Source organism: Pediculus humanus, genomic scaffold, assembly GCF_000006295.1.
Source record: "Pediculus humanus corporis 1103172108318 genomic scaffold, whole genome shotgun sequence".
Lineage (NCBI taxonomy): Eukaryota > Metazoa > Arthropoda > Insecta > Psocodea > Pediculidae > Pediculus > Pediculus humanus.
The window spans coordinates 162,301-234,389 of record NW_002987887.1 but is presented as its reverse complement, the minus strand read 5'-3'; the positions used below and the strand labels follow the sequence as shown (position 1 = coordinate 234,389).

General features: G+C 29.3%; 15 protein-coding genes across 15 annotated transcripts in view; 5 read left to right on the top strand and 10 right to left on the bottom strand.

The window, feature by feature from the left end:
• Phum_PHUM601630 (2-oxoglutarate dehydrogenase, putative) overlaps positions 1-3,048 on the top strand; it is a gene marked incomplete at both ends in the record, with an annotated part of 12,402 nt that extends 9,354 nt beyond the window's left edge. The window contains 7 exons of the mRNA XM_002432766.1: positions 56-211; positions 303-481; positions 571-693; positions 782-929; positions 1,038-1,201; positions 1,291-1,445; positions 2,949-3,048. Coding sequence (XP_002432811.1) covers positions 56-211; positions 303-481; positions 571-693; positions 782-929; positions 1,038-1,201; positions 1,291-1,445; positions 2,949-3,048 — 1,025 coding nt within the window. The remainder of the gene's footprint in view (positions 1-55; positions 212-302; positions 482-570; positions 694-781; positions 930-1,037; positions 1,202-1,290; positions 1,446-2,948) is intronic.
• A 2,785-nt stretch (positions 3,049-5,833) lies between these two features.
• On the bottom strand, positions 5,834-7,754 carry Phum_PHUM601620 (1-acyl-sn-glycerol-3-phosphate acyltransferase delta, putative; the record flags this gene model as incomplete). The annotated part of the gene is made up of 7 exons (XM_002432765.1): positions 5,834-5,934; positions 6,071-6,290; positions 6,388-6,532; positions 6,607-6,771; positions 6,857-7,044; positions 7,154-7,326; positions 7,574-7,754. 7 exons carry the CDS (start codon positions 7,752-7,754, stop codon positions 5,834-5,836), a joined length of 1,173 nt encoding a protein of 390 aa, XP_002432810.1.
• An 8,964-nt stretch (positions 7,755-16,718) lies between these two features.
• On the top strand, positions 16,719-19,415 carry Phum_PHUM601610 (sialin, putative; the record flags this gene model as incomplete). The annotated part of the gene is made up of 9 exons (XM_002432764.1): positions 16,719-16,946; positions 17,599-17,835; positions 17,929-18,103; positions 18,171-18,298; positions 18,367-18,490; positions 18,579-18,712; positions 18,794-18,936; positions 19,015-19,135; positions 19,221-19,415. The coding sequence occupies 9 exons, from the start codon at positions 16,719-16,721 to the stop codon at positions 19,413-19,415; spliced, it is 1,485 nt and encodes a 494-aa protein (XP_002432809.1).
• An 894-nt stretch (positions 19,416-20,309) lies between these two features.
• Phum_PHUM601600 (dual specificity protein phosphatase, putative) lies at positions 20,310-21,021 on the bottom strand (the record flags this gene model as incomplete). The annotated part of the gene is made up of 2 exons (XM_002432763.1): positions 20,310-20,642; positions 20,728-21,021. The coding sequence occupies 2 exons, from the start codon at positions 21,019-21,021 to the stop codon at positions 20,310-20,312; spliced, it is 627 nt and encodes a 208-aa protein (XP_002432808.1).
• A 632-nt stretch (positions 21,022-21,653) lies between these two features.
• On the bottom strand, positions 21,654-22,676 carry Phum_PHUM601590 (uncharacterized protein; the record flags this gene model as incomplete). Its single annotated transcript, XM_002432762.1, has 2 exons — positions 21,654-21,669; positions 22,522-22,676. The coding sequence occupies 2 exons, from the start codon at positions 22,674-22,676 to the stop codon at positions 21,654-21,656; spliced, it is 171 nt and encodes a 56-aa protein (XP_002432807.1).
• Positions 22,677-27,328: 4,652 nt separating this feature from the next.
• Positions 27,329-29,352, bottom strand: Phum_PHUM601580 (uncharacterized protein; the record flags this gene model as incomplete). Its single annotated transcript, XM_002432761.1, has 2 exons — positions 27,329-29,020; positions 29,347-29,352. The coding sequence occupies 2 exons, from the start codon at positions 29,350-29,352 to the stop codon at positions 27,329-27,331; spliced, it is 1,698 nt and encodes a 565-aa protein (XP_002432806.1).
• A 128-nt stretch (positions 29,353-29,480) lies between these two features.
• Positions 29,481-31,817, bottom strand: Phum_PHUM601570 (golgi-associated PDZ and coiled-coil motif-containing protein, putative; the record flags this gene model as incomplete). The annotated part of the gene is made up of 6 exons (XM_002432760.1): positions 29,481-29,598; positions 29,733-29,989; positions 30,065-30,144; positions 30,874-31,263; positions 31,361-31,547; positions 31,800-31,817. 6 exons carry the CDS (start codon positions 31,815-31,817, stop codon positions 29,481-29,483), a joined length of 1,050 nt encoding a protein of 349 aa, XP_002432805.1.
• Positions 31,818-32,273: 456 nt separating this feature from the next.
• On the top strand, positions 32,274-35,193 carry Phum_PHUM601560 (uncharacterized protein; the record flags this gene model as incomplete). Its single annotated transcript, XM_002432759.1, has 8 exons — positions 32,274-32,327; positions 33,478-33,666; positions 33,742-33,879; positions 33,968-34,186; positions 34,305-34,464; positions 34,551-34,758; positions 34,866-35,062; positions 35,165-35,193. 8 exons carry the CDS (start codon positions 32,274-32,276, stop codon positions 35,191-35,193), a joined length of 1,194 nt encoding a protein of 397 aa, XP_002432804.1.
• A 122-nt stretch (positions 35,194-35,315) lies between these two features.
• Phum_PHUM601550 (pist/gopc/cal/fig, putative) lies at positions 35,316-37,027 on the bottom strand (the record flags this gene model as incomplete). Its single annotated transcript, XM_002432758.1, has 3 exons — positions 35,316-35,399; positions 36,364-36,491; positions 36,940-37,027. The coding sequence occupies 3 exons, from the start codon at positions 37,025-37,027 to the stop codon at positions 35,316-35,318; spliced, it is 300 nt and encodes a 99-aa protein (XP_002432803.1).
• Positions 37,028-38,229: 1,202 nt separating this feature from the next.
• On the bottom strand, positions 38,230-42,924 carry Phum_PHUM601540 (protein transport protein Sec24A, putative; the record flags this gene model as incomplete). Its single annotated transcript, XM_002432757.1, has 14 exons — positions 38,230-38,433; positions 38,531-38,728; positions 38,807-38,944; positions 39,024-39,199; positions 39,272-39,382; positions 39,471-39,646; positions 39,725-39,878; positions 39,966-40,191; positions 40,291-40,448; positions 40,526-40,757; positions 40,852-41,038; positions 41,127-41,279; positions 41,418-41,533; positions 41,635-42,924. The coding sequence occupies 14 exons, from the start codon at positions 42,922-42,924 to the stop codon at positions 38,230-38,232; spliced, it is 3,519 nt and encodes a 1,172-aa protein (XP_002432802.1).
• Positions 42,925-45,694: 2,770 nt separating this feature from the next.
• Positions 45,695-46,891, bottom strand: Phum_PHUM601530 (GTPase_rho, putative; the record flags this gene model as incomplete). The annotated part of the gene is made up of 4 exons (XM_002432756.1): positions 45,695-45,978; positions 46,065-46,272; positions 46,375-46,433; positions 46,693-46,891. 4 exons carry the CDS (start codon positions 46,889-46,891, stop codon positions 45,695-45,697), a joined length of 750 nt encoding a protein of 249 aa, XP_002432801.1.
• A 330-nt stretch (positions 46,892-47,221) lies between these two features.
• Positions 47,222-48,276, top strand: Phum_PHUM601520 (uncharacterized protein; the record flags this gene model as incomplete). The annotated part of the gene is made up of 4 exons (XM_002432755.1): positions 47,222-47,275; positions 47,368-47,695; positions 47,787-47,950; positions 48,049-48,276. The coding sequence occupies 4 exons, from the start codon at positions 47,222-47,224 to the stop codon at positions 48,274-48,276; spliced, it is 774 nt and encodes a 257-aa protein (XP_002432800.1).
• Positions 48,277-48,930: 654 nt separating this feature from the next.
• Positions 48,931-50,279, top strand: Phum_PHUM601510 (deoxyribose-phosphate aldolase, putative; the record flags this gene model as incomplete). Its single annotated transcript, XM_002432754.1, has 6 exons — positions 48,931-48,958; positions 49,032-49,196; positions 49,279-49,464; positions 49,534-49,697; positions 49,771-49,983; positions 50,073-50,279. 6 exons carry the CDS (start codon positions 48,931-48,933, stop codon positions 50,277-50,279), a joined length of 963 nt encoding a protein of 320 aa, XP_002432799.1.
• Positions 50,280-51,274: 995 nt separating this feature from the next.
• On the bottom strand, positions 51,275-52,825 carry Phum_PHUM601500 (membrane-associated RING finger protein, putative; the record flags this gene model as incomplete). Its single annotated transcript, XM_002432753.1, has 4 exons — positions 51,275-51,638; positions 51,785-52,050; positions 52,132-52,315; positions 52,647-52,825. The coding sequence occupies 4 exons, from the start codon at positions 52,823-52,825 to the stop codon at positions 51,275-51,277; spliced, it is 993 nt and encodes a 330-aa protein (XP_002432798.1).
• A 3,724-nt stretch (positions 52,826-56,549) lies between these two features.
• Positions 56,550-59,834, bottom strand: Phum_PHUM601490 (protein FAM13A1, putative; the record flags this gene model as incomplete). The annotated part of the gene is made up of 7 exons (XM_002432752.1): positions 56,550-56,781; positions 56,877-57,148; positions 57,233-57,448; positions 57,526-57,758; positions 57,846-57,985; positions 58,081-58,259; positions 58,659-59,834. The coding sequence occupies 7 exons, from the start codon at positions 59,832-59,834 to the stop codon at positions 56,550-56,552; spliced, it is 2,448 nt and encodes an 815-aa protein (XP_002432797.1).
• Positions 59,835-72,089: the final 12,255 nt, after the last annotated feature.

The following is a 72,089-nucleotide window of genomic DNA, read 5'->3' as shown; positions in this document are numbered from 1 at the left end:
TCAATGAGAATAAAATGGGCGAAACCTGCTTCAAACCTGTTTTTTCTTTTTCCAGGACAAGATGTCGAAAGAGGAACTTTCTCTCACAGGCATCACGTTTTACATCATCAACTCGTGGATAAAGCTACGTACAGGCCTTTGTGTAATTTATATCCCGATCAGGCTCCCTACACCGTTTGTAATTCAAGCTTATCTGAATTTGCTGTTTTGGGTGAGTACGGGTCGGACTTCATCATCATCATCATCATGTCGGACGACATCTTGGAAAAGTATCTCATTTTTCTTTTCTTTTTTTACCGAAGGTTTCGAACTCGGTTACTCTATGACTAATCCAAATGCTCTCGTCTGCTGGGAAGCACAATTCGGTGATTTCAACAACACGGCTCAATGCATAATCGATCAGTTTATTTCTTCGGGTCAAGCGAAATGGGTACGACAATCGGGATTGGTCATGCTGTTGCCACACGGATTGGAAGGAATGGTACGCGGGTGAATTTTTACTTATCATTATTATGTTTAAATTTGATAATTATTATTATTATTATTCATTCATTCATTCATTCGATGAAGGGACCGGAACATTCGAGCGCACGATTGGAAAGATTTTTGCAAATGAGTTCGGACGATCCGGATTATTTCCCACCGGAAAGCGACGAATTTGCCATCAGACAATTGCACGACATCAATTGGATCGTGAGTGATACAACGGAAAACAAATTTTTTTCTCGTAAAATAAATAACAGCAAATTTTTTTTTTTAAAGCAAAAAACGTAACTTACAGGTAGCAAATTGCACGACGCCGGCCAATTACTTTCACATACTACGAAGACAAATCGCATTACCATTTAGAAAACCTCTTATTCTCATGACGCCAAAATCTCTTTTGAGGCACCCCGAAGCCAAAAGTCCATTTTCGGACATGATGGAAGGTGAGGTCACGACGGTGATGATGATGATGATGGACGTCGTCACGCAAAGTCCCTCCCGCCCTTCTCTCAGACTCGAAGCAATTTCATTTTTTTTGTATTTATTTTAAGGTACCGAATTCAAGAGAATGATACCGGAAGATGGGCCCGCGTCGGAAAATCCCGGAGCCGTGAAAAAATTAATTTTCTGCTCCGGAAAAGTTTACTACGATTTGATAAAGCAAAGACGGGAAAAGAAATTGGAAAGCGACATCGCCATAACCAGATTAGAACAGGTGAGAAAAGGAAAAAAAAATTTTCCTTTTCTTGTTCTTCTTCTTAATCATTATTATTATTATTATTAAATTGTCGATCTGTCTTGCAGTTGTCACCTTTCCCGTTCGATTTGGTCAAACAAGAATGTTCGAAATATTCCAACGCGAACCTTGTTTGGACTCAGGAGGAACATAAAAATCACGGTCCTTGGTTTTACATTCAACCTCGCATACAAACGGCCATTAACGGATCGAGACCACTCGGGTAAGTTAAACATACGTTATTTCGTTTCCGTTAAAAAATTAATTTTTTTGTGTTTTTTTAATGTATTAACGAATTAAAAGTTATTATTATTATTGTTTCGTCATCAACGACGGTGACGTAATGATGACGTTGGCTGATAGTAGTAGTAGTAGTGGTAGTAGTAATGATTGAAAACAAGGGACGAGGTTGTTGTTGGGGAGTATGAGGAAGAGTTGAGGGTGGTGGGGGGTTTCTTTCTTTCTTCTCTCTCTGTCTCTTTCTCGGAAAAATAAGGGAAATTAGAGGTGATCCTTTTCCGAAAAAAAGAAAACCTTTTTTTTTTTTTTTGGTTGATGTTTGACTCGCTGTTGTTTATTTTCATGATGTTGTCACACACACAGTGAGGAAGGATCGACAAAATCGAATCGTGGGGGTGGTGGTGGTGGCGGTGGTCTTTTGAGTCGGTTTTTTGCTTCATCAAAGACACCCGAAAAACCGAAAGAGAAAAAAACGGAGCCTGAATCTTCTTCTCAAAGGACGATTAGGTATGGATTATGATAGTAGTAGTCGTGTGTAGTCGTCGTCGTGTAATAGTCGTCGTCGTCGTCGTCGTTGTCATTATTATTATTATTACTATTCAGGCTTCATAACGTTTTTCTATTTTTTTTGTAAAAGGGAAAAAAAAGGGGTTCACCTCTAATACCTTTGGAATTTTTTTCATTATTAAAATCATAGTTTGCTTGTGTTTGTGCTTGTACTTGTCTTAATTTTTTCTGTTTGTTTTTGTTTGTACGCGTTTAACGTTTTGCATTTGAATGCTGTTTCATATAACTCTCTCTCCCACTCTTTCTCTCTCCCCCTCACACACACACACACTCTCTCACTCCCTCTCCCTCTCACACACACACACACACACACTCTCACTCCCTCTCTCACACACACACACACACTCTCTCTCACTCCCTCACACACACACACACACACACTCTCTCTCACTCCCTCACACACACACACACACACACACTCTCTGTCTCTCCCTCACACACACACACACACTCTCTGTCTCTCCCTCTCACACACACACACTCTCTCTCTCTGTCTCTCCCTCACACACACACACAAACACTCTCTCTCTCACTCCCCCTCACACACACACACACACTCTCTCTCCCCCTCACACTACCCACACTCTCTCACTCCCTCCCTCTCACACACACACTCTCTCTCTCTCTCCCTCCCTCTCACACACACACACACACACTCTCTCTCTCTCACTCCCCCTCAGACACACACACACACTCTCACTCCCTCCCTCTCACACACACACTCTCTCTCCCTCTCCCTCACACACACACGCGCGCGCGCGCACACACTCTCTCTCCCTCTCCCTTACACACACACACACGCGCGCGCGCGCACACACTCTCTCTCCCTCTAAGGGGTAGATATTCGGGCAGCATTTTCAAACGCGTCGGTAATCTTTGATAGTTTTTCTCACTTGATTAAATTTTTTTTTGATTTCAGTTACTCTGGAAGACCGTCGGCGGCTTCTCCAGCGACCGGATCCAAACCTCAACATTTAAAAGAATTGGCAGCTTTCTTGGAAGATTCCATTTCCGTTTAAAAGTGCTTGTAGATGATGGAGGAGGAGAAACGGAAGAGGAGGAGGAGGAGGAACGGAAGAAGAGGAGGAGGAGGAGCTACAGCAGCAGTTGGAGCAGAAGCAGAAGCAATCAAACCGACAAAACCAGTATATATTATTACATATAATTATTTATATTATTAATTAGTACGTAAGATGAAAAAGAAAAATTTATTGCACAGAAATTCAAATTTCAAAAAAAACAAACAAAACATTTTTTGTTGAATGTAGTATTCCAGTACGAATTTTGCACTTTGTCTGTCATTTTATTATTATTATTTGTTTGTTTGTTTGTTTTCATCATTTTTTTTTTTTTTTTGATTTCGAAATCCCGTACGATGATGATGCGTATTTATATTAACAGACAACAGTATTTATAGCATCACGTCTTACGTCGATTTACAACAATCATCATTATCATTATCATTATTATTATTATTTATACGCGTGTTATCGACTCGTCATATCATCATCATCATCTTCATCATCGTTGTTAGTTAATTAATGTTTTATTATTATTATCGTCGTCGTCGCGAGAAAGAATTGAAACTAAAAAAGAGGAGGCGACGGCGACGATGATGAAGATGATGATGATGATGATGATAATGATAATATTAGTAGAATATATATATATATATATTGTTTTCTTATTTAATTTAAATTCAGTATTTATTTTATTTACAATAAAAAAAAAAAAAAAAAAGCCGTTTACACACCAAAATAATTGTAAATTTTTTATCAAAACGTTTTATGATGTGTAAATAAATAAAAAATAATTGGGAAGATGTGGAAGCGGGGGGGGAAAGAGCGTTTGTGAAAATTAGACGGCATAGAATAAATAAACACACACACAGAGTTTAAAATTTAACGTTTTTTTTTTTTTTTTTTTTGTTATTTGTTTGTAATTTGATTTTCCGTATGTAAAATTCTCACTGTGCACTTAAATATTGTGAAAAGATGCAAAAATAAAAAAAACCGTTGATTTAAAATGATTATTATTTATTTATTAATTAATTAATCCTTTCCATTAATCCTTAGATAAATAAATTAGATAAATCCATAGATAAATCCATAGATAAATCCTTAGATAAATAAATTAGATAAATCTATAGATAAATCCTTAGATAAATAAAATTATGATAGTTTAAGGGAGATAGGGGGGAGGGGAAAAATTAAAACGTGAAAATTAGTTAGAGTGACGTCACGTATATTGAATAAAATGAAGAAAAAGTGAAAATTTTATAAAATAAACAAAAAATCAAAACAAAAACAAAAAAATGTAAACAAAAACAAAAAAATGTAAACAAAAACAAAAAAAATGTAAACAAAAACAATAACAAAAAATTTTTCGATTGAAAAAAAAATTTTGAAAAATGAAAATTTTTTTGAAAAACGAAAAAATGTAAACAAAAACAAAAAAATGTAAACAAAAACAAAAACAAAAACAAAAAATGTAAACAAAAACAAAAACAAAAATTTTTTCGCGGGAAAAAAAAAAAAATTTATTATTTTAATATATTTAGTATATTTAATATATCTCTCTCTCTCTTTTTTTCTCTCTCTCCTCTCTCTTTCTCTCTCTCTCTCACGTTTTAATATATATAAATATATATATATATTATATATATTTATATTATATAAATATATATTATAATATAAGGAGGTTTTACGGTACGGATAAATAAATAGGCGTAAAAATAGTATTTATATATATATATATATATTATATATTATATAATATCAATCAGTCGATACAATAATAATAATAATAATAATACATTTTTACAAAAAAAAAAAAAAAAATAGTTTACATTTAAAAAATATCAAAATATACAATAAAAATATCAATTAATATTATTAACAATAAATTGCTTGTTTTTTTTCCATATATTATATTATTTTTCTTTTTACACATATATAAATATTTATTTTACACAATCTAAATATATATATATTTATTTATTTATTTATTAAAAAATAATAATAATAGCTCTTTTCTTTTATTTATCTTTAAAAATATAACGTGCGAAAAACAAAAAAAAAAAAAAATTCCGCCGGAGAATAACGATAATAATAATAATATAAATCAATTTTTCTTTTATTTATTATTATTATTATCGTTATTAACAATTTAACGGCGCGTTAATAATAATTCGTTTTTTTCCTTCATATTATTATTACTATTATTATTATTATTATTAATACAAAAATACATGTTTTTCATATAAATACATTTTAAAATTATTATTTTTTTTTCAAAATGGATGGCAAGATTTTTTTTTATTTATTTATTTAAAAGTCTTTTTAAAATTTTTTATTATTTAAAAATAAAAAATAAATAACCTTTGACCTTTCATTTACGATAGAAAAAAATAAAATGATAAAAAAAAACTATATTTCTACTCATTCTACAATTCGGATTTGACAACCGTTTTAAACCGTCGCGTTTTGCTTCTCCCTCCCCCCTTCCCGCCCACAAAACGCGTTAAACGGAGAAAAAAAATTTGTCTTGTATGTTAAATAATAATAATAGTAATAATAATAATAATAATAATAATTTGGCACTGAATTTATTAATTTGGCTCATTGGTGTGCAAAATGTTTCGACGTTGATAAAAAGGGAAAAATTTTAAAGCGATAAAAAAAAAGTTTTCCTGACTTTGGCACGCGGGATCGACAACAATAAGTATTATTATTATTATTATTGTTGTTGTTGTTTTTCTTCGACGCTTTTCACTCGAGAAGAAGGAAAATCTTCAAATCATTCTTAACCTTTCGTTTTTCCACTTCCGTTTCCTTTGTTCACGCCGTACGTCGAACCTTGACTTATTTTCGTTTCTCCCAGAATTTTGTCGAAAAAAACGAGAACTGAAAAAAATGAAAAAAAAAATTGTAAATTAATAATAATAATAATAATAATAATAACGATGGTTTCCCTCTTCCCTCCCCTCCCTTCCCCTCCTCCCCCAATTCGTGAGACTCTCCTCCGGAAGTGAAAACTTACAAGATGCTAATATGGCGCAGGCTGTGCAAAAATACACGAGGCTTCCGGATATGAGAAGTTTTATCAACAAGTATCCCAATGGTACCAATATGGCGATACACCAAAATGCAAAATTGATGGCTGGAAATATTCTACGAGGAAGGTAAAAACCCTGACATTCTTCAATGTTTGATAATTCGAACCAACTTCCGGTGCTCAGGTAACTGTGAAAAGCTTCGTCCTGACGACAATCGAAATAATTATTATTGATAAAAGGAAAAACTTTTTCCTTTTCCTCACTCTTCCTCCCCCCTCCCTTAAAAGGTTTTTTTTTTTACCTTTTTCTTGTAGAGATTGTGCAACCATGTAATTTGTTCTTCCTCCGTTTCGGGTACTTCAGACATTGGAATCCTTTCGGCGTAAAGTCCTGTCGTTAATGGTTTCCTTAGTAAAAGATTTCTCAGCGAAGGTTCTACATCGCTCCTGGAAAATTCAATAGTTTTCCTCATTTTATTGTTTTTCAATTTCATTGTAAAAATAAGAGGAGGAATACTCACGGTTTCACTCCGATGTGTATGTTGTATATGGCTGGAATACTTTTTCTTATGTGAGGTAATGACATTGTGAAACCTTTCGTTCTCGGCGTCAAATGATGTCGGAGCTCGGGAAGACCATTTTTTTTGGCAAATTCTTTACTCGCTTCGTGTTTTTCTTTCGTGAACCTTTTAGAAAAACCCCCCCCCCAAACCAAAAAATTTTCAAACATAATTCAACAAAATGAACAAGGATTTGTCACGTGACATTTACCTAGTTCCTTCGGCCGTTAACAAAAGCCAAAAAACATCCTCGTACGTCATGAGTTCTTTGAGCGCACTTCCGAAAACGCTTTTATCTTTGTCCCAAACCCTTTCCAAAAATATACTTCCTCCAACTTTCCATGCAAAACCGAGTGTCGGAATATATTGAATTGATTTTTTCGCAAACGTTTTGCAATTCTAAAAAGAAAAAAAAAAAAAAAACGGTAAAATTAACGCGCGACGTTTATCCCTCATCCTCGTCGTTCCCCCTACCCCCTAGCGGAAAAATTTGGAAACAAAAACTCACTCCAAGCATGCGACAATTTTCGCACAAAACCCAACCGATCGACCAGTCAATTTCGTACGTGTGATTCATTATCAAAAGTACATTTTCTTTTCCAAAATATTTATCGTAATCTGATTTTTTCACGTGAACCATAACTTTTATTCCCGCCCAGTATTGAAGTAGAAAAACAATTTCTGTAACCAATAAAAAAAATATTCCTCATTTATATTCAATTCGTACCAATAATAATAATAATAATAATAATAATAATAATGACAATGTTTTTTTTTTAATGACCTTCAACCAAAAACTCTTTCAACGACATTGAAAAATGGCGTGTAAAAATTCTTTAAGAAATAATTTTCAAAGACTAATAATAAACATATATATATATATATATATATATATATATATTTACAAATAATTTTATTTTTTACTCACGTGAAAATAACGAATAATTTAAATAGTAATTGATTTTTCTGAACAAACGTTTGTCGAAACGATTTATTGTAACGTATAGGAAAAATTGTACGATGTTAATCAATATTCCAGAAGTTAAAAAAACAATTCCAAATGCGAGGTAAACGATTTTTGTCCAGTGAAAAACGTCTTTCAAATCCATAATTGATAATAATGAAACTGAAAACAAAAACATACGCGTTAAATGAAACTCGGGGGGGAGGGGGGAGGGGACAAAAAATCTCAGGTATTTAGGATAGCCCTATGGGTAGCCCAATGGGTATGTGCATGCCATGTTGAAAACTTGTAATGTCATTGTAATAAAGTTTATACATTCACTATTACACTACCTAAATAAATAAAATATATATATTATTTGCACTTTTTTTTTTTTTTTTTTTGCTAATACACGCGATAAGTTTTGCGAATTTTGAGCAAAAAAAAAAAAAAATTATTGCAATTTCTATTATGTAACTTTTGATTTTTTTGATTGAACGGTAATTATGGAGAATGCAAAAACAGGTTTCTTGTACGATCTGGAATTCTACGTCGACAACTTTTTTTTTTTTTTTTTAGTTCAACATTCATAAATGAAAGTTACTTGTTTATATTAAAATAAATAATAATAATAATAATAATGATGAAAATTAATTATCAAGTTTTTAATTTAATTGACAAAAATTTTCTAATATTTCATTATTAACAATTATTTAACACTTTTTTCTTTATTTCCTACTACTACTCCTCCTCCTCCTCCTACTACTACTACTACTACTACCAATAATAATGATAATAAGGACTGGAGGGGGGATAAATAAAGATGTAAAATTTTATTCGTTTTGATTTGACCTCAATATCTTTACTAATGCAACATTTTTTAAAAAATTTAATTCGTTTAAAAATTAATTGTTATAATACAATATCGATTAAATTACTTAACATGGTGCTTAAAGTCAGTCACATTTCTCACCGATTTTAAAAAAATTTGTCGTTAATAATTTTTATGAGATTTTAATCAGGTCATAAATTTTTTTTTTTTATCATTATGGCTATGAGATAAAATACTCCTTGTTACCTAATGAACAAGAGATAAATTTGTGACCACTTAAGTAGTATTACAAGACGTAAAAAAATTATCAATATTTACTTATGACTTAGCTTCTTCTTTCCCCCTCTCCTTCCTTCCCCCTCAGAACAAAGTTTACGAAAAGAAATGTTTCGAATAAAAAAAAACTTAAAATTAAATATGTCTGTCATATCGAAATCATTATTCGAAACAACAATCGATAATTATAAAACAATTGAAAAATTTGTAACAATCGTTGATTTCGAATGATTCATAACATCATACAAAAAATTATGATTCTTATTGTCACAAAAACTTATTCGAAATGTAACATCATGTTTCCCTTGTTAAAATTATAAATAATTAATAAAACAAAAACAAATTATTTGTTCTGTATTCGATAAATTTAAATCTTTCAAATAAGTAAAAGAAAAAGTTTTACCAGAAACACAAAATTACATAAAAATGATTTGTATTATTATTTAACGAAAAAAACTTTTGCAATCACCGTTTTTATCTTTTTCTGTTAAAAATTTATTCCAACACTGAATCAAATTTTATTTTACCCTATATTTTTCTCTTTGATTTAGATATCATTATTATTATTATTGTTGTTGTTGTGTTTGAAGGTAAACAACTTTTTAAATATTAAAGTATTAATAAGAAAATAAAAAATGAATAGAAAATGATCACCGATTATAAAAATATTACAAATTTTTTTTTTTTTTCTATTCCAGTGATTTGCACAATAGAAAAATATATATTAACCTTAAAATAATAATAATGATAATAAAATTAATCACATTTTTCAATTAAAAAACTGTAGTTTGATTTTATTAAATTTTCACACCGTTAAAAAAAAAAATTTAATTCTGTAACCTTTTCTTTAACTTATCAACATGACAAAGATAAACATAATCATATTTATTGATAAGTTAAATTAAATAAACCAAAAGGAATTCGATCCTAGAAAATTTAAATTTTTGATAACGTTTTGGAATTTTTTTTTTTATAATTGATAAAATGAATATTAATAATATTTACCTCTTTGTAAATGTCATTAAATAATACCTCGTGTAACAAAATAAAAATAAGTAAAAGATGAAAATAAAAATAAAAAAAAAATTTGTTATTTGTTAACTAATAATAATATTCTATTACATTATGACGAGAGTTCAATGAAATTCACATTTCACCATCGTTGTATGTAATTAATTTCGTAAAAGGGAAAAATATTAAAAACCGTTAACTAAGAACAGAATAAGTTAAATTCAAATCATTTTGTTATAAAATTAAACACGAGAAGGATTATAAAAAGATAAACGATGTTTAAATAAAGATTATACGTCAACCGTCATTTTACAATTTAAAAAAAAAAAAAAAAATTTATTTAATTCGATAGCAGAAGACGGGGAGGACAACTTCCTTTGAATTTATCATTTTACGGTACTAAGTTCACACATCAAACGACTCAATCGTCTTGTTGCTCATTAATCAAAATTTGAATTTATCCAATATTATTCTTATTGAGTAACGGAACGTAACGTAAAAAAAACCGTTTTTTTTTTTTTTATCGAAATTATCTTAATTAAACGCGTGTAAGTTTAATTATTTACCTATTTTAATACAATCTATAGTTTTATATCGATTTTTATTAATATTTTCAACAGAAAAAGGATTAAAATAACACAACACAAAATATGTATTTACTTTTGCTATATATGTACATCCAAATAAAAAATTTTTTTGTTTTTTAAATTTTACTTTGTTAAACTAAACGATTACTTATACAACTGATACGATTTGTAAAGAACAAGGAAACTTGTTAAAAATTAATTTATGAAATTTTTTATAATGAGGAAAAAAACCAAAAAAAAAAAAAAATCATGACAAGGATTGATTGTTCATTGTATATAACAACGTCACCATAAAGTTTAATACTACCATCAACAATAACAAAAAATTAATAAAATTTAAATATCATGAAATAAAACCAAAAAGTGTTTAATAAATTTTTATTCATGTCATGTTTATTGTTTGTAGGGTAACAAACGTTCTCCTTTTCATATACATTTAGAAAGTTGGGAACAAACTAACAACAAAGTGCCAACCAACGACTACCATATTCCCCTCCACTCTTAGAAATAAATAAAAAAAAAAAGAAACAAGGATTAAAGTGATTTCAACCTGAACAGTACAGCAATTCGTGCCTGACAATTATGAAATTTAAATTTTTCTCTCTTTGATCAGATAATGTAAAAACATTGAACAACGTTGTTGTTGTTGTTGTTGTTGTTGTTGTTGTTGTCGTTTGTAATCATTAAAATTTAATTTTTTATTTATTAAATATTCGTCGTTAAAGTAAGTCGAAACTTTATTTAAATTGTTGTTGTTGTTGTTGTTGTAGTGATTTTTAAATCGAAAGTGTTTGTTTGTTTGTTTGTTTGTTTGTTATAATCGCGACATAATAATGTACGTTAAGGAATAATTCTTCGAATAAAATAATTTTTTTTTATTTATCAAAAGGAAAAAAATTTAAAAGGTGAGTAAGTTAATTTTTTTTTTTTTTTTTTTTGGTTGTTGTTGTTGTTTAGAATTTAATTTTGTAATAATTTTTTTTTTGTCGAATTTGTTAATAATCAATTGCAAAACAAAATTTTTTTTTTTTAAATAACTTTTCCTTTCTATTATAAAAAAAAAAATATTCGTAGTAACAACAACGAACGTCCTTGTTGGCGTTTGAATTGTTGTTTCAATAAAAAAAATCAAATCATCCACTTTATGATAATGGTCACCATCAAACAAGTGTGTGCGTGTGTGCGTGTGCGTGTGCGTGTGTACGTGCGTGTGCGTAAACGCAAAACGAATTTAATTATCATTTTTTTTTTTTTTTAAATAAAATAAATGCCGTTTTGAAAACATCGTTTATGTTATTCGTCTTAACAGAATTTTTCAAACGATATCATCCATTTTTAAATCGTTTTAATTTATTTACAACCCCCTCCCTCCCTCCCTCCCCCCACGTAATAATAATAATAATAATAATAATAATAATAATAATAATAATAATAATAATAATAATAATAATGAATAATAAATAATAATAATCGATGATTGAATTTTTGAAATTTTTATACGCAATCGGATAAATAATACAAATTCGATTATTATTTTTATTATTATTATTATTAATATTACATTTAATAAAATAAAAGATCTCGTTTGTTGTTTGTTGTTTGTTGTTAAACGACCATAATTTCCATAACCTACCTTTAAATAATTTTTTTTTTATTAAATTTTATTTATTTATTAAAAAACAGGTTTTTTTTTTTACTTTTTACGTATTTAAAAAACTTTGCGTGTTGTGTACCTTAAAAACTTGTTTTTTTCTCTCTCTCTCTCTTTTTAAAAAATAAATAAAATTTAAATGTTTGAATCACGCGAAAATGAAAGAGAGAGAGATTTTTAATAATAATAATAATAATAATTTTCTTCTTTTCTTTTTAGACTTTTTTATTATAAAAAAAAGGGAAAAATTTCAAAAGGCAAAATGACAAGTAGTAAATATGAATTACCGCAAGTTACGCACGATAATAAGAAAAATGTTGGAAGTGAAGAAACCGATCAAAAGGGAAAAATCAGGTATTTAATATTAATAATAATAATAATAATAATAATAATAATAATAATAATGATAATGATAATGATAATAATAACGGTAGTAATTATTTTTTGCAAACGGGAGCGAAAATTGAGAAAATTTTATATATATGGTAAAATTCGTGAGTAATTAAGACGTGAAGTTTTTTTTTTTTTGCTTATTGAGTAATAATAATAATAATAATAATGATTTAATTGCGGTGAAATTTAATTACTAGAATTATTATTATTATTATTATTATTATTATTTTTTGAATTTAAGGTGCAAACGTGTTTTTATATGCACCAAAAAAAAAAAAAAAATGCCAAAGTTTTGATATTGAAACGAACCGGAAAGGTTTGGTGTCATTAAGTGAAATATTCAAAAATTATTTTATTATTATTATTATTATTATTAATTAATTAATTAATTAATTAAAAAGCGAAGGAAAACCACCGTAATTTTTTTTTTTCGATTACGTAAAACAAAATAAATTTATTTATTTATTACCTGTAAAAAAAAAAAACTATCACGAATTCGTTTTTATTAATTATTAATTCAATACTTCATGACGTATTCATTTACATAATTTATTAACCGATGATAATGATGATGATGATGATAATAACGCGGCGTAAATTGTTTAAAAAATTTTCTATTCTTTTTTTTTCTATTTACCTCGTAAGGGAGAAGGAAAAGAAAAATGTTATAAATTGAAATTATTTTAATTATTAAATTATTATTATTCGTTTTGAGAGAGAAATAGAGAGAGAGAGAGAGTGTGTGTGTGTGTGAGAGAGAGAGAGTGAGATGAAAAGAGAGAGAGAAAGAGAGAGAGAGAGAGAGAGATGTGGATAGTATTAGAAAAACATGAAAATTTTACCGTTTGAATGTTAAACCCTAACGTTTTTTATTATTATTATTATTTATTCCGTGAAAACAATGAATAGAAATAATAATAATAATAATAATAATAATAGTGATAATAACGAAATAATGATAATGATAGCAATGATAATAATGATAATAATAATAATAATTCCCATCGAATAAGATGGCCTCAGTGAGACTTAAAAGAATTGTTGTGACGTCATAAGTCATAACAATGCGAAAACTATTCAGGCAAACAACATCACTGATATTCCCTAGGGATGGGCGGGTAGAAACCTGGAATGAATGTTAAAAAAGCTCCTCCGACATAAACACATTAAGACGAACTGTCTCGATTACGAGCGATAATGATAATAATAATAATAATAATAATAATAATAATATATAAAACGAAAGAATTCGTTTACGTTTACGTTATAATTATTGAAAGTTTTTTTTTTTTTTTTAATTTTTTTTTGCTCTCGTTCAGTGCATAAAATTTCTCTCGATTCTTTCTATCGATTAATCGATTAATCGATTACTAAATCCATTTATTTAAAAAGTCGAAATTTACATTTAAAAAAAAGAAAAAGTATTTAAGGAAAAAAAGAAAGTATAAAACCACGATGATCAGACCTTAAAATAATAATAATAATAATAATTTTTTACTTCCTGTGGGTGAAAATAACTATTATTATTATTATTATTTAAAAGGTCGCGTACATCTTTTTATAAAGTTTTAAAGGATATAATAGTAAGTGTTAATGACACGAATAAAAAAAAAATATTATTATTCGAGGGTCGAATTCGTACGAAATTATACTAAAAACAAAATTTTTTTTTTTCTTCTTCGCATTATGTGTGATCCGCATTATTATCATTATTATCTCCATCATCATCATCATCATCATCATCATTATTATTATTATTTTCAATACTTTCGATTGCCCTTTACATTTTCAAAGTGAAAATAAACGGCCTTGTTATAATAATAATAATAATAATAATAATAATAATAATAATAATAATAATAATAATAATAATAATAATAATAATAATAATAATAATAATAATAATAATAAAATTTTAAAGGGTCTTAACGTGGTTTCATTGTTTTTGACTATTAAGAGATTTTATACATAAGCTCAGTTAAGTATCTAATTAAATTAAGACTTTAATTAAACACAATGGAATTATAATGAATCCGTTGTTTGCGTACGATTACGCGCGTTTTCACGGTCGCGATTCGCGAATTTAAAATTTTTAACGGAAGTTCTCGAACGCCTCGTTCGCGGTTTCAGCCGTTAATTTTTTTCGCGTTTAAAACTTTCGGTTATGTCAAATTTCCATATAAATTGCGATAATGATGATAATAAGGGGGAAAATAACATTTAAATGAGATTCTTATGTACATAAACGTGTAATTTTCCACGAGTAGATTATCAACATCCGGGAAGTTGGTAGTAGTCGTGGCAATAGAAATTAAATATTCACCTGTTGGCGTATAGAAAACAAGGATAGGTAATCGTTTACTTAATAAATACGATTTAAATAAATTTTGTCAAATCAAAGGACGAAAAAATTATCATTGATAATGATAAAATTTGTTCATTGTAAAAAACATGCACGCGATCGCGCCCGCGTAATTTCAATCACGTGACAAACACGACGACAAAAATGTTTCGTGTCGTGTGATGACGTCATTTAAAAAATTTTTTCACTGGAAAAATAATTTTAGGTTTCCATTTTAAAACGAAATCTTTTTGGTGGAAATAATTGTAGGGTACCTCACGAAAACCCTTCGGAACAATTTGGGGAGTGGATGGGGAGGTTGGGGGTGGGAACGCGGCGTTAATAATAAATAAGAAAAAATTTTCACGTCGTTTTATCATTTGACGATAAGGTATAATTAACAAACGTTTTAAATTATTTCCGAAACAAAACAAGAAGGTCAACAATCAACATTTTATCACTTAAATTATAGAAAACGACGACAAACAAAAAATGCGTTTCGGACTGTACAAACAAACAAACAAACAAACGAAAATTATCGACGGAAAATTTATTTTGTTAAAATTTTACCTACCCACACTACACGGACGTTGATTAGTAACGAAATTTGTTTATCATTGATAAGGTACTCGATATCAAGGTCAATAATTCAAGGCGTGGTACTTAATTTTTACAAAAAAATTTCCTCCCCCTCCCATCCCCTCCCCTCCCCACCTCATTCGTTCGACAAACGACGACAAAATCCCAACAAACAAAAAATGTATATTACCCTCTACCAATCATATTTAATTGGATAATTTCCTTATTATTATTATTATTAACGGGTGTTAATACCGGTTTTATTATGTGGTAGTATTTAATTATCGAGTACCTTACGGTACCTGAGATTTATTCCCATAGAACGAACAACGCCTAATAATTAAAATCACGTTTTCGGGGCTTTCATTTACCGCCATTTTTTTTTCCCTCGGCAACTTTATTTAAAAATGTTTGTGATGATAATGATGGTAATAATGATGATGATCGTCAATTAAAATCCTTCGTCGTTATCACTCATAGTGTTATCAGTTATCACGCGAGGTTTTTAATAAGGTACGAAAAGCTATAATTAAACATTCTCAATTCGGCGTTTAAACCTTCATAAGAATTTTTCACTCATTAATAAAAACCGCGTTAGGTCGAATTATTGCCAAAGTTTTACGTGTTGTCGTTTTTTTTTCGTGTCAGAAGAATCAAACAAAGACCTTGGAAAATTTTCTATGGCAAAAATAAAAATAAAAAATTTTTTTTCGCGAGAATTAAATTTCAATTCGTATCACAAATCGTTTTATTCCCACCCTTCCCCCTTCCCTCTCTCCTAATAATCGTAATTAATTTAAATTTTAAAATGTCGCTCTAAAAAAAACCTTGAAATCAGGTTCAAACCTTGAACTTAAAATTTTCACATAACTATAACTTAATAATAATAGTAACAATAAATTATTAGAAAAATTTTCCCGCGAGTTTGAGACTCCCCCTTCTCTCCCTCCTACCCCGATAATTTATTATTATTATCATCATCATTATTATTAAACTTTAGGGCGAATTCAAAAGTGGCATTAGATTCTTTACGCGGGAGGAATAAGGAATCTAGCGCCACGTCCGAAAATGAAAATTCTAATTTTTCTTATCTATTTACCTTTCGGCGTCCGTCACGAGGTTATACCGCACGTAAAACGCACGTGACGCACGTGTTGGGTTCCTCATTTTAATTATAATGACGTAGACAACGATGACGTAAACTTTCGTCAGTCCGAAATTATTTAAACGCCTTTTTCGCGAAGAAAGAAGGTACCCTTCCCCTTCGTACCTAAAAAATCGTAAAGGCCTTGCCTTTTAAACGTGAATAAATCGAACCGCTATTATTATTATTATTATGATTATTATTATTATTATTATATCAGTAATAAACAAAATAAAAAATGCGAAGGCCGTTTTTTATTAAACAACAAAACTATATAGAAAAAATTTTATAATTTTTTTGATTGATTAAATTCAATATGGCGATTCGGAATATGAAATTCGTTACCTTTGATTGTTTCAGCGAGTCGTCTGATGACGGTTTGGGACCTCAATGGAAAATATGGAGGAGAAGAAGGTACGTCGTAGCATATCTGGCACTTTTGGGTTTCATGAACGTTTATTCCCTGAGGGTAAATCTTAGCATAGCCATTGTTGCCATGACGAATAACTATAACGTTACGTTGGAAAATGGAACCGTCGTGGAGGTAAGGAAAACATTTTGTTAATCGTTTGTCGACAACAAATAATTAATTATCCCGAATTCAAGGTAAAAAAACAACGTTTTATCATCATCATCATCATCATTATCATCATTATTTTTTTCCTATCGTACAAACGCATTCATCATAATCATGATCTCGTACAACCTACAACTCGTTATCGTCACCTGATTGAAATTTAATGATAAGAAAATAAAAATTTTAATATTTGCTAACAAATACCCGCCCCCTCCCCCGCCCCCGTCCCCCGCTTTTGCCCCGAACACACAATTATTATTATATTAATAGACGTGTCATTAACGAATTCATTTTTTCAATTTGTCGACAACAAACATGCAACGTTCAAATAAAATAAAATCAAATCAAAATTTTATTTGTTCGTTGATTAAATTTTTTATTTAATAAACAAATTGACGTGTCATAAACTCACGAGTGTTTAATTACTCTATGACGTAATTACCACCACGACGACGAAGACGACGACGTTGTAAAATTTTAACTGTCAAAGACGTTACGGATTACGGAAAAAATGATAGATGGATTGATGAATGTTTCCCAAAGAGTCGTGTCACCAGATAACAATAAAAAATTATTATTGCTAAATGTAAATTATTATTATTATTATTATTATTTTCAGATGGAAAAAGATTTCGATTGGGATACGAAACAAATCGGATTAGCATTGAGTGCATTTTTTTACGGTTATATATTAACACAAGTTCCCGGAGGATGGCTCGCGGCAAAAGTCGGAGGTGCTAAATTATTCGTTTCCGGTATAGCAGCAACAGCGTTGCTCACTGTCGTCACACCGCCATTGACAAAAATTAATTTTTACGTTTTATTGGCAATAAGAATAATCGAAGGTTTTTTCGAGGTTTGTTTATTAATATCCGGGTTTTATAACCGTCGCGGACGTTGTAATCTGTCGCCAAATTGTAAAAAAAAAAAAAAAAATGAACGTTTTCAGGGCGTCACGTTTCCCTGCATCCACGCCGTTTGGTCAAAATGGGCACCGCCTTTGGAAAGAAGTAAATTGGCAACGATTGCATTTTCCGGAAGTTTCATCGGTACCGTCATATCAATGCCTTTATCCGGTTTGATTGCCAACGTTTGGGGATGGGAAGCCATTTTTTACATATTCGGTGAGTTGTGCGTTTATTCACGAAAAAAAATTTGAACACGATTTTATCGAATTCCCCCTAACGACAGGTGCTGTCGGACTCGCCTGGTGTGCACTTTGGTTGGCATTCGTGAAAGAAGCCCCTCGATACGATCCTTACATAACGAAAGAAGAATTAAATTATATCGAAAGCAGCATCGGTTCATCACCGGATGCGGTAAATATTAAAATATTATCAATCGGTTCGATTTGAATGACGTAACATCCGCCATTTTGTTTTTACAGAGAGTCAAACATCCCTGGGGACAAATATTAAAATCCCCACCGGTTTGGGCTATTGTAACGGCTCATTTTAGCGAAAATTGGGGATTTTATACACTGTTGACACAACTTCCGTCTTTCATGAATGGTAAATATTTACCCGCGCACGGAACCGGAACCGGAAATACGTCAAAACCGGAAATACTTTTTTGAAAAAAAATTTTTTTTTTTTCTAGATACCTTAAATTATAAAGTTGAAAAAGCTGGATTTATGTCAGCCGTACCTTATTTAGTTATGGCGACAGTTTTACAATTTTCCGGTCACATTGCTGATTATTTAAGATCCCGTAAAATTTTATCAACGACAAACGTAAGTTTTGTTTGTTTTGTACACTTCCGGCGACGGGATTTTCTTTTAAAAATTTTCTTTTTCTTTCTTCCTCTTTTTAAGGTACGAAAATTATTTAATTGCACAGCATTTTTATCACAAACTGTTTTTATGATTTTGGCTGCATCCCTTACGACTCCAGCAGGTATAATTGCTTGTTTAAGCGTTGCTGTCGGTTTGGGAGGTTTTGCCTGGTGCGGTTTCGGGTAAGTTGAAACACAAAAAAAAAAAATTCTGTTGGATTTTCCACGCGAAACTACAGAAAGACTCCATTGATGTTTCAGAGTGAATCATTTGGACATAGCACCGCAGCATGCTGGAGTCCTCATGGGTTTTTCAAATACTTTTGGAACATTGCCTGGAATGTTATCACCGATAATAACCGGATACATCGTTCACGATAAAGTGAGTTCGTTATAGAAATTTGATTCGTCTCGTGATTTTCCGATTCGCCTGGAAAAAAAATTTTTTTTTTTTTCTCGTTTTCCAGAGTGCGGCAAACTGGAAAAAAGTTTTTTACATAACGAGCGGCGTTTATTTAGTCGGAGCTCTTGCATATGGAATATTTGCATCTGGAGAAAAACAACCTTGGGCAGAACCTAAAGAAAATGGTGTTGATGATGAGAAAACCAAAGATGAAGGATTAGATAACAGAGCATTACAATTAGACAAATCTGGAAATTAGAATCTCTTCATCCCCCTTCTCCTCTTTCTCTCTTACTCCCCCATTTTCTAATACCAAAACCTCCCCTAAATTGAAACGACGCATATCAACAACACATTCCGATAAAACCTAAAAGGAAGTGGGGAGGGGAGGGAAGTAAGAGAGGGGAGGGTAGAAGGAGGTAAAAGGAAAACTCTAGTTGAAATTTTACTTACATTTCCGGTAATTCGAATTTTAAATTGGTTGTCAAGCTGCTGGCAGCTTAATATATACACACAAACGAAACAAACAAACAAATAAAATTTAATATTATTTTTTCACTTCCATTATTTTTATAATAATAATAATAATAATAATAATAATGATAATAATTTAAACGTTTGTTTCTCTGTTTGTTTGTTTGTTTGTTTTTATTAATAATTTTTTTCCTTTCATAAAAATTTTATTAGTAATTTATTTTTAAAAAAAAAATGCCGAAAATTTTTGGGTCACGTTATAAATAAAATAAAATATGTGACGTCACATTTCTATCTTTTAAACAAACAAACAAACAAACAACAATTTCGACATTATCATCATCATATCGAAAGAGAAATTTTTTACGTACGCACGTAAATACGTCAACGCATGCGTACAACTAAAAAATTATTAGGAATATTTCTTTTAATAAAAAAAAAATTAATAAATTTATTATTATTATTATTATTATTATTATTTAATTAAAAAATAAATAATGGAATCAATTATTATTATTATTTTTGATTTATCGATGACGATTCGTGACTAGATATATAAAATATGGACCGAATTAAACAATTCTCATCGATTCATCGATCGATTTGCTTTCGATTTCCCTTGCACTATCGATATATACATTCGATATATCGATTATCGATTTGTTTTGTTTGTTTCGCTTTACTGCCGTTGCATAATAGTTTTCCTATCGTTTCCCCTCAAACCGTAATACCTTTTATAATCTTCTTCGTACAAATGCGGTACGGGAGAAGTGACGTAATCGCTTTGCACCATGACGACCGTTTGTTTTCCCGTCGTTTCCTTTTCGAATTCGATCAATTGTTTGAAAAATCCAACGTTCGGACGTATTATTTCCCTTAAATTTTTAACGGTCGAGTACGAATCCCGTAGGGTGTATCCTTCGTATTTGACCAAATAAGCGAGACACAAACTTGCGGATCGTGAGACTCCGGCAACGCAATGTATCAAAGTTTTACCCCCGGATAATTTCACCTGGAAACAAGTACAAACACGATCATAATAATAATAATAATAATAACTTTCCATCCGCAAATATAAAGGAAATCGATTGATCAACCTGGTGAATTATATCGGACACAATATCCAACCATGGAAATATATTGGCGTCGGTTTTATCATCGACGTTAACCCTTAAATATAAAATGTCGTCGTCGTTGTCGTCGTCATCTGGTGATGATTTGGGTAATGGAGTGTCTGGAAGTTCGGTTGTCGCATTTATGACGCACGTCACTTTGAGATCTTCCAAAACGTTAGACCGAAGTGCAAGAGCCCCGCATAAAAATAAATACGGCGTGATTTCGGTCACGTCCAAGAATGATGACGAAGATTTACCCAGTCTGTTAGAGCACATACATGAAAACAAACAAAACAAACAAAAAAAAGTTATTTTTGCCCAAAAAAAATTAAAATTCCCAATTTTTTTTTCTTTTCTGCGTTTTTTTTTTTTTTACTTAATTTACTACAAATTCTTGAATTTAAGCCAAAATGGCGAACACGCATCATCATGATCGTCGAAGCGAAAAATTTTTTCTTTTTGTTATGGAATTTTCTTTCTTTTTTATTTTTCATTAATCTCTGATTAATTTTATTTAATAATCACCCAACCCCCGCCCCGCCCCAATGATTTTCCGGTTTGAAATTTGTAAACATTTTTTTTATCCATTTCCGCTTTTCTAACTTTTTCTAACGGAAATTTTTTCCCCGTGAGTAATTAAATGGCGCCATCATTTTTAATTTTGTCTAATAATTCTCTACATTTTAGTTTTGTTTTTGTTTTCGTTTTCGTTTCCCCCTAATTTTATTTTCTCTTTCTTATAAAACTCTAAAAAAAATTATTATTTAGGTCAATAACATCGTCGCGTTGATAATAAAATATGTGAACGATTACTCGCGTGTGTGTGTGTGTGTGTGCGGGGGAAGGGGGAATGACTGACTGATTGATTGATTGACTGACTGTAATAATATGACGGAATTCCCATCGTTTCACACTTTCATTATACTAAAACAAAAAATTATTTGTATTTTAATACCGGAAACCCTCCTCGATTCGTAACGTTTTTAAAGAATTTAAATGACGTCACACGTTAAAAGAGCGAGAGAGAGAGAGAGAGAGAGAGAGAGAGAGAAAATTTTCCTTTTTCATCATTTAAAAAATTTTATTTTTATCAAGGAGATCCGGTAACACGACACACGTTGTCAATGATATTTATCATACCGGTTAATATTTAAATAAAAAATCGATATAATCGATAATAATCGATAAAAATTTCCCGTATCGATCGTACGTGACGTTTCTCTCTCTCTCTTTCTCTCTCTCGTTTACATCCCACACGATTAAACGTTTTAAGTACTGATAATAATGATGATAAAAACAGGTCACGTTGGTTCCTATTCTGTTTGTGTGTTAAATTTCATAATAATAATAATAATAATACCTTAAAATAAAAATGACATTTTTATAAAAAAAAAAAAATGAAAAATCGTTACCGTTAATAATTCAACCTTTTAGTATTATTATTATTCTTTTTGATATAATTATCCAACGCGGTAATATTCTTGTTTATTTAAAAAATTATTATTATTATTTTCATTTCATAATAGAATCTTTCATCTTCTTCTCATTATTCATATCGAATAAATAAATCTAAAGTCAAAAACATAATAATAATAATGATAAATGGTGATTAATTAAAAAAAAAGACAAACGTAATGTATGCGTTACGTATTATAATCAATTCTAGAAAGTTCTAGAAATAAACGTTCGAATTCGAAAACGTTAACGAAACGTATCATCAATAAATAAAAAAATGTCAAATCGTGACAATTAAAATGTCAGAGAAAAAAAACTCACCTTTGTGATAATTTACATGAAATTTGTCGTAAATTATTTCCTTGTTGTGTTTCATTTAATATTTCATCCGTTTTTTTCTCATTATTTTGACACAAATCATCATTTTCATTAACATTTTCATTATTTAAAATATCCTCATCTGATTTGACCAACATTGTGGAGAGAAAAAAAACTGTCGCGTTGTCGCAGAAAATCGATAAACGCGAACTTTCCCGCGAGATTATTTCCTAAAATGGCGACAAAATACACCGACGATCACGACGACATGAAAACAAACAAACGTTTTATTCGTTTTAATTATTTTCACTTTTATTTATTTTATCAACAGAAAATTGTTTATATTTTTTGTTTAATATCATTTAATCTTGTCGAAATAACACAAAATTTGTTTTGTTTGTCTCAACAAAAATAAAAAAAAAAGCTAAAAAAATGTGTTGTGCGTGTAAATTCTTTTACCTGTGTTTTCAAATTTTTTAAAGATTTTAACGGTTGTTGTTGTTGTTGTTGTGTATTATATTCACATCGTTTTAACGATTCTTGTTTATTTGCCAAATATTTTTACGGTTGTTTAAAAATTTTTTTCCCCAACTCGTATATATATATATATATGAATTTCATTCATTTATTTATTTTTGTTTACACAATGAATTTTGAAAAAAAAATATCCGTTGGCAGTTTGCTAATCAAAAAAAAAAAAAAACTTCTTCATCACGTGAATTCTATTTATCTTAAAAAAAAAACAAAAGATCAAAAGAATTTTTTTTAAGTACAAATAACAAATGTAATTAAAATTGTTTTCTTTTAACCGAAAATATAATAACACAAATGTTTTTATCCTGTTCTCTATATAGAACTAAATGTGAACAACTTTTACATTATTTTGACTTTCCCTCCCCCCCTCTCTTCCCCTCCCCCACCTCATCATCATACCCTATATATGGATATTTAACATTGTCGAATAAAATGTTATTAATTTATATAACATAAATCATATCTGTCTAGGTTGTTAACCTTATTAACTTATGGCCATAACATAACCTCACCCATTTTTCAATCAAATATTTTGTTCAGGTAGCCTGTTCAGGTAGCATGTTCATATACTTATTTTAATTTTTATCAAAATGGTGACACCCATCACATTTACAAAGATGATTTGATAAAATTCAAGTTTTTGTACAAATGAAATCTTCCATTTGAAAATGTGTTGTTGTTGTTGTTGTAAACATTCAAAACACATAAAACAAACAAAACACATAAAATTAAATGTAAATGATTAATTACTTACTTATTTATGTTTTCAATGTTCAATATTATGGAGTTAAAAGGTATATAAATATTGTTTGATGTTGTCATGTAATGAACCATAAAACACTTGTAGAAGAAACAATCAGGACATGTTGAATGTAACACCATCACATGACTGTTTGATACTATCCTGATTATGTTTTGTGACAAGATGGATGACATTTTCCTAAAACAATTAAAAAAAAATTAATAAAACAATCGAGGAAAGTATTTTTACTTAAACAAGTTATTCTTGTTCACACATACAATAAAAACTGTAATTATTTCACTACTTACACATCAGTTTGAATGACTTATTTTATACAAAATAAGCAAAAATAATCATAAAAAACATTTTAATTGTTGAGAATGATAATTTGCAACAAGTGTGCGCGTTCATATTTCATTAAATGATTACATAAGCAAAAATTTTTTCATGTATGAACATGTCAGACATTCGCGCGAGAAAAAAAACCGTTAAAAATGATGACGTATTAACGCAAAAAAGCATAAAGTTACGAGAGAGAGAGAGAGAGACGTTATATTTCTCACGTAGAAAAAAATATATATATAAATAGCAGGTGTAATAATTAATATAATTTTTTGCAATAAATACATAATTTTATTTATTTGTTTGTTGCATTTGATTCGCGTCCAATTGCATAACGTCATACCGCCATTAAATAAAGTGTTGTAAAAAAATTAATTATGTGCATTAAAAATGATTTTTGTTTGATTTAAGTCCAATTTATGTATTTAACATCTCACCTTTTGAACAAAAACTAAATATTATATATAAATATGAATAAAATTTAATCATCAACAAAGAATTTACGGATGTTGGTCCGTGACATTAATTTTACAAAAAAATTTTACACCGTGGCCAAATATTGTGATTTCATTTCATTTTTTTTTTTTTTTTTTTCAATTGAGTTTGCGCATTCGTATAACCGAATTTTTTTTTTTTTTTTTAATAAAAAAAACTATTTTCGTATTTATGTAAAATTTTTTTTTACCTTCGTTATGAGTCATCATTGAAATTTAAAATAATGATTCGTTAATAAATTTCAAACACGTTCGAATAAATAGAACGAAATGTGACAATAAATAACGATAAAAATCAATTTAAATTATTATAATTTCAATAAATAACCACATATTTTTACATTATTTTATTGATAATTTCACCTTTGATACGATAAAAAAAACGATAAATTAATTTATTTAAAAATATAATTTTTTGAAACGTTCCCGAATGTCAAATAATAACGGAAAAATGAAGGTTGAGTCGTCAACGGGGCGCCAACGGTAAAATTCGCAAAACGTTTACACTCAGAAATCATTGATTTTGTTTTCGAACCATAGAGTATGTAAACCTATGTCAATGACGTCATCCTTTCACCCTCGATATCAATTCATGAATTTCATTACGGTAACGCTTCCGTGTAAAGTAACGGAGCTTCAAAAATTGTACTCGATTTATAATCGGGTACGATGACGTAATTAATTGTGTTAGCACGACGAGCTCACTAAACGATCATTGCAACGTCGAACTCCCACAGACAAGGAAGGTCGAGGCAACGTCACAAACACGTATATATATTAAAACAAATACGAATTCAACCGCGAAATAATCCGTAAAAATTATTAATGTCGATTTAAATCCACGAATATAAACATTTAGTTCAAATCTCCATTTAAACAAATTTGTTTCGAATAATTACACCAAATAAATACCTTCAAATCACTCGATCTCAATAAATTATCGACTTTTACCAAATATTTTTATAAAACGACCGTTATAACACATACACACACCTTCATTACATTACTATTATCATCATTATTACGTTAAGGAAAAAAATTAAATAACGAAACGAGATTTTAAAAATTAAACTGTTTATTAATAAATAAATAAATAAATAGATAATTAATTAATAATTATTATTAGATATCAGTGCTTTAAAATATTAAAGTTTGTGCGAAGAAGCCACATGAAAATTAACCGAAAAAAAAAATGAATTATTCAATTAAACACTTAATATATATTATTATTATTATTATTATTTTTTATTGCAACCTTATTATTGACCATCTCTTAATTTTACTCTTTTTTTTTTGGGGGGGGGGGATTTTTATATTTAAATCGTGCTGAAATGTGCGGAAGCCGCATTCAAACAAAAATTCCAAGGAAGACCTTCTCATATAAACTTTATATTATCCATTTCCGGTTTTTTTTCCCCATTTTCCTTCCATTTTCTTTTTTTTTTTTTTATTGCACGCAAGCATTGTAACATATGTATATTTATTAAAAATACGAATAAATAAATAAAAAATATATATGTATTTATGTATATATAATTAAAGTTATTTTTTTTTTTTAACGGACGAAATACGTTACACATATATATATATAAATTTACATTCACGTTCCATTATTATTATTATTATTATTAAACAAATAAATGAGCTTTTTAAATGAGAGCTTAATAAGTTAAACGGCATCGTTAAAATAATAATAATAATAATAATAATAATAACAACAAACTAAATTTCAAAATTTTTTTTTTTTAATTATAACGACCTATTGTTTTATATATCATTTATTTTTTTTTTCCCCCTCATTCCATTCCATTGTTTAATTCATCGCTAAAAAGAAAAATGAATGAATGAATGAATGAATGAGTGAATGAATGAATGAATTAATTAATTAACGAAATAATGATAACGAATTCTTTTTCAATTGTCAATCATTCAATCGTCCGAACAAAACAAAGAAACGTAAATTTCATCTCCATCAATTTATTATTATAAGAATCTAATGATAATGATAATAGAACAAGCGCATTCACGAGTGAAAATAAATAAATGGGGGGCGGGGGGAGAGGGGGGGGGGTTACGTACACGGTGCCAAAACTTAAAGAAAACAAAGAAAAGAATTTAATTAACACGTAATCATTCTCCTCCTTTTACTATTCCGACAATGATGAAATAGAATTTTGAAACCGAAAATAACCGAAAAAGACCGAAGAAGACCGAAGATGAAGAGGAAGAAGAAGAAGAACTAATCACTACACTTTTTTACAGAAATCTAGCTACAAAAAGCTACCAAAAAAAAAAAAATTATTCATACCCTCCGGACGGACGTTTATTTATTTAAATATTTCCCACAAACTGCAACCCTCCCCCACTCACTCCCTCCCCTCCCCTCCCTCCCCCCAAGAGAAAAAATTTTTATACGACCGACTGTAAAGAAAGCAAAAAAAAATTTCAAATGAGTATTTTTTTTTTTCACACGTGGAGGAAGAAGAAGAAGAAGAAGAAGAAGAACTTGCAATGCGAATATCATTATTATTATTATCAATCACGTGTCATAATAATAATAATAATAATGGTGAAGAAGAACAACAAAAGAAATAAAATCTTCGTAACATATTGTTAAGCATTGCCACGTTCGACCACGACCACCACGACCACCACCACCACCATCACCACACCAATCAATCAATCAATAAATCAATCATTAAACTGGAGTACCGAAATCGGGATCCCCGAAACTTTCGTACCTGGTGTAACGAAAACTTTTCAATCTCGATTCCCTATCGCAATAATTCTTATTATTTATCGGTCCCCCATCTAAAACGGGTTTAAAATGTTTTATGTGATTTTCTAATACTTTTATACAACGTTCCGGACTTATGGCGTCGACGACGGAAGTAGTAGGAGGAGTAGGAGGAGGAAGAATACCGTTGCTGTTGTTGCTGTTGCTCGTATCCGCTTTCACTCCTTTTCCGGGTATTTTCAAACCGTATTTCCTCGACAATTTTCTCGTTTCCTCCAACTCGTCCGCTACCAATTCGTCGAGTATGTCTATTTTTTTGCCGTTACCATCAGTCGTCGTTTGATGAACCAGAAGACTGTCTCCCACGTGACAACCATTTTCGTTATTTACGTTGACGTCAAAATTTTTAACGTTGTACTCTATGAGATTTTCATCGAAACGATCCGTCATTTTATAATTTATATCTCTTTTCTTATTATTGAGACCATCGTTTATTTTTCCAACGACGATGACGTCATCGTGATGATCAAATTCTTTGTTTCCCGCCATTTTCTTTTTTTCCATTTTAACAATTTCCTTTTTGACGTTTGATTCCTTTGATTTTCTCCCCTGTTTACATCGTTTCATCGTTTCCGACGAACTCCTTTTTATTTTTTTACAAAAATTAACCGAATCCGTTTTCGCTGGGATGAAATCAGCAGACGTTTTGACGGTTTGCGACGACTTTTTCGAAATCTCATCCGCCGCCGACGCCGACGCCCCCGCCCCCGCCGCCATTCCGGAATTTTTCGAAATTGATTTTTGCATTTTCTTTTGTCCGAAACCGTTATGCCTGGAATCTTTCGTTTTATTTTTAAAACTCGTCGTCGTCGTCGTCGTCGTCGCGACCGTGGAATGATGACTCTTTTCATCCGAATGTTCCGTCGATAGAATGTCATCGTCGAAAGACGTCGATCCTCTCGGCGATGATAAATTCGAGGAAAAACTCCTGTCGAATATTTGCTGCAGGGTTTTCAATTCGACTTTTTCCACGACGTTGTTTTCCGACCAACAATCGTTCGGAAAATCCCTTTTGTTATTTATTTTCAAACAAACGTCGACGTCGGATCCGCTCAAACAAACTTCCAAACCCGAATCGCTCGTTATGTTTTTCTCCTTTTCCCCCTCCAAATAATAACTGAAATCATCTTCGGAAAAACTTTTTATTATGTTATCTAAAATACTGTGATCGTCCAAACCTGAAAATATTTTCTCATCGACGTATTCGAATTTTTTCATCGGTTTCGAATCCGGGATTTCGATTTGAATCAAATCCGCGCCGCCGCCGCCCCCATCTCCTCCTTCTCCTCCACCACCACTTTTGACTCTCTTTTCCGTTTTCTCGACCATGAAATCCTTGAGTAGATTTTCATTTCCGCTTTTGTTAACAACTTCGGGTATGTCCGTCTGAAAACGAAATCCGAATAAATCTATTTCTAATTTTTCTCCCTCCCTCTTCGGACTGCCCCCCACATCAATATCGATCAAATTTTCTATTTTTTCATTTTCTCCATCTTTGTAAATTTCATTTCCTTTGTTTTGACGACTCTCGTTAACAACAGATGATGATGATCTCCTCGATTTCCCATTTTGAATTTGTGATGATGATGACGACTGACAGAAATTTATATTCTTTTCGTTCCTGCAGGACTCAGGACAAAATAATATAACAAAAAGGTAGGAACGATGAGGAAAATGGAATGTAACAACAAAAACATAAACAAACATAAAAAGGCCCAAAAAAATAAAACAAAAAAAAAGGGGGGGGGGGGTAAACAAAATGGGTAAAACAAGAAAAAAAAGTAAAAATTTATTATTATTATTATTAATTAACAACATACAATGGAAAATTTTCCTTTTCCTTAACAACAACAACAACAAATATATATATTAATAACTATAAATAAAAATTTCCCACATTTTTAACAAAACAATCTAACCGCCATCAAACAAGGAATCGTGAGGAGCGGAAAATCCCTGACGACAAAGGGTAAAAATTTTCCGCGACTTGTTTTCCCCGCCAAAACATAAACATAAACATAACCAACGATAAATAATATTATTATTATTATTCTCACCTGTTTAAATCAGGTGTTCTGGGAGCCGTCGGAGTGTGTGCCGAATTAGAATGTAAAGGATGCAATCCTAATGCGTCTGAACTATCCATAACTTCCGTATCGAAAAATCGATACCTGCAGTGCATACAACATTTAAAAAAAAAAAAAATTAAAATTTCCCCGCTTTCTACGTCTGTTTGTTTTCTTTTCTTTTACTTTTCTTTTATTATTCGACAGAGATTTGTTTGTTTGTTTGTTTTTTCTAATACCTGTAACCGTATAAATCTTCGCTGAGTGAATTTTCATCGTCCGTGTCCACGGCGATGAATTGCACGAGTAATTTAACATCTCTCGTCTCTTCTAAATTCGTCAGGATTTTAACGGCTTCGAAATGACTCGCGTTTTCCAACGAGATATCGTTCACTTTCAATATAGCATCTCCGACGTATAAATTTTTACACTCGTGTGCCGGACCGCCGATTTCCAATTCGGATATCAATATGGGTACTCCGTGTTCTCTACCTCCCTGCAAAAAAAAAAAATAAAATGGGATAAAAGACATCTAAGACAATCGGTGCGGTTTTCCTCACGGACAACTTACCGTTATGGAAATCCCTAAACCTTGTCCCTGTTGCCTTTTCACAGTGACCGTCCTTTTCTCACCTACCATGCATGAAAAATCTTCGTTATCCGATGTGAAACTTTTACTCGTTTTGTAATTTTTTTTCTCGCATAAACCCGACTCGTCAGTCTTTATTTCATCCCTACTACTACTACTACTATTATTATTATTATTATTATTATTATTACTATTCGTTTTTTCTTTTTCCGTCGTTTCGCTCGTTTTCTCACCGTTGGAAAAAATTTTCACGTCGCTTTTCTCGTCTACGTCATAGCAGTTTTCCACCGCGGATTCGTCATCCGGCGAACAAATGTTCCCTCCGACGTTTAAAATATTTTCGTCATTCTCATCCGTTTTTGTCGTCACACACTTATTTTGCTCGTTTTTCATTTGAACAATGTAATTCGAATCGTCGCTACGATTATTGTTATTATTATTATTATTACTATTATTATTATTACTATTATTATTATTACTATTGTTGTTGTTGTTGTTGTTGTTGTTGTTGTTGTTACTATTTTCGATAATACTATTTTCATTTTGATTGTTTTTATTGAAATTGTTGACATTGTTGTCGTTTCCCGTGGCGTCGTTATCACAATCATTCTCATTCTTTTGTAGTGAGGCATCGACGACTGATAATCTCCTACCACTATCCGAGTATTCACTTTTTTTAACGGCGTCGTATTTTTTCCGCCGATTTGTATTTTCTTCCAAGTTGAACAGAGTCGCGGCGGTGGCGGTGGCGGTGGCGGCGGCGGCGCTACCACCACCTCGGCGAAAAATACCGCCGTTTTTTAAAAAAATCCCATCGTTGTTCGTACGATTCAAATTTAATATTCTCGAATCCGCGGAAATGAATTCGTGATTCGTTCGATTTCTGCACGCTCGTATGACCGTTTTGTGACGGTGCAAAAGTATTTCCGATTCCAACTGCCTCCAGAGTTTATCCCTCACGTCCGTTCTCATTTCCCGTCCCAACAATTGCAACTGTTGTATCCTACCCGCCAATTCCTTATCCAAATATTTGGCCGCCAATCTCGCGCCGTAGACTTCGCTGTGAAGTGCCAGTATGGAATTCCTTAGTATTATGTTTTCGCTCTGATACTGGAGCAATTCATTTTTCAATTTTTTCAATTCGCTGTTGTTTTTAAACGTGACGTCATCCGAATACGAACCTGGAGAGAAAGAAATCGCAGACGATGTTTTGAACCGTGGAACGCACTCACGCACGCACACACACACACACACTCATCATCATCATTCTTCACTTACTTTTCGTCGGCGACAATTTCAAAGCCGTTTCGATTTTTTCCTTGTACTGTTCCGGATTCTGATTGGGCGGCAATCGATCCAATTGTAAGGAATGTAATTGTAATACTAAATTCCGACTTTCTTCTTCCAAAATTTCCTGTCGGGTTTTGCTGTTGACGAGTTCCGTTCTTAAATCTACCAATTCTGCCTGTTTAACAAACAAACAAACAAACAAACCAATATGTAATTTTATAAAAACGTTCTTCACGATTCTACAAAAAAAAAAAAAAAAAAAAAATGGTGAACGTTATAATAACTCGTTATTATTATTATTATTATTATTAGCATTAATAACAGTTCTCTCAGTTCAATAGCTTTCGGCTGTTTTTTTTTTTTTTTTTTTTTTTTTATGTAAAGGGGGCATGGAGAGAAAGAAAAAAAAAAAATCCAAAATCATTACGAAAAATTCAAAAGTCATAATTTAAAATAAATCCCTCCCTCCCTCCCTCCCACTTTACGCAACCACCACCACCACCACCATCTCCATCTCCATCATCATCATCATCATCATCATCATCATCATCATCATCATTACATTACATTACAAATAACACAAACACGCATATTATAAGAAAAAAATCATAGCAAGTGAATAAAGAAGAAATCAATAACCTTCAGACACACAGAGAGAGAGAGAGAGAGAGAGAGATAGAGAATGAGAGAGTCAGAATCAGTCAGATTCAGAATCAGTCAGTTAGTGAGTGAGAGTGAGAGAGAGAGAGAGAGAAATATATATAGTGAGACCACACATGATGCCCCAAGTTAAATTGGTCCACCGATAGCATGTATACAGATGGTCAGATGTGAAGCGAGATAAAACGCAAATCGAAACCACTTATTATTAAAAAAGAATAAAAACAAAATGGGATGAAACATGATTTTAAATAACATTATATTGTTTCTTATAATTGAATTAGTGAGTGTCGCGGTACTTATTTCATCAGAACCGGAACTAGAATCTTTTAGAACGTTAACCACAACGCCGGTAAGTTTTTCTTTTTTTTTTCCCCCTTTTTTTCTTTATTTCAATTATTATTATTATTATTTTTTTTTTTAAAATTTTAATTGCCTTTAACAAAAAAAAAAAAAAAAAACAAATCGTCCATCTATTCTACACATACACACATAAGAACACGCAAATAAACAATGGAAAAAAAAAAAAAATAATAATAATAATATTAAATCCCGTTTATAAAAAATAAAACAAATACCCCAAATCTTATTAACATAAATTATTTATTAATATTAATAATAATAATAATAATAATAATAACATTTCGATTGATTTTTACGTAAGAGAAAAAATTAAAAAATAATTACGTACGAAGTAAAAAAAAAAAATTACGTGTCAAAGGTCATAAAAAAAAATTTTTATTTAATACGTAAAATTAAAACTTTTTTTTTTCCTTCCTTTTTTTTCTTTCCTTTTTTCCCCGTTGGAATAAAATAAAAAAAAAAAAAATTAGAATAAAGTTAAAAATAAAATAAAAAAGTGTGTAAAAGTGCATTTCTTTAAAATGAGAGAAAGAGAAAGAGAAAGAGAGAGAGAGAGAGATGGAAAAAACTTTTTCTTCGCTTTGATTTCAAACACTTTTTATAATTTTATTATTATTATTATTATTATTATTATTATTATTTTTTGTGCCAATTTAAAAAAAAAAAAAAGACATAAGGAAGAACTATAACTTTTAAACTAATAAAAAAAAAAAAAAAAAAAAAAAAAATTATAAAAGGCCAACGACACAAAACTAAAACCGTAAAAACCATGTTATTATGTATAAAATGGTTTCCTCTCTTTTCATTTTTAAACATTTTACAGTGAGAGAAAGAGAGAGAGAGAGATGAATCTATTTTAAGAATCATCCAACAAACCAAACCAAACCAAAACAAAAACAACAAAAAAAATTTATTATTATTATTATTATTATTATGCAATTAATACAATTAACTAAGGATTTTTAAAGAACGAACAAACGAAACCCCCTTCCTTCCCCCCCATCCCCCCGCCATTATTTTCTCGCTTAATTTATTTCACGGAACTTTAATTAATTTTTTAATTTTTTTTTTTTTTAAACAAGAACATCGAACCGGCTTTGTTATCCATTGCCGAAAGGTTGAGAGCATTGGAACACATATATTCGTTAAGATTTGCCGCTCCGCGATGGGAATTAACGGTGGAAAGTCAAAATCGAAAATTGGAAGCTTTAGAATCGAAATTATCGAGAATCGAAACGCTTTTGGAATTGAAAATAGACAAATTGACCGAGGTATACCATATACAGGGATAAATCTCTCAAATATATCCGACACATACTCAAAAAATTCCCATTTTTTTTTTTTAGGGACTCACGTCGAAAACTTTAAAAGAAGAATTATCGAAAGAACAACTCAGTCGAAAAATAGATACCATTTACGAAAGGCTTAATCATAGAATGAGTTACATGGAATCGAGAATCGAAAACAACATCGTCAAACAATTGGTATATAGAGCATTTACATGACGTGAGAAAATGTTTACAATGTAACGGATAGGGGAATCCCCTAAACGACCCCGTGTTTTCATTTCAGACGAATCTCGACACGTCACTCAAGGGAATAAGCCTACAGATAGAACCATTGGAAAAAAGTTACAACGAAGTCGAGGGAGATTTAATGGAGATATCAAACAGTTACGAAGAAATTAAAAATTTCATGACGAATTTCAATGCGACATTTTCCAATCAGCAAAACGACAACACGTTTAAAAACATAAGCGACGAAACGTTGAAAAAAGTCGAAAAAAACATGGTCAATCAATTTAATAGTTTTGCATTGAAGGTTTGTTCGTTTGTTTGTTTGTTCCAGTCAAACAATTTTCCTGGGAAAAATAAAAAAATTTTAATTTTTTTTTTTTTTTTACAAACAGATATCGGACATGTATAACGAAATGATAAGAAGAGGAAAAATGAACGAAGACATGTTGAAAAATTCTATAAATTTATTTAACGTCACGAGAAAAGAACTTCAAGACTCTGTACAAATTCTCAAATCCCACAGGAAACATTCGTGTCAATCCATGCCGGATGGTACGTACACCTTCTTATCTCATATTTTCTTGTACCTTAAATTCGCGATCGCGATACCCGATTACCTAAGGTTTCGAAATTTTCAGATACCTACGATTACCTGTTGGAAAAAATCGATACCATGACGAGGAAAAACGAGGGTAATTATCAAAGATTGGATACGACAATTGAAAGACTTCACGAAAAACAAGAACTCTATCAGGAAAGTTGTCACAGGCTTCAACTCAATGAACCGCAAATAGAAAATAGAATCGGACAAATATTAGAAAAAATTTTAGATTCGATTGATAATCGGTAGGTTGAAAACCTCTCGTGACCCCCCTCCCCCCTTTGATTGTTCAATGAATATTTTTTCTTAATAAACAGATATGGCGACAATAACTTTTCTTTTCTCGTTTCAGCACGTATGTAACGGATAAAAATTATGATACCATCCTGGAAAAGCTCAAAAGTCATCATTCGCACGTTATACGAACTCTGGGTCACACGGGTAACGCTGTTATTAAATTAAGCGAACAAATAAGCAACGATTTCAAAGCTTTGTACTACGACATTGCTGTCAACAATCCGACAGTACATAAAATTGACGTCATCATAGGTAGCTTAAAGGTAATAAAAGCAAACAAACAAACAAACAAACTTTATAAGGTAAGGAAACAAACGGAAACAAATTAATGCACCTGTTTGTTGTTTGTTTCAGCAACTTCAAGAACAATTTTTCGAACTTAATTTAACTCTAACCTACACCAATCATGAATTAACACCGACGAGCTTGCATAATCAAGAGGTTTTAAATACGACGGCGACAATATTGACCCTAATGCAAAATCTAAATGAAAATATTAATATTATCATTGATAAATTGAACAACCATTACTATCGCTCGTATCCCGAAACCTTTGAACCCGAGGATAAAAACAATCCAATTGATTTTTCTAAAAAAATTTTAAACATATTCAACATGACGGAAGATGATTTATATAGAAACGCACCGAAAAATATTGGCAATACTAAATTCAACGAAGATGACAAATACAATAAAAATAATAATAATAATAATAATAATAATAACAATAACAACAATGGTCATGGTGATGGTGGTGGTGATGATGATGATGATGATGGTGGTCCTGAATTTAACAGTCATTCAATTTTTTTTCATCAGGATGAATTTTCAAACGAAAAAGGACTCGATTGATATACAAAAAAGGCTGATAATAATAATAATAATAATAATTGCTGAAATAAAAATTTTTTAAACTTTTGCTTTTGAATTCGATTAAAAAAAAAAAAAAATTATTATGATTGATTTTTTTTTTTAGTACTTTTAGTATTACATTGATAAATTATTTAGAATGTATTATTATTTATCTATTGATTAGTTGAAAAAAAAAATTATTAAATACTTTGCATGCGATTAAAAAAAAGTATATAATTATGTAACAATCCCCGATAAATTTAAATTATCATTCAATTTTAAATTTAATTTCAATTCGATTTGAATTGAACGATTTATGTTATAACAGGGAAAAACTTCATTTTGAAATATAGTTTGTTTTATATAGATAAAAATTGTTTTCGATTAAATGTTAATTTAAACGAGAAAAAAAGCATAAATTTTTTTTTTTTTTAAATAGTATTTTAAAATAAGATGAAATATTTTTACTTTATAAATAAATTACTATTGATTTTTTATTGAAAAGAAATGCAATAAATAATGATGATGATGACATTAAAAATTTGTTATCGATTAATTGTATAATGTGAAATTTTATAAAAAAAGAAAAGAAAAGAAAAGAAAAGTGTTAAGTAAAGTAATTATTTAACTTGTAATTTGGTTTTAAAATAATAAATATAAAGTATAGAATTATTTAAAAAATTTATTTATGTGACATTTACCTCAATTTTTGCAGAATTTTGAAATATCGTTTGGGCTTTATGCGTTAGCTGAGCAAAACATGAGCTTAATCCTGCTAATTTTTGCCTGGCAGAATGTACAAAATCAGGTTCTTCAGCATCTAAATCTTCTGTAAAAAAAAAAAAAAAAAAAAAATTATAAAATAAGATTGAAATCAAATTTCAAAAGAAATTAATTTATAACCATCTGAAGGATATTATAAAATTTCCCATGACCAATAAATTAAAACAATAAGAGTGAGTGACATGACAGTATAAGAGAGAGAGAGAGAGAGAGAGAGAAAAAAAATTTTATTAAAAGTAATAATAAAAAATATAAATTTAATAATAATTACTATTTATAAAATGAAATTTCGAAATCATTACAATTTAATATAATAAAATAATAGAAAATAATTATAGTTTTCTTTTTAATGCAGTCTGTGGGCTTCTCTTCAGTAAGCGTCAAAAAAATTTTTTTAGTTTTACATACAAGAGACAACGGTTTAAAAAAAAAAAAAAACATGTAAGAAATTAAAAGAAAATAAAATAGTTTAAACATTTTAATTAAATTCTTACCGATTAATAAATCTAAATCGACAAAATTTTTATCAAATTCTTTTTCTAATATTTCTAACCATCGAAAACTGACAATTGTAGCCGCCATTTTGGACAGCTTAGTAGAAAACTACGGTTCAAATTATTATTCTTATCGTCTTTGCCCTTAAGTAATGCAGAAGATTTTGCTACAAGCAACTGATACAGTTCACTGTCCTTTTTACAATTAACGGTTATAAAATTTTACATTAAAAAAAAATTTAAAAAATTTATTTTAACGACGATATTTTTAATTTTATTGAAAAATAAATCACAAATAATGATTTTTAAATAAACGTTCTTTTTATTAATTATAAATTTATTATAAGAAAACAAAAAATTGAGCTATTTTAAAATTATTTCAAAAAAAAAATTAAGGTTTAACAAATATGACTAGACAGGTTTTAAATTAGAATAATAATCGATACCTAATAATATCAACAACCGTTTTTTTTTTTAATTTAAATTTTTCATTTATTTAAATAACTTTAATTTTAAAAAATTTCCATGGGAAGAAGCCGTAGAAATGAAATTTCGGCATTGAAACGAAAAAAAAAAATCATCGAGATTGATTAATTAATTAATTTAATATTAGCTCAAATTTTATTAAGTTTTTAAATAATGATAATTAATTAATTAAAAAAAAAAAAAAGAAATTATCGATTTAAAATTAATATAATTAAAAAATAAAAAATAACAACAACATGATGATAAAATACTCAATTTCTCAGATTTAATCAATTCCCTTAATTAGGGATAAATAATACAAATCAATCTTTATTAAAATCCAGGATCCAAAAAAAAAAAAAAAAAACAAATCAATATATTCTAATATAATAATAATAATAATAATAATGGAGAAGAAATTTAAAATTCCAATGGGAATAAATAAATATTTATACAATCAATCAATCAATCAATCAATCATTGATATAAATCCACAAATTTCATCTTTTTTTAAAAGTAATTTAAGGTGTTGATTTTTATAATAAATTTTTTCCGACTATTTAAAACACATTTTCTTTCTCACCAACAAATATTTATTTATTTATATAATTTTCCTTAAGCTTAAACATTTTTTCAAAGCACCTGTAACCTAAGAAATTTAATTTAATTTAATTTTCACATTCACTCACTCTCTATCTCTCTCTCTCTCTTTCTTTTCCTCCTTTTTAATTGTTGTTCCATAAAAATTTACAATAATAATATAACATATATATTTCCATTATTTAAACGTACAAATAATAATAATAATAATAATTAAAGTAAAAATCACTTTAACTGAGCTTTAACGTGATGAAGTAATTCGTAATATGAAAGTGCATTTTCCGATTTATCGTTTATGAAAAATGGCGCTATAGAATTTGGTTCGGTTTCTATTTTAACGACGGCCGGCCAGGGTTTTTCCGCTTGTAAAAAATTTATAAAATGCCGTAGTTTTTCACTCGCATCGTTTTCCAACTCTGGTAAATCGACCTGGAGGGGGGGTGGAGGAGAAACGGGAGTTAGTGAACTAGAAATCTAAATAAATCCTTTCCCCTTTCCCTTTATACATTTTTTTTTTTTAACTTACCGCATCTTTATTGATTTGCCTAACGTCTCGAACGTCGAATATATTAACCAGGAAATCTTGACTTATGTTTTTCCCGATTAATAAATAAATGACTTCCGGAGTGTCCAACAGGAAAGCACCTCTCGAATCCAAATGTTCGCTGGAAAGTGTTAACCTCGCAGGTTGTGCAACTAATTTCTCTTCGAATTCGACACCAGTCTACAAACGGGAAAGACGATACAATTTATTAAAATTTTTATAATAAAATTAATTAAAATAAATAACCGGAAGACTAACTTGATCGTCTAAATGTGTCACGTGATACAAATCCGGATGTACCGATTGAATTAATTCTCTAAGAGGCAACGTCTTCAATTGTGACATCGCATAAACCCTGTCATCTAATCTTGTATTTTGACCAGTTTTAAAAGCAGTCTGAAATTATAATAAAAAATTAATTAACTAACTTTTAAAAACATTTCGTACAGGTATTGATAAAAAAAGAAAAACTTACCGATTTTAACAAAGCTAATATGTATAAGGGTATCAAAGAAAGATTAACGGGAGCCAATATTGTATTTTGACTACCGGATGTTTCGACTAATTTATACGCCGATAAAATGTCGATGGCCGCATTGATAAATGCTTCTCTCGCATCTGACAAATTTGACTTTAACGATCTATCCACGGCTGTAAAAAAAAAACAAAAACAAATCAGTCAGTCAGTTTTATATAAATTTAAACAAGATTTAAATGTCTTACCCATTTTCGACAAAAGTCCAACGATGGCTTGTTGATCCGCTGACGTCATTATATCCGTTAGATTTGATGACACGGGTAGGCATAACGTATGCACTCTGATTCTTCGTTCCCCTGTAAAAGAAGCAAAATTTATCGTTTATTGTAAAAGAAGATTGTAAATAAGTAAATAAAGTCACCATGTTTCTTTGAAAATAATAACCTTTGGCCGAAGTGTAAAGTACGGCTGCTTGAAAACAAACGCACTGCAATTCGAACAAACTGTCTTCGATGGCTATTTGCATACCGAATCCGGCATCCGGATTAACGTTTGGTAAACTCAATAAATCCGTACTTCGAACGAAAAAATTCCCGTGAAACGTGTGAATTGATAAACCCCTGAAATTTAAATTTAAATTTAAATTGTAATGCAACAACGCAAACAACATGGCGAAGTGAGGAGAAATTTTGAATAACCTCGAACATCGAACTCTCATAACGGCTTCGAAACCGATTTTCCTCGTTAAATATCGTCTGAGAGCTCGTACTAATCTTTCGTTGCTCAAAGGATTTATTCTTCTAAATAATGGGAAATGATAAATACAACCACCGGAAAACTGTGAAATTCCACCTGAAATCAAGAAAAATATATATATATATGTAACCAATCGAATCAAAAAACATTTTGTAATAATTTAAAAATGGAGAATTCACGAACCTAAAGTTGCTAAATCCGAATATTGCGAACTCACTAAAAATATATCTACGGATATTTGTTGCGTTGAACAATCCAATGATAATCTTTTATAAAAATCAGTTTGAGGTCCTAAATTTCTAACATCTTTCGACGATCTATTATTTGGATCCTCTCGAGGACTCAACGCTCCCGGTCCTTTGTTGGGCAAACAACTTTGAAAAACCGTTATCCTTCCACCCGTGGGAGACTAAAATACATAAAGAAAACATTAATCAATTTCAACGAGAGAGAGAGAGAGAGAGAGTGTAAGAGAAAGTGTGGGAGAGAGAGAGAGAGAGAAAATCACCATTAATTTATAAGCCGCTTGTAGTGCTGGTCCTAATGCAGAATTCGTATCGAAAGATTCCGCATATTTTTTAGGTAGCTCGTGTAATAAATCTTTTATAAGCTGTCTATTTTCATTTAAATTAACTAAAAGACTATCCGGAGTCGGCAGAAAAACATCTGAAAACAAATGTATGAGCGTTATAAAATATTAATTAATTAACGGTTCCACGTTATTGACACGTTTATTGATTTACCATCGATATCCGACACGACCATTTCGTGAGCTTGATTGTAATTTTCTGCAATTGAAAAAAAATGTATGGTCGAATCGAAAAGTATGAAACCGATTTGAGTTCTGGAATCTCCGGGTATATTGTCTAATTCTTCTAAGAGGACAGAACACAGCGTTTCCAAATAACCGGAATCGCAACCCCAACGTGAAACGTCCAATAAAAACAAATAAATAGCAGGTTGAGGAGGTCTCAACTACAACATACATACATACATAATTTTTTTTTTTAAAGTTAAATAAACGGGAAAAAAAAAAAAACTTATTTAAAAGAAAAAGAAAACCATATACCATGTACTCTGAAGGAGCGATAAATTCTATGGTTGAACTCCTAATTTCAGGTCGTCTGGATGGATCACCGTAGGTTTTCGATACAGGATCGAATTGAAATTCGTCCGGTAATTCATTAACGCGAAAGCACAAATTACATTTCCAACGTTTATTGTCGACGAAATAAACAAACGGATTAATATACGTTCTGAAAATATAAATAATTGTCCATTGATTTTTCCATTTTTCCTGTTGAATAGAAAATGTCGAATTGTTTTTTTGTGATTCCCTGTTACCTGCAAGCTCTACACCTGACTATAGAAGAACATTGAATAACGGCCAACTGACTTAAATCTCTAAATGGATGAATCAATATTCCTAAGGGCAGTCTCGATTTTTGTAATAAACTATTGGTTTCAGGTATTTTATTTAAAGTGCAGCAAAATATTCTAAAAATTTAAAAAAAAATTAAATTAATTAATAATAATCGCTTTGATTAAAATATTTTTCTTTTCTTAAAAATATATAATAAATAAACATAAATATTTTAATTTTAGTCTTATTGTATATATATATATTTTGCTTACTCAGAACTGCAATTGACACTATCCATGAACTCTTGATGTAATCTAATCGGTGGTGGTGTAACTTTTTGAGGAGGCAAGATGTTTCTGCATTGAAGCAAATCAACAGTTTCAGTACCCTACAAAAAAAACAAATGAAAAGAAAATTTTATTGCAAATTTAATATGTTTTTTCGAGATTTAATAAAAATCAATTATAATTAAAACTTTAAATCATTTACCCATAATTTATTGTATCCGTGCTGAGTTACAGACATCCTTTCCATTCCTTGCCCTAATGCATGCATACCTAAATGTTTCATATTGTTTGCAACAGCGTTCGAAGGCATTCGATTATATGAATTTTGCATGTTGTGTGCGTTTTTTGATGGCGGAATTTCACCCGGTAAGGGTGGAGGTGGTAATGGTCCCATTTGACCCGAAAATTGATTTTGATACATCCTCGGTCCTTGATCTGGCTTTGGGTAACCATGCAAAGAATGCCTATCCCCACTATTCAGTGTGTTTGGAGCAGTAGTTTTCAAAGGATATTGCTGACTTCCAACTGTTTGCTGTGGTAAATATCCTAGAGGCGGTCCAGTTAAACTCATAGGTTGTGATGATGATGATGATGATGACGATTCGGAGACGGGTGGAGGAAACTGTTGAGGAATATTGGGCTCTGAACTTGATAAATTTTGATGAGGGGGCTGTTGTAAAAGATTTACTTTTTGTGAAGTAGGTGTACCATAGAGAGAACTATTCATATTGGGAATATTAGGTTTGTCATAAGGTGATGGTTTCAATACAAAACCACTGTGAGGAGTGGTTGTGATTGGTGGCCCACCTAATGGTTTATTAATGGTTTGAGGCTGAGACAATAAACGAGGAATGGGATTGGGGCCAGGACCACCAGGACCAGGGATTGATTTATTTGAATACTGAAAACCAGTAGAATTTACCTTAGCCATTTGTTCATTTTGAGAAACTGCATCGTTGCTGCTAGGAGGTTGCATAGATAAATTATTTATATTAGAATTTGAATTATTTAATTTATTAGGAATTATAGGAGTGGGTTTTATAATATTTTGTCTGTTGGATTGCAAATTGGATGGCATCGAAGCACCAGCAGAATGAGGAATATTTTTCCACTGAGTTCCGGAAACATTTGACGAATTCATTTGATTAGGATTAGAAGAAATATTTTGATTTGGTTCTACTAGAGGATTACCAGGCAAACTAGGTTTAGATGATAACAATGGTGTTTGTTGTCTTGTTGTTGGAAATATTGAGGGGGACTGATGAAATTGATAATTACTGGCACTACTTGTAATTGTATTCGACCTTTTAACATTTTGAAAAATTTGGCCGTTGGCAACTGATGTAACACTTTTCTGTTGCAAAGTTGATATAGGACTATTATTTACAGATGATTGTATAGGTTCTACTTGACTATTTGGTGAAATTAAATTAGCTCCAGGGAACGGAGGCATTCCATTCGGAACACTTTGCTGGTTTTTATCAGCCATCATTTTCTTCCTAAAACAAATTCACATTAATTAATAATCTTTTACCTTAAAGTTAGGCACTGTTTGCCTATAAAATGTTTTACTATACAATTAAACTCAATAATTAAAAAAATTTTTTAAATGTGTTATACATTTACATATTTCAAACATTTTTTGCAACTCATTTTTTCGTTTGATTAAAAATTACAATTTTGAATCTTGTCAAAGAATAACTATAGAAAATTAATTATAAATTAAATTTAAAATTAAAAACAATTAGATAAAAATATTTTAAAATTAACTTTTGAATTAAATTTTTTCTATTCATTAATTAAATATATATAAAGTTGCATTAATCACTTACAATAGTATCATTTATAAAAAATTTTTTTCATAAAATATATGTATAGGCTGGGCAAAAATAAAACAAATAAAAATTTTTAAAAATAGATTTATAAAAATCAAAATTTTCCATTTTGCATAATAAAATAAATTTAAAAAAATTTTTTTTTTTTAAATTTAAACAAAAATTTTGACTGGTAAACATGAATCCTTAATAACTGTTTTATTTTAAAAAATAAATATTTTTTTACAAAACATGTCATTTACATATTATGCTGATAAAAAATTATTTAGTAGCAAAGTCGAAAGTAAATAATTAAAATTCTTAAATAAATATATATGGGAATAATATTAAAATAATAATATTTAAAACATATTTTAGACAGATTAATTGGTAAATTTTTTAAAATAGCTCGAATGATGAATTTTTTTTTTACTCCTCTTCCTATTTAAAAATTAAAATAAATAAAGTAGAAAAAAAATGAAAAAAAAAACAATTAAAACTTACTTATTAATTTTTAAAACTGCTAAGAGCACTTATAATAACAACCATCATCTCATTTCACAAATTAATATTTAAAATTTTCATTCTAATTTCGGCCATTTTAATGACTACATAAAGATGAAATGACGTGGAAGAGCAAATATTAACTCCAGCAAATCAAAAGCTACAAACAAAATTCCGGGGATAATTTTAAAAATAGATTTAACGCACTTTAAATTTTTTTTTTTTTTATAACTTGAACATAAATAAAATTAAATTAAACATTTTTTACAAAAATTAATTAAAATTTTATAAATAAATAAAATACTCATGGATGGTATAATGTAGGATTACATGTCACGATTCCCGCCATTTTTAAAACTTATGAATTGTGAACTTAAAAATTATTAGAAAAAAAAAAAAAAAAATTATTTTAACGGATTTACCCACTTAATATTCTTACCATAGTTAAAATAGTTAAAATGATGTGTAATAAGGATCTAAATATAATCATTTATAATAAAAATTAATTTGTTAAAATAATTTTATTACCAACATATTTAAAAAAAAAAAAAAAGAAAAACAAAATGTGTGTGTCCACAAAAGTGGTTTTAAATTTATTATAAATTATTAAAAAAAAAAAAAAATGTTTAAGAAAGAACGATGATAAAAGTATACATAAAAATTAAAAAAAGTTAACATAAATTCCATTAAAGTAAAAATTAATAATTTGAAAGACATATTTTGTACCTATAATAATAATAAGTAAGTAATATAAATCAGCGAGTTAATAAAATAATAAATCACAATTTTAGAAAAAACAAAAAAAACTTCCCTAAATTATAAATAAAATTATAAAATTAAATGAATAAAATAAAAATAATAAAACCTGATAAATTGACAAAACTACAAAAGGTAAAAAAAATTTTAATTTTTTTAAAAACAATTATTCAATAATGATTATGATAATGATAACATTAATTTAAATTCATTTTAAAATACTTTAAAGTAAATATTTACATATTAACAACATTTTTAAAAAATTTTAGGGAAGCCCAACATTATAATAACAATTATTATTGAGCTCTACATGTAAATTTATATAATTAATCGAAAAAAAAAAAAATAATAAAAACACAACCATGATAATAATTTTTTTTAAGTTTCCTCGGTAAAACAATTCTTCAGGATGATATATTTTGAATAAACTAAATTAATCAATAAAAATTTTAAATACTTTTTAAATGTTATTAAAATTTAATAAACCTAAAAACTAAATTTTAATTTTTTTTATAATACGTCTTACAAAAAAAAAAAAAATCCTAATCGTAACATTAACTTCATTATATCAATATTTAATTAAACTACATTCGATCAATAATGATGTCTTTCTTAACAAAAAAAACTTGATAAATATTTTGAATTGTAAAAACAAAAAACATAAATAAAATCAATTAACATTGGAATGTTACAAATAATGTATTTATTCCTGGTTTATGTTATGTAAAATTAAAACTTGATAAACAAATGTTTTTTTTTTATAAAAACATGAAAACATTAATTTTTATTATTCGTAATTTATGCTATTAATTACATTAACCAGAATTTAAAATTGATTTATGAGTGCATATTTAAACTATTTATTATAAAATGTGCTTTTATTATATTCTATTATAGAAAATAAATATTAAAATATTTAAAACTTTTAAATTATTTATTTTTAAATTATTTCGATTAAAAGTTTAAAACAAAAACAATTAAGTTTTGTTCGTTATGTGAACTAATAATAATAATACATTATGTTACTACTGTTAAATTATTAATTTTTTTAAAAGGGGGGAGGGGGTGTAATTAACCTAACATTTAACCTAATTATTCATATTAAAAAAAAAAAAAAAAACGTTATCTATTACATTGTTAAACTTATTTTTAAAAAAAATTTTTTTTTTCTCGATTATTTTTGGCAGTTTATATTTTTCTAGTTTGCGGAAAACAACAAATTAATTTTCTCCATCTACCATTTGGACCAATTTTTTTTATTTTTAACCTGCCATAATTATTTTTGTTGTTATTATTATTATTATTATTTAAATTAAGCATTCTTCTTCTTGATAGTGCGCAAACGATTGCATTATCGAAAGCATCTTTTAATTGTTTTTGTGTTAGAGCAGATGTTTCAATATATCCTTTAGCTCCCAAACAATTAGCAAGTGCTTTAGCTTGTTGTTCACTCACAGGAACTTCCTTGTTAACTAAACAAAAAAAAAGAAAGAAAAATTTTTTTTGTAACCCAAACTATTAAGTTTTTTTTTAAAAAATAATGTTACTGCTCAATTACCTGTCAATTGATTTAATAATTTTACATCTGATTTTCTATCTGATTGTGTGCCTACTAATAACATTGGAGCTTCTGGCCAATGTTTTCTAATTTCAGGTACCCATTTTTTTTGAACATTTTTAAAACTGCTCGGATTAACAACGGAAAAACAAACTAAAAATATATCTGTTTCAGGATAACAGAGAGTTCTTATCGAATTAAAATCATCCTAAAAATCAATTATTATGAGTAATAAGTAATAGAATGCTAATGGAAAAGTAAATATACAAAAAAAAAAAAAATTGATATTAAATTAATAATTTAATTTTACCTGTCCAGCTGTATCACAGAGTTGTAAACTGACTGGCTGATTATCAACCATAACTACAACTATAAAAAAAAAAATTTTTTTTAATTTAAGAAAGTATTAATTTAGTTTTAAAAAAAAATTATTAAACTAAAATATTTATTAAAATTTTATCCAAAAATTAAATTTATTCAAATGAGACGAAGTATGTAAAATAAGGCCCGTAGAGCGATGGCCTTTGTTTCCTTTTATAGTAAATCAAATAAAGTAATTAAAAAACCTTAAAGGCAACGCAATCCAAATTTATGTGTAATAAAAAAAATTTTTTTTTTTTGTACTAACCATTATAATTATCGAAAGCTGTTGGAACGTAATCTACTGGAAAATCGTTGGTCGAATAACTTACAATTAAAGATGTTTTTCCAACCTGTCCATCACCAACCAAAACACATTTAATTTTATTTTGACTTTCGCAAACGATTTCATTGTTTTTATGAGTTAATAATGTATTTTCGCATCCGACCGATGAAGGTGGCATCATAATATTAAAAAAAAAAAAAAAAGAAACGAAAAATAAAACAATAATAAATTAAAATTAAAAACTAATTGTAAAAAAAAAAAAAAAAAAAAAAAAAATTAATAAAGACTCAAATTCGTCGAGTCCATTCCTACACACTATTTTGAAAATTTCATCTTATTGACGTTTATAAATAAAATTATTAATTGAATTTCGTCTTGTTGCCCTTAATTTAAATGAATTTTCAAAAAAAAAAAAAGTTAAAATGAACTTTTTTTATTTTTTTTTATTTTTCACATGATAAATTTTTTTTTTTTTTTTACAAAAGCTTAAAACTTGTATCGTTTACTTAAAATGAAACAAAATGATGAAATTAAAAAAGAAATTATTGTACCGAGAATTACACAGGTAGTGCAAAAAAATAAATGATCGACTGGAGTATTATTATTATTAACATAGAAAATGAAAATTAATTTTTTTTTTTTTTTTATTAATTACAGATAGATGCTAATTATTTCGATAATGAAATTAATAAAATATTATTTAATCAAATATTGGAAGTGTCAAAATTTTTAAAACCTGGAGCATTGAATAATTTCAAGTCAGAATTGAATTTCATTTTAAATTTAGTCATATATAAATATTCAATTTTACAAAAAAACAGTACGTTTGGACAAGATCTAGTAGGATTAAAATATAACGACTCGTTTAAACGCACAAAACTTTATCTTTATCCTATACTAAAATATTTTTTTCCTTACCTGAAGAAAAAATATGAAGAAAATGGCACAAGAGTAAATAATAATGTAATGTTACTGAAAAATATATGTGACTTGCAATTATTTCGATTGATGTTCTCTTAAAATTATTATTTTTGTTATTTAGATATGGAAGATTTTTGGAAAAATTGAATTGATAGTGAAAATTAGTCAGTTTTTAAACCTATTAGTGTTTTTAGTGCAAGGAAAATATCCAACGATAAGCGATCGATTGTTAAATTTAAAATATGTACCCACAAAAAAATATAATAGAAGTGTTGGTTATCATTTTATGACTAGGCAACTTGTATGGTTTAGTATTTTGGTTTGTACCTATTTTATTTCTTTCATTTTCATTAATTATTTCATTTAAACAAAAAGGTATAATTAAAAAAAAATTTTTTTTTTTATTTTTTCTTACAGGAATTGCTAAAATTAATTTTACCATTAGTTAATTATTCGAAAATTAAAAGTAAAATTAGCACTTTAGTTTTTTCTAAATTTTACACAAAGAGGATTAAAATTCATACCAAGTATAAAAACAGTTCAAAATGTGTTATTTGTAAAGATTATTTAATTTTACCATGTACAATATCTGAAAAATGTTCTCATTTAGCTTGTTATTATTGTTTAAAGGTAAATAATTTTTAAATTATGAAATAGAAAATAGTTTTTAAAAAAATTTTTTTTGTAATTATTATTATTATTATTATTTTTTTTACAGAGTATTATTTTATCAGACAGTAAATATACATGTTCTTATTGTCAAGAAACTAATACTGATTCGGATAATTTTTATTTTTATTCAATATCCGAAGAGAAATAGTTAGACTCCAAATCGTAAAAACAAAATTGGTATAACCATCGCTTTAAATTTCCCAAAAAAAAAATATTAATGTATTATTTAAAATTTAAGTGTAAGAAACTAAAATAAGAGTTTATTGTTTTGTTATTAAATGTGTGTGTGTGTTGTTTTGTATCATTAAATGTTATTAAATTTTTTTATTTTTATTTAACCCATTTCATTTGCCTTTCATTTTTTCCTAAAAATGTTAGGATGAATTTTTTATATTGCAAAATATTTTTACATTCTCTAAGTACTGTTACACAAACTTTAAAAAGTTTAAAATTTAATTTAGAATTAGAAAAAAATAATAATAATAATAATTTTAATTCAGTAAAGAAACAAAATAAATTCTTATTAATTATATATACGAGATAAAATCATGGAGACGCTTTGAATAGAATCATAGTGATTAATCTCATCTCGCTAAATAAGAAAATTAAAATAAATATTTTAATACCATGGATAACAATTTAGGTTGGGATTTAGGTAATTTTTATTCGAGAAATTTTGAAAAAATGAAAAAATTTAAAATGATAATAAATATATATTTACGTTTTAGATTTAGGTTGGATTAATAGCGTTTCCATTAATGCTTGGTGTTTATATGATAGCGAAAGGGATGCATGGGAAGAATGTTATAAATTAAATGGTATCTATAAAGCAGCATGGCTGTTAAAAGCAGTTTCTTGTTTAGATCTCACAACATTATCTGGAGATGATACTTGTAAGTATTTATAAATTACAGTTAGTTTTGTGTCTTATAACTTTTCTTTTGAAGATTTCATTTTATTTTTTTATTTATGTAGGGAGCAATGTAAATAGATTAACAATAAAAGCTGTAAATCCTATACCATCAAAAATATTAAGTGCACTTGAATTTCCACAAAAAACATTTACCACAGCTGCTGTTTGTGTTTATCCCTCTAGAGTTACTGATGCAGTATCTACACTAAAAAAATTATCACTTGTCGAAGAATTTCCTGTTGCTGCTGGTAAATTGTTAATAATGGAACTTTTTTAAATTATTATCTCTATTATTCATTATTTTCTGTTAATTGTAGTTAGCACTGGTTTTCCTACTGGTCAGTTTTGTTTAGACTCTAGACTTCTTCAAATTGAAGATTGTTTAAAAAATGGTGCCAGTGAAATAGATGTGGTCATTGATCGTTCATTAGTTTTAACAAACGAATGGGAATTACTATACAAGGAGTTAAAGCTTATGAAGGTTTTAACAAGTTAAATTACATTGTTAAATTTCCTTTAATGGATATTTTTTATCAAACTTAAAAATATTTTAGGAAAAATGTGGGTCTGCAAAAATGAAAACAATATTGGCTGTTGGAGAATTAGGCAATTTTAGAAATGTATACAAAGCTAGTTTAGTTGCCATGATGGCCGGTTCAGATTTTATTAAAACATCGACAGGAAAAGAAACTATTAATGCTACCTTTCCATTAGGCACAGTCATGATGAGAGCCATAAGAGAATATTATACGAAAACAAATTATAAAGTAAAATTATTCATAACAAAAATATAATTATTTTTATTATTAATAATAATAATAATAAATTAAATTTTTGTCATTTAAATTAATTTTAGGTTGGTTTTAAAGCTGCTGGAGGAATTAAAACATCCAATGATGCATTAAATTGGTTGGCATTAGCGAAAAAAGAATTGGGTGTAAAATGGCTTGATAAATCATTGTTTCGAATTGGTGCTTCTGGACTTTTACAAGATATAGAAAAGGAGTTATATTGTTTAACTTTTAATATGGTTCCATCACTAAATGAATTTACTTTGCCTTAAAAATAAAAAAATGTACAAAAGCATGTGTGAAAAAAGTTATTCAACTAGTTACATGTTTTTTTTTTAAATTTATAATTAAATTGATTTTCAAACTAAAAATACTCGAATCCTTTTTTTTTATGATTTCATTTTTACCCGAATATTAATGTCTACAAAGGTTAAATTACTTTGTAGAGAGAAATTTTAATTTTGTCATCTTTTAGGTCAATGGATCGCTTAATGTTACATCAACATTTTCTTTTTTTTTTAACAATGACTGATTGTCGACCATTATGATTCTAATTACAATTTAATTTTACAATAAAATTGTCTGCTTAGCATTGAATTAATTCAATAAATCAATTTAATATCAGTCCTAATTATCTACCATCAACGATTACTATTAAAATAATTTATCAAAATGAAATTATATCCTTGTAGTACAAAAATTTACATATAAAATGAAAGAGATCAAAATAATGATTTATTTATAAAGTCCAACATATTAATTTGATTTAAATTTACATAATAACAACATTAATATTATAAATTTTTTTTATTTATTTATACAAACTATTAATATTATTATTCTATTTTCATAATTATCTATTTAAATAATGACTAAATTTTAAAATGCCAGATTTTTTTTTATTTTCATGATAAAAAAAATTCAAGTCCCAGCAAGTAAATAAATTTTCTCGAAAAGAGAAATTATATAAAAAAAAAAAAAAAAAACCCCCGTTGGTTGCTTCAACTATAAAATTATTCACTTACTTTCATACACATTAATTATTAAAATAATAATAATAATAATAATTGACTTACCTAAATGATAATAAAATGAATTTGAAATTAAAATTATAATAAATGTTTTTTTTTTTTTTTTTTTTTTTTTTTTACATATGTCTATTATTTAATTCTTTCAAAATATCACCAGAATTAAATTTTATATATGTATATATATATATATATATAAAATTTTTATAGGCTTCTAAATACATAATAACTAATACATTCTATATATTTAAAAGTCCATATGTTTCTCCTTCATCTGATGATACATCAATTTCTTTTTTACAAATAACTTTTTCTTTCTCTCCAGTCTTTAAAACATCATTTTTATCACAGCCTACATTTAAACTACAATGTGTGCTAAGAACTTGTAAAGTCCTAAATTTTATGTCATTATTTTTTAATCCATCATCTTTACCATTTATGTCAGATGTAGATAAAAGCGAATGTGATGGAACATTAAGAATTGCCGAATTCGTTTTCGGACAAATGTATACTTGAGGGGGAGCTTCGATTTTAGATGATTGCAATTTTGAAAGGTCTGAAGGCAAAGCTGGTTTTTCTGGAGCATTCTGAATATAAATAATTCTAAAAATAATAATCATTCAATTCATAAAATTATTCATCAAGATATATGTCGAACATGATAAAACTCGAGAATAATAAATAAGTAAATAAATTCATGTGTCACCTATGAAAAAGTCTACATAAAATATTAATGTCAAATAACTGACCTGTTGTAAGCTTTCCACCTTTTGCAAAGGTTGACATAAGCTTTACACTGAATGTACATAAAAACAACACCGCCTGAGAAACCTATAGCCACGACAATTAGTTTGGTCCAAAATGGCCATTCTAACATTCCTCTTTCAAGCTCTTCTGCTGTTCTATCAATTAAAACATATAGTGACCAGGCAACACATGTTAATGCGACAGCATGAAAAGTTACACTGCAAAGAAGTTTTCTTTTCTCCAAAGGGGTCATCTGCAAACTTTCCCACTAAAAAAAATTACTTTTTTTAAGTAATGTAAACATCTTTACTTAAAAAAAAAATTTTTTTTTTAACTTATAGATTTTAACCTGATTAAATGCCTTAAGTTTAGAATGCATAATAAATTGGAACTTGCATAATTCACAGCATGTGATATCAGAACTTTTGATCCATTGTTGTAAACATTGCTGATGAACCCAACGAAGAGATCCCGAGCAATAACAAGGAGCAACAAGAGCATTGCCATTACTCTCTCCTTCACAATGACAAATTCTAATAATTAGAATTATAATTACTTCAGTGAAAAATTTACAAAATAACTACCAAAAATATAAAATCTTATTATATAAATTTAACAAATCATTTGTGATTATCACATAAACACGATTTGATTCACATTTTTTTACGTTTTGAGTGTATCACAATTGTATTTAACAGTTCACTTTTTTTTTTTTTTAAATATGTTTAACTTTTTAAAATAATAAATAAAAAATAAATAAATAAAAACATTTAATACTTTTGATAAGAGTGAAATTTCTTATTTAAAACCTGACACCTAAAGTTTAAACATATAAAAATAAAAAGATTGAATTTATGAACTTACCTGCATATGTCTTGACCAGCTGATAAAGTTGATGTTTCAGATGGGCATCTCACAGAAGTATCTGAATGATCATTATTAACAACACTATTATCTATTTTCCATTTATCAACATGTTCCACCATTTCATTATTATATCTAGCTTGTGTACCTGGTGTTACTTTAATATTCTTTAATGGCATTTCAACCTGGCAAAGAGGAAGGATCCTCTTTCAGGCTTCATTTTTTTTTTTTTTTTTTTTTTTTAATCACTCTTGCTCCATTTAAAAAAACAATTTAATTTAAAAAAAAAAAAAAACAAAAAAAAAAAAAGTAAAAAAAAATATATAAAAAAATTAAAAAAGGAATTGGTTTAACAATTTGTGTGTCAAACTCTTGAATTTAATTATAATAAAATAAAATTTTTTGGCTCATTTATCGAAGCTTAAACAAGCAATCAAAGCTTTTTTTTTTGGCAAGAATATGGTAATTTATATAAATATGTTAAACCACATTATTATATTACTAAAAGTTCAATTATGCCTAATTAAAACATAATATATTTGTATTGTAGGTGAGGCCATTTTTAACTTCTGCTAAACCGACAGGATTTTTGCTTTCGTTTAATGATGTTTATATCTACATATATATATATAAATTTTTTTTCGGGAAATTTTTTATTTTAACGGTTTCAAAAATAAAAAATAAACTGTTAATGCCTTAATAATATTAGGCAATTTTAGTTTAAAAAACTTTTTTCTACATTGTTACATATTACTATGTCTTATCCTATAAACCAAACTGAACAAAATGAAATAAATTAAAATTTGATTAATTTAAATAAAAAAAAAACCAATAACAATTTAAATTCGTCATTTTTTTTCCCAGTAAATGTTAAAAATAAAAAAAAAGCAAAAGTTTTAAAAAAAAAATCGTTTATCTTAGTTTTAAAATTATTGTAAAATTTTGCTTTCGACAAGAGCCTTCATGTAAGTTTTAATTCTAAAGCCGTTGCTTCAGTTTGTTGCATCACTAGAAGAAAACAGTGATACTTAGAAGTTATAAAATAGGTTTAGTAGAATTTGCTGACTATGGAGGTAGATTTTTTTTTTTTTAATTTCAATTTAACATTAATTCACATCTAAAAAATAACACGTATTATTTAGTTCGAGTTTAATGTTAAATATAGTTATTAAATAAAATGACAGCATGGTCTCTTTTCGGCATTAGAATGTATACGTTATCAAAATGGCGGACAACAATTAATGACAATATCATTTCCATATTTGTTATTAGGACCAAAAAAAAGAAGAAGAACAAGAAGTTAATACCGAAGAAGAAAATCTGTCGGAAGAATTTTTAATTAAACATCCCCTACAAAATACGTGGACGTTATGGTACTACGAACTCGATAAATCAAAATCGTGGGGAGATAATCAACGGGAAATATTTAGTTTCGACACTATTGAGGACTTTTGGAGGTATTTTAATAATTTTAAAAATTTCATTTCAATACGAACAATGTCATGATTACTAATCGGATATAATTTTATATTTTAATTTATAATTAAATTGAATGGGAAAACTTTTCAATTGAAAATTTTTTTCTTTATGAATTACTTGGAAAAAAAAAAAAAATTTTTTTGATAACGGTATATAAAAGAAATATGTTTAATAAAAATATCATTTTGAGATATTTTTCTTTCTTTCTTTCTTTTAAAGCCCCAAAGTTATAAAATTTATTAGTTTTTTACCAAAATTTTAATCGCTTGAAATATGTAGTTGATGTATATTGTGAAAAATTACACATATGGAATGAAATTTTTTTTTTTTTTTTCAATTTCAGTTTATACAATAATATAAAAAGACCGAGTGAGCTTAAAGTCGGTTGTGATTATTCTTTGTTTAAAAAAGGAATAAAACCAATGTGGGAAGATTCGGCAAACAATCAAGGGGGTCGTTGGCTTATTAGTCTTGAAAAAAAGCAAAGAACATCAGATTTGGACAAATACTGGTTGGAAACTGTTAGTTTTTTTTATTTCTTTTTATTTTATTAGTTTCCCTCTCTCTCTCTCTCTCTGTTGTTATAAATTTTAATTTTCTTTTCTTAGATCTTGTGTATGATTGGTGAAGCATTCGATTCACATTCTGACGATATTTGTGGATCTGTTGTTAATATTAGATTCAAAAATGATAAAATTGGCCTTTGGACTGCTAACGGTCAACAAGCTCATTCTGTGATGGAAATTGGGTGAGTCTACGAATACCTTCTTACGAAACCTGAAAAAAAAAAAAAAAAAAAAAAAAGTTTTGTCATTAATTAATTAATTATTTAAATAATTTTAGGCGTAAATTGAAAGATCAATTAAAAATTCCTAAAAATGTCACTTTGGGATATCAAATACATAAAGATTCTGCAGCCAAATCAGGTTCAATAACAAAAAATTCATATGAAGTATAATAATAATAACAACAATAATAATAATATATATCTTCTTCATCGGCGTTTCCGTTTCCGTTTCCGTTTTTTTTTTTTTTTTTTTGCTTTAGTTATTTGTGTATATATAATAAGACTTTCCACCTCGTAAAAACCTGAAAAAAAAAACCTGGAAAAAAAAAATGAAAAGGTGTTTGTTTGTAAATAAAACCCCCCCCCCAATTAAAAAAAAAAAAAAAAATATTATATATATATATATTAATTACGTCAGTTGATATTTACTTTACGAATGAAAGATTATTTATTATTGTTTGACTCTCCTTATTGTGAAAATCTTATCGCACTGTTATTATTATTATTATTATTATTATTATTAGTAAGAAAATGAATATAATAATAATAATAATAATAAAAATTTATATTAATTTTTTTTTTTACGATTTGTGATTGATTGATTGATTGATAAAATAAAAAATTAAATAAAAAAAAAAAAATGAATTTCGTATATTCTTTCTTTTTATAAAGTGATAACGTGTTATCACACACACGCACGCGCACGTACGCGCAAACGTAAATTTAATGATAATAATGATAATGATAAAAGAAAGAAAGAAAATTTTTCCTCGTTTTTTTTTCTTATTAATTTTCCGGTTGATTGATTGATTGATTGCTTTATTCGAATGTTAAACTATGCAATTAAAAAAATTGTATGCATATTATTATTATTATTATTATTATTAATAGCTTTAATATTATTATTATTATTTATTTATTATTAATAACGATTAAAAAAATCATAAATTATATATATAATAATAATAATAATAATAAAAACAAAAAAAAAAAAATTTTTTTTTTTCATTCCCTGACATTTTGGGAATTTTTTTTCCTGGAAGTTCAGGAAATAATAATAATAATAATAATAATAATAATAATAATAATAATAATAATAATAATAATTAATTTTTTAAAAACGATGATTTTGTTTGTATATTGCTATGATAAATTGTTTTTAATATTAAAAAAAAAAAAAATAATTTTAATACAATAAATAAAAACAAAACAAAATTTTTTTATGATTCAAATAAAATCCTATACACACCCACGAATATCCCTCGTTTCCCCTCCTCCTCCTCCTTCTCCCTCCCCTCTTCCCTCCCCCCACCAAAAAAACAAAACATTCGACGAATTCATCATTATCCCAATATATACAAAAACCCATTTCAAATCATAATTATTTATTTATTTATTTATTTAAATTATTTAAATTATTTATTTATTTATATATAAACGTACATAATTAAATATTTTATTTATCTATTTATTTAATAACAAAAATTAAATTAACAAAAAACAAAAATAAAATAAAATAAAATAAAAAAATTTATTTTCCTGATTTTAATAAATAATAAATAATAAAAATAAAAAACAATCATTATCATCATTATTATCAATTATTAATTATCATTAATTATCATTATTATTATCAATTAACAAGAATTTCTTTTGACGCAACTTTTTTTCGCTACCAACGCATCCAAAAGCCTCAATTTGGCTTTTATTTGTTTATAATTCGCGTATATTCCATCCACGATTATTTTGTCTTGTTTTTGAACTCGACGACCCGCCACGGATTGAAATGATTCTTCAAATTCTTTTAAACTCCTCCTCAATTTTTTCTTCTCTTCTCTCGCACGTTTCTGTTGTTCGAGCAATTGAGACCTTTTTAATAAAATAATAATTATTGATAAGCGAGAGAGAGAGAGAGAGAGAGAGGGAGACAAACAAACAAACAAACAAACGCAAAAAAAACTTACAGTGGAAGCGCGTGAAGATTTTCGACCAAAGAATCCGAACTCGATGAACTGTTACGACTTTCCTCCAACTTTTGTTCTTCTTCTTCTTCTTGCTGTTGTTCTTGAGGTTTTAAAAACGATTCCTCCATGGCTAATGACACGTTCAAACCCTCAGGAGCCGAAAGTGTTCCCTCACCCAAATCCGCGGAAGTCGACGAAGGTGAATTTGTAAATTCCATCGCTTCGTGTTCAAGTATCGTCGCCAATTCTCCCGTGCTGTTGTTTAATTTGACCTTAAATTAAAAAAAATTTTGTTGTAATTTCACTTCACCGTCGGTAAACAAACAACAACAACAACAGCAGCAACAGCAACTCACTCCCGAATTTCGTATGACCAATCTTTTGAGGGACCTGTATCTCTGATATAGGGGACGCACCAAATCTCTGTCCTCTTTCGTTACCGGACGTCCGAAAACGTTTTCCAAATGCAACAAAGCTTTTTGCACCGCCAATTTTTCCTCCAGCAAATCTCCCCTGTTCATTTCCGTTATTTCGCTTGATCTTCCGGCTTGCTGTCGTTTTTCTTGCAATCTCTGATAAAAAGATTCCGTATAAAAAAAAAATTGTAAAACCCACGACAAAGACACAAAAGAAAGAAATTTTTTAATACTTTTTCAACTTCCTGTAGGACTTCCATCATTGTTTTGTTAGTTTTTGAATGTTTGTGGCTCGACGTCATCGACGTCGACGATGACGACGATGATGACGACAACGTTCCATTTTGTTGCAAACAAGTTGACGAAGAAGATGAAGTTGAAAAATTTTCCAGAGATGTTAAAAAACTTAATTGCTGTTGTTGTTTCGGCGTCGACGATTTTTCCTCCATCGATTCTTCTCGATATTCTAAACAAAAAAAAAAAAAAATTCCTGTCGTAAATCACGACGACGACGACAACGACAGCAACAACAACCATCTCGTTGACTACTTACGCTTTAATTGTGCTCTTAATTTGTTCAGATCCGAACACATTTTTTTTATGTCTTTGTTTGCCATTTTATCCGCTTGAGAAGGCCTGTACCCGAATTCTTCTTGAAAACCTTCTTCGTATCTTTTCAAATGTCTTTTTATGCTGCAACAGACAACAACAAACAACAACAACAACAATAACAATAACAAACTTTGTTCTTCTTTTTTGTTTGGGATCCAATCGATCCCGCTACTCACCTGCTTATTTGTTTCGTCAATTTCCTTTCTTGCGTATCGTAATTTCCACCCTTTCCGTGTCTCGCGTTGTGCTCTCTGGGAGGTGAGGGCGGCACGCTCGGATCAGTGTCCATCAATCTCATGACCAAAGAATTTCTTGGCGATATTAAAACTTCGATGGAAGGACTTTCAGGTTCGTCCTTAACGAAAACAAAATAAATTACATTAAAAATTTTGTATAACGTTTTAGCCCATTGCTCTTTCTCGCCCAAAAAGCAAACATGGGTGAATGGGTGCTGCATGAAGGAGGGAGGGAACGGGGGGGGGGGAAATTCAGGCAAAGTTCCAAAAGGGGAAAAGGAAACAAAATAAAAATAAAGGGACAAACAAAGGGGGGGGTCAATCATTCAATGAATGAATGCGTCGACTCAAAATAACTCTTGGAAAAAAAAAAATAAAAGAAAAATTAAAGCCAAAATCTGGGTTCCTGGCAAGCGAACATGTCGCGCAACTGACGACACGTTCGAGCCAAAAAGATAAGACAAGTTTTGACCACTTTTAGGATTGTAGGCGACGACGTGGTTGCAGATTCAACTCACCTCGGGTGATAAAACTTTTGCACGGCTCGTTATGGGTTCGCTTCCTTCCATTTGCTTGTGCAACGTTGAAATGTCCAAAGCGGGGGGTGAAGAGGATTCTTCCGGAGACGGAGATGAATCTCTTTCGGAAAATGATTTCGAACCCACGACGTCCGGCGATGATGACGAGGACGACGAGGACGACGACGACGAAGTCGATGCCTTTTCTTTTAGTGTGGAGCCTTTAAACGATGGGGGTCCGGGAGTAGGTATCGAATCTCCCATTTCCATTTTTTTCTTCGAACCTTTTATCCTTTTCCTCGTCATGTTTCTTCGTGCCCGCGTGGGAACGACCGCTCTCGAAAACCTTTCGCAGCTCCTTATTTTCTCGTGTTCCAATTCTTCCGCGTTGTGAAACATGTCGTCGACGCGGAAAACGTTTCTCTTGTAATTAACGTTCGACTCGTTGTAATCGTAATTAATTTTTTCTTTTTCCTTCTTGTTGTTTTTCGATGACGGAGGATGAACGGGAGGAGATTGAATCCCGTTGATTTCCTGTAGGACTCGAACTCTTGAAAAATCCTCGTGACTGCTCACTCTTCTCATATTCGAATCCTTTTTTCCTTTTTCCCCCCCATCATGACCATCATCACGGTCATCTATCATCTCCGATCTTTCTTCCGAATTTGATCTAATCACTTTGTTTTCCTGCTTGATGGAACCCTCGCTGTCCAACCTTTCTTTTCGCTTTCTCGGTTTTAATATTATTTCCGTCGCGGCGGATGATGGCTGCTGTTGCTGCTGCTGTCCCAGCTGCTGCTGCTGCTGTTGATGATGTTCATTTTGACACGATGTTTCCTCGTCCGTCGCATCTTTCATTTTGATTTTGACCGTGTTTTTCGTCAGGTATATCGACAATTCGTTTTTATTCGGTATGTTTTCCGCGTCCATTTTTTCATTGAATCTTTGCCTGCAACACGATTTCGTTTGCATTTCCTTTTTCATTTTAGACTTTTGAATTTCCTCTTCCAATTTCATGCTCGTGCGTTCGATATTCTTTTCGAAACCTTCTTTCTCGTAGTATTCCGTTTCGTTATCGTTGTACTCCAATTGACCTTTCGTCGACAATGAATGAACGGCGGAATCTTTTTTACTCCTTCGACCGAGCAATATCGTTGCCGTCAGTATTCTTTTCATTTTCGACAACCTGGATTCCTGTAACGAAAAAAAATTCCTTTAAATTTTAAAACTCCCGGGCGGGGGGGGAGGGAGAGAAGGAAGCGGGGAGGGTCTACTCGCAATCACGTTAACGTTGATAACAACGTCGAATGAATAATCGACTCATTCAAGTCGATCGTTTTATAATAAGTTACCGCGGTAAAAATTTCATTGAAAAACAAGTTTTCAACATTACAAAAAAAAAAAAACTTTTCGAAAAGATGACGAAGAAGAAGAAGAAAACAGACTACGAGTCTGCAATCGATTATTACGCAATATATGCAAAGTGTGTGAACAAACACTAACAACAAAAATACAAACGCGGAGAGAGAAAGAGAGAGAGAGAGAAAAAAAAACTTTTCTTTTTTTTTTTTCATTTTCCTTTTTTCGATTGTGTATCCGGAAAAACTCCTCCCCCTCCTCCTCCACGGCTTTTCCTCCGTTTTCTAATTTTTATTTTATTTTTTTTAATCGATCGAAAACACACAAAAAAAAAAAAAAAACATTAAAAATTTATGACGACAACCGCAACGGTTATTTTATTTTCTCTCTCTCTCTCTCTCTTTCTCTTTCCCTCTTCCTCTCTCTCTCTCTCTCTCTCTCTCTCTCTCTCTCTCTCTTTAAAAAAAGAAAAAAAAACCGAATACGATTCGAATACAAACGACATTAAAAAAATTAATTAATAACAATAACATTAACACAAAAATTTCCGGGCACCTTTAAAACTCTGTTGTTTTCACTGTTGCTGTTGCTCTTGATGATGATGATGATAACTACGACGACAGTAATTACACAACAAATAATTATTAATCACTACAAAAATAATTTTTTTTAAAGAAAAAAATCTTTTTCCGTTTTTGATCTGCTGTACGTAAACAACAGAAACGAAATAACAACAACAACAACAACAACAGCATCAACAACAACAAAAAACTTTTAAAAAAAACATCATCCTTGATTAGTTTAATTTTATTTGTTTTAATTTTTTTTTTTTTTTTTTTTAGAATAAAACAATAGTAATGATAATAATAATAATAATAATAATAATAATAATAAACCGTTATAATCAATCACGCTTGCGAAAAAAAAAAAAAATTTTTTTTTAATTATTGATCGGCAGCAACGTCTTTCTCGTGTTGGGAATTAATTATTTTTAATTTTTATTTTTTATTAATTCTGTGCTGTTGCTCCTATTGTTGTTCCTTCTATTTCTCGACACTTAATAATAATAATCGTCACTATCGCGTAACCTACGAATGATTTCTTTCGCGATAATCAATAATAATAATAATAATAATAATAATAATAATAATAATAATAAAAGACTTTATCACCGCGCGCCTTTATATGTCACTACAAAACACATTATTTGAATCAAGTTGGGGAAAATTTCGCTGTTGACGAGAAATAATAGTAATAATAAAAAAGTCCTCTTTTCGAGAGTGTTCTTCCTTTCAATGACGTCGTCGTCAACAAGGTGGCGGCTGCCCTGATAATGATGATGACAATAATAATGAAAAAAAAAAAAAAAAAAAATTATCGTAACGCGAAAATACAACGCGTGACGCGTGAAGGTAACTCAAAGGCTGCTGTTGTTGTTATTATCATTATCATTATCATCATCATCATCATCATCATCATCATCATCATCAATTATTATTATTATTATTATTATTAATTCGATGAGCAGAGTATAGAAATGAAATAATATAACGCGTATCCTCACAGCGAGAAAACATTAAAAAAAAAAAAAAAATGAATGAATGGGATTCGACGTCAATCATCGAAACAAACGGAAACAAACGGAGACAAACGCAACAACATGGCGAACCACTCAACAAACTCCAACAAACAATTTATTTTTTCGCATTTGACGTTTCTGCCACGTACATAATAAAACATACATAAAAATAAATTCAATTCTTAATTTTTTTTCAAAGTGTGACATTCTCTCTCTCTCTCTCTCCCACTCCTGATCCCTATCGAATGTGATTAAAAATAATCGAAATAAGGATAACGATAATAATAACAACAACAACAACAACAACAACAACAACAACAACAATAATAATAATAATAATAATAATAATGCATCATCGTTTATTTTTATTTTTTGTTTTCACCTTCGCTTTTTCGAAAAAAAAAAAAACTTCCGTTCAACTCTTTTTTTTTGTTGTTAATAAACAATATCACAAATGGAAAATAATATCAATGGCACGATTATATAAACACCTGATGACCGATATTAGATAAAAAATGTATATTTATCGATTTCGATAGATCGATCTCGATAAATCGATTCAATCTCGGTCAATTATCGAATAATGTAATAATAGGGAGTGCATGTTGAAAACTACCGGGCAATTACCTACGTTTCTTCTTCTTCTTCTATTCGTACGCAAAAAAGAGAGAGAGAGAGAGGGGGGGGGGAAAAAAAACAAACAAACGCCAACGATACTACAAACAACAAACGAACCGTTTTCTAATGTTATTCAACTTAATAAATAAATAAATAACTGATGCGCACACGTAAAAAAAATTTTTTTTTTAAACACAAGGTCGAAAAAACTTTAACCTGATTACGTTACGTCATTTATTTACAATCGTTAAACGGTTAACGCCGTTTTTTTTTTTTTTTTTTTTCTGCTTTTCTAAAAGTTGTTTCGAATTCGTTCGGTTGTTTTTCTCCCCTCTCTCTCCCTCTCTCCCTTTCCCCCCCTTTTTTTTAAATAAATGAAATCAAAACGAGAAGAAAAAAAATAAAAAATAAATGCATAATATAATATATGTTGTTTTACTTACCTTATCCGATGATGGCGGCGGAGGAGTGGTTGTTATTGAATTATCATCTTCGTCGAAAGCTGAACAAAAGGTAGGACGTCTCATAACTATGGCTTCACACTCGTCGTCTGCCCAGCAGCACTGCAAAAACAAAAAAAATTAAAAAACAAAGTCGACAAACCGAACGTTATAAAACAAACAAATTTTTCTATCGTTTTTATAATCGTTTAATCTCGAATACGTCGTCGTCATATCGATTTATCGATGGACCGGAAGTCGAAAGCCAAAAAAAAAAAAAAGGTACCTCCTGAAAATATCCGTTTCGAAACCGAAAGAGAGTAAAAAAAAAAAAAAAAAACAAAAAAACAAAAACAAAATGACGAATGCTATGGATGAACTGGAAATTTACTAATTTTATTCGTTGCCATGATAACATATTTAAAAAAAAAATGACAAAACTTTGCATTCTTTCCTCCATTATTTTTCCTCGGGGGGAAAGGGGAGGGGACTGCGCTCGGCTGGGAGGAGGGAAGGGAAGGGGAAAAATATTAAGCACCGAATGTCACCGCGAGAAAAATAAATTAAATAAACGAAAAATTACAATAATAATAATAATAATCGAAATGTGGGAGAAAAATTTTTCACGATTCGTATCGCGCAAACAAACAATCTTACAACCAGAACAACAAACAAATTTTAAAATAATAATAATAATAATAATAATAAAAAGGGGCATACTCACAATATAATCCCTTACTATAGTCCACAGAATGGAAAATATGACGGCCGTACTGGTATCACCGGAAAAAATACAATATTTAAAAAAAAAAACAATACGTAAAACCCGACGCGTTTTATACGCGTATGTAAAATAATAATAATAATAATAACGACCACGAAAGAAAGTAATCAATCAATCAATCAATCAATCGATCGATGATTTAGCACCATAAGATTCCAATATCACTTTTATCACTTTTACATAAAACAAAAAAAAAAAAAAAAAACTGTCGAGTTTTGTTTATTTATTAAACTTATTTCCACTCGCGATAATTTAACGATTGTTTTTTTTTTACATTCCCACTATTATTATTATTATTAATAATAAATTTAAAATCAGCAAAAATTATTATTATTATTATTATTTAATTAAAGCTCATACGATTATATATATATAAAATTTTCTTCTTCTTTTTTCTTCTTACACAAATAAATATATATATTATATGTATATGTATAAATATAAATATTTTTCGTAAATATATACACGTGTATAAACGTGTGTTTGTGTATGCGGTGAGTGAGTGCACGTGTGCGTGTAAATTTTTTTTTATATATGTATGTATTTTGGAGATCAGTTCCGCTTTTTAAATTACGTCAAATTCAAATTCAACTCTTCTCGATATAAATGTTTAAATTTTACGGCATGACAATGATTTGCATAAAAACAAACGACAACAATCAACAAATAACATCAACATAACAACAACAACAACAAATTTTCTTTTTTCTTCTTTTCCATGCGTATGAAATTTTCTTTTTCCCAACGTCGAGTTACATACATATACATATATTTTTTTTATATATACACACGCACACTTATTATTATTATTATTATTATTATTATTATTATTATTATTATTATTAACAAAAATATAATAATTTAAACTTTTTATGTTTTTTATGTTTGTGTTTTTGTTATGTACATAATACGAATTATTTACAACACGATTAATTGTTTCCTTTTGTACTTATATTTGCTGTTGAACTAAAGGTGTATATAAACAACCAACTTTTTGGTTTTCTCTTCTTCTTCTTCTCCTTTATTATTATTATTATTTTTTGGTAGTTTTTCCTTTTTCCGCAAAATTTCCTTTCGAGAAACTTTTCCTTCTTGTTTTCTTAAGTAGAACCACGAACGCGCGCGTAAAAATTTAAATAAATAAATAAACTGCGTTGTTGTTTTTCTTCTTCACCTTTGTTATTATTATTATTATTATTATTATTATTATTATTATTATTATTATTATATTATCATTGATGTAAAACCGCAAAACGAAAACATAAACAAAAACAACAACAACCGATCGATTAAATTAATTTTTTCTTCTGTTCGTTTGTTTGTTTACGTTTGTTTGTTTGTTTTCAAATTTTTCGCGACGTTTTTTCACGCGCGTACATACGTACGTACATATATATGTAAATAAATAATAACTTCCTTTTCTATTAAAATTTTATTTAATTGTCCTGGAAGAAGCGTTCGCAAACATATCCCGATCCCGGCACATTTTTATTTCTCCTTCACCGACAATCTATTTATGGCTGCTTTAAAAAATGAGTTGACACCAATCTTAGAGTCAACATTGATCAGATGAATGTGTTAATGGTTCGAGTTACGAACCTTTACCAATCTTTCCCTCTCTGTCGCACACCTGGAAAAACAAAAAATAAAAAAATAATAAAAAATTTTTACATTAAAAATCCCATTTAAAAACCTCGCGACCTCGCGAAAAACTAAAACTAAAAACTAAATAAATTTTTTTTTTCAAAGACTAAACAACATAAAAAGACATTTTTAGGACTTGAAAAACCATAAAATGGGTTTAAAACATAAAAAACATAAAAAACATAAAACCAACATTTTTTGGCAAATAATGCAAAAAGAAATAAAGAAAAAATGGCGGTCCGTCCCAATGTTAAAACGCAATTTCACCTTTACTTGCTAAAATAATAATAATAATAATCTCATGCATTTTTATTTATTTATAACATTCGTAGTACGAAAATAAACATTATTATTATTATCATTATCATTACGGCTTCAATTTGGCAAAAGTTGAGAGAAAAAAAAAAAAAAAAAAAAAAAATTTCGGTACGAAAATGAAAATTCTTCGACTTTTAGATTGTCATCTCCTATCATCATCATCATCATCATCATCATTCGATTCGTCTTTTGTTTGTTTGGTTGTTTGTTTGTTTGTTCCAAGATCGACACAACTTCGACTTTAAACAAACCCTCTCACATTTAAGAGAGAGAGAGAGAGAGAGAGAGAGAGAGAGAGAGAGAGAGAGAATGATAATTCATTCATTTCAACTTCGCAGAAAGAAAACAAATCACTTTTTATTATTATTATTATTATTTTTTAATGGTAAAATTTTTATTTTCGTACTTTATTTAAAATCGTGACGTCATTTTTAAATAATGACATCACATCGTCGACTTTTATGCCCACGTATTTTTTTTTTTTCACCAAAAACGTCAAACGACCTTACTTACGACTAAACATTATTTATTTATTTATTTATTATTATTTATTTTTTCGTTTTAAATTTTCGATTCGGTTTGGAAAAAAAAAAATTTTTTTTTTCTTGTTGGATCCATTAAAAAAATATTTCCATGGAAGCGAAACGGATTTTCCAAACGAATCAACAAACGTTTTCCTCCTTTTCTCCGCCATTTTAAATTTTATTAAAAATCCAATCTCTCTCTCTCTCTCTCTCTCTCTCTTTCTGCGTTTCATTTTCCCTATTTTCGGTCGTATACCCACGCATTTTCCATCTGCGCGTCGTTTACATTTTTCACCTCTTAAAAATTATTATTATTATTATTATTATTATTTTTAATATGGTCGGTTTGTGTAGGGGGGAAAAAAAACCGGTTATTTCGAATTTAATCATTCGCGCGCAAAACGCAAACTGCGAATCGAGAAAATTCAAATTTCGAAAAAGAAAAGGAAGAAGAAGAAGCAGAAGACAAAAAAAAATCAAATTCGAAACCGAAAAGAGTCGAACGAAAACCCAAAAACGAAAAAAAAAAAAAAATTATCAATACGGGCGTAATAGATCCATCACGAATTTTCATCATCATCGTCATCATCATTATTATTATTAAATTCCCTTCGTCGCGTTGTCGTAAAATCGGTCGTAATCGATATAGGAATAATAATAATAATAATAATAATAATAATAATAATAATAATAATAATAATAATAATAATAATAATAATAATTTTTCATCGACAAACGCACACTTATTTATTTATTTGATGCCTTTCGAAAAAGGATTTCGAACTTTGCGTTTTGTTGAATGTCATTCAAGGTGGTTGATTCGTTTTCAATCGAATCAAACATTTCCTGTTTCTTCCACCCCTTCCCTTCCCTTCCCCTCCCCCCTCCCCAATCCGTGGAATCTCCCCACACCCAATTAAATTTTTTTTGCCGTGACGTATTTACTCGAAATATCAAATGACATAAAATTTTTTTTTTTTACATCACTTTTAAATTTTTTTCGCGGGCTTTTTTTTTCGAAAACCCCCCTTCTCCCCCCACTTGGGGGAGGGTACAACTCTAAAAATAATAAATCCTCACCCGATCACGAAAAATCAAAACCGAAACACGAATTTAACAAAAAATAAAAACTTTTAATAATCTGTGTTTAGTAAACGACAAACGAGGAGAGAACAACAACAACAACAACAACAATAACAATAACAACAACAAACAACAACGCACGTCGTAAACTTTTTGCGTCTTTCTTTTCTCTCTCTCTCTCTCTCTCTCTCTCTCTCTCTCTCTCTCTCTCTCTCTCTTTAATTTCTTATAAATTCATTTTTAAAAATAAATAAATAAAAAAATTAAATAAAAGTCAAAGTTGAAAATTTTCCCATTAAAAACCCATAATGACTTTTTTTTTTTTTTTTTTTTAACTGACGATGAATTTTTCTTCTGACACGACGACAACCAAAGTCGACTCGTATTAATTAACGAAATAACATTGGCAAAACAAAAAAAAAAAAAAAAAAAAAAAAAAAAAAAAAAAAAATTTACATAAAAATTAATTAGTGTTTGTCGTTTGATTCCTCTTGTGCGCAATATTCTTTTCTAAATCGAATAATCATCATCATTATTATTATTAAAAAATTTTTCCTTTTTCGAAGGGAGGAGGAGGAGGGAGGGAGGGAAGGGAGGGGTAAAAAAAACCGAATTCGCTGATTTATACGTGACAGGGAAAAAAAAATAACAATAATCATCATCATTTCAATAATTAATACGACGACGACGACGACGTGTACGATGATGTTGCGCAATAGAAAAAAAACTCATCGTTTGACCTTATTAACGAAAACGATCCGACATATTGTTTTCAGGTATCGGCAATATCAAAAGAAAACAAATACGATAATGTGACGACGACGACGACGACGCGTGCTATTTAAATTAATAATAATAATAATAATAAAACTGCGTTTTTGTTTTAAAATAAAAATCTTCCCTCATCTTCCTTACCGAAAAAAACAACCACAAACAACAAACAACAAACGTAACACAACAACACGGCAAAAAGGCGTGGTTCTAATTGGCATAATATAACAAAAAAAAAAAGCACTCACGCCCTTGACACAATTTTTTTTAATTTATATATAATGGATGGAAGCAAAACTTTAAAACGCAAAAACGCGAAAACAAACGAATCCAATGGCAGAAAAAGAGGAACGATGGGAAAATAAATAGCACAAGGAGGAATAATAATGATAATAATAATTAATAAAATCACGGCATTTTTAAACACAAATACAAAAAAAAAAAAAAAAAAAAAGAATACCACGCGGTTTCCCCGCCCCCTCCCCCCGATGTATACCTGATGTCGACGATCGCGTGTAAACACGAATTTTTGAAATGATTTAACGTGTCGTCAATAACTCAAATCAACTCGAATTAAAAATTTTTCCTACGAATAGGCGGCATTCGCGTTAGACAGAGAAAGAGACAGAGAGTGAGAGAGAGAGAGAGAGAGAGAGAGAGAAAACAGGCACACATATCGAATTGTATTTTCGTCGTAATTTAGTTTCTCGATGAAACTCGAATAACAACAAATATTTAAGCAGGAAAAACAACAAGACGGAAAATAAAAATAAAAAAAAAATTAATGGGAAATCTAATTGATCGTTGAAAACAATTCTAATTGACACGACACTCGTTTATTTACGCATTTAAAAAAAAAAATCTTCTCTCGTGCCACGTCCTTTCCGAAATAATCTCTTACGTCACGCTGATAATTTTTTAAAACCACATGCCCCCAAGGCGCCCCACAATTTCTGACCATCTTAATTTTTTTTTTAATCCGAAATTTTTCCGTAAATAAAAACGAGAAAATCTATCACTAGCAGAAGACAGAGAGAGAGAGAGAGAGAGAGAGAGAGAGAGAGAGAGACGCCATCACATTCGTTTTATTTTTTTATTTACATCGTTCAATGTTATTTAACGGTTTCGAATTTTGTTTTTTTTTTTTTTTGTATTTTTCATTGCCAAACATCAAATCAAATTCAACCCGAATGATTTATTTATTTTGTTTACACGACGTTTTTAATTTAGGGAGAGAGAGAGAAAAAAAAAACCGGAGCGTGAAGTACGTTCAGGAATTTTTTTTTTTTTGCGCGCGCGAAGTTCGTTATTGTCGTGTAATAACATCAATTATTATTATTATTATTTGACGAATTCGTTTATTTAAATAATGAAATCCCTACAATTTGTATTTCCGGTTTTGAAAAAGAAAATTTTAATATTATTAAATACGTTTCTTATAATAATAATGTTTTTTATTTTCGAGGAAATACTCCTGTAAGATTTTCCTTCAACTTTCCCACCCCACTCCCCTCCATGCAATTTTCCTTTTTCTTTCTTTCTTTTCCTTTCCTTCGTTTTAATTACTTTTAATTGAGGAGAAACTCAAGAAGAAGAATTGAATTTTTTTTTTTTTTTGCATTTCATTCTAACAACTCCTGGAGGGTTTAAAAAAAAAAAATTTTTTTTTTAACCTTAACGTGCGACCTTCTGCATATTTTATAAGTAATAATAATAATAATAAATAATATAAAATATTAATAATTCTGGTCATCGTGGGGGCACCCCTCCCATCCACCTCCACCTGGGAACCCGCATCACACTATCGCTGAAGGGCAATTTAAAAAAAAAAAGGATTTTAAATAATAATAATTATTTTTTATAAAAAAAAGGAGAGAAATCTTACGAGAAAGCGCGTTACGCGTCGGCCCACATTCTTTCAAATATTTTTATTTAAATATCGAGCGACCACCACCGCCATCACATTTCGAACCTTCAATTTCTAAAACGAAAAAAAAAAAGGAAAAATTTTGTCTGGAAAACTACATCGTCGGAAAAATGTTTCTCCGTCGCGTACTGTTGGTTGATTGCTAAATAAATACAAATGATACCATCACGAATTTTTAAAAAAAAACGAACGTAAATAAATTAATAATAATAATAATAATAATAATAATAATAATAATTACCAATCGCGTACGTACAAACAATCAATATTTGCTAAGGCTTATTTATAAAATAACGAACGAACGAATTAATGAACGAATGAATGAATGAACGAATGAATGAATGAATGAATTGTTTCTGAAAAGAAAACGTTTTTCATAGGGATTAACTTAATGCTGTGACGTCAAAATTTATCGACCGACAAAAATTATAAATAAAAAAAAAAAAATTGTAATTCGATTGTAAACTAAAAATCAATAAATATAAATTCGAAACCATATATGTGTATATTAACAAACGAAAACAAACATCATTCATTTAAAAAAAAAAACTACTCCCCCGCACATTTTGCAATCGGGAAAATTCAAAAATGACAAAATTTTAACCATTGGAAAAAATTGGGATAAGTTGAAACGTACGTAGACGCAACAACAACAACAACAACAACAACAACGACGACAACAACAAAAACAAAACAAAATAAAGTGATAGGAAACAAATTGATAAGATACGAACTAATTGCAAATTACATGTGCTTGAAAAAAATTCAATCGCGACACGATTATTTTGCGGTCGACATTAAGGTAAATAAATAAACGCGCATAAAAATACATAATTTTTTATCGGGGAGAGCAGGGGAGGCAGGGCAGGAAGAGGAGGAGGAAGAGGAAGAAGGGAGAGAGGGGAAAAAGGTGGGGGGTCACCTTGAAAATCATTATTGCAATTTTACGAAACGTTTCGTTATCGCTCGCTCGCTCGCTCGCGTTCGTACGAATCAAATTATAAATGATATATATATACAATGCGTTCGTGCGTGCGTGCGTGCGTGCCGCCCCTGATATGACAGGTAGACGAAACTAAATTTTCTGCGTAAAAAAAATTAATTACGCAGTGCGTTCCGTCAGATTGCTGATTAAGCAAGCAATCGTCGTCGTCGTCGTCGAATTTTTTAAACGAATCGCATTACAAAAAAAAATGGATACGAATAATGGAATATTTATTATTATTATTTTTTTCCGACATAACGAGTGCGTGTGCGTGTGTGTGCGTGTGCGTGCGAGTACATACAATCAAGCGCATACATTCGAACCTGATTTTTTTTTTTTTTTTTCATATTTAATTTCACGACTGAATTTATAAAAATAATTAAAATTAAAAAAATATAAAAAAAAACGAACGTGCGTGAGTAAGTGCGTGAGTTTCACTTGACGCAAACTAACTAACTAACTAACTAAAAACCGAAATAATAATAATAATAATTATTATTATTATTATCATTGTTTTATTGATGATTCTCGATTCTACCAACTGGAAAAATTAAATACCTGTTTTCAAGGTGACTTTGCCACAATACAAAATTTAATTATGACACTTCTCAAGGACAGACATTTTTTTTTTTTTTTCTTAATAAAAATTGACGGTGCAAACAAACACAGAACGAACGCAACAAACAAATTACATTATTAATTGTGTTTGTTATCAACAAACGACCACCTACATTTAAATAAAAAATTATAATAATAATAATAATAATAAATACGATCCATGTTAATCACACAGATTTGTATGTACGTACGTATGCACACACACGCACACACATACATTAATACATATTTTCTCTTTTCTTTTACTGTCAATAATTGTTTCTAGAAACTTTCTCACCTCGTTTCAATGAATTTCAATACGTATCCCACTAATATATAAAAAATATTTTAAATATTTTCAACCTTACAAGTGGTTGTTGTTGTTGTTGTTGTCAGAGATTTAAAATAATAAATAAAAAAACCGGTATCGATATGAGTTATTAAAAAATAATTCTCTCTCTCTCTCTCTCTTTATCCATCCATCCATCCATCTATCTATCTATCTTTCTCTCTCTCAAATATTTAGCTAAACTAACAGTTTATTAAAAAAAAAAAATACCATTCAATTTAAAAGAAAAAAATCTCACTTTCGTATGAACCATTGTCGAACGTAACAAAAACTTGATTGAGAGAGAGAGATGATAAATATTTTAACATGCGTTTCGTGTGCGTGTGCGTGTGGGTGTGGGTGCGTGCGTGCGTGCGTGTTGGGGAGTTTGGAGTCGACAGTGAAAATTAAACTCGTATATCAAATTTTTTTTTTTTTTTCTGTCTCCCCCCCATGGAATACTATATATGTCAA